General features: G+C 38.7%; 5 protein-coding genes across 9 annotated transcripts; 4 read left to right on the forward strand and 1 right to left on the reverse strand.

Moving 5' to 3' along the window:
- Nucleotides 1–17394: 17394 nt before the first annotated feature.
- On the forward strand, nt 17395–28561 carry LOC147481427 (uncharacterized). The gene is made up of 2 exons (XM_086578006.1): nt 17395–18193; nt 28097–28561. The coding sequence occupies exons 1-2, from the start codon at nt 17556–17558 to the stop codon at nt 28104–28106; spliced, it is 648 nt and encodes a 215-aa protein (XP_086434132.1). The 5' UTR covers nt 17395–17555; the 3' UTR covers nt 28107–28561.
- An 11393-nt stretch (nt 28562–39954) lies between these two features.
- Nucleotides 39955–43057, forward strand: LOC147481428 (transcription factor bHLH123-like). 5 transcript variants are annotated; one of them, XM_086578665.1, is made up of 10 exons: nt 39955–40192; nt 40455–40563; nt 40637–40685; nt 40812–40933; nt 41097–41185; nt 41513–41665; nt 42082–42156; nt 42253–42318; nt 42419–42463; nt 42601–43057. In XM_086578665.1, the coding sequence occupies exons 2-10, from the start codon at nt 40515–40517 to the stop codon at nt 42736–42738; spliced, it is 786 nt and encodes a 261-aa protein (XP_086434791.1). In that variant the 5' UTR covers nt 39955–40192; nt 40455–40514; the 3' UTR covers nt 42739–43057. The 5 variants fall into 5 exon arrangements, with proteins under 5 accessions (XP_086434791.1, XP_086434793.1, XP_086434792.1 ...); XM_086578667.1 differs by having other exon boundaries at nt 40640–40685; XM_086578666.1 differs by lacking the exon at nt 39955–40192 and adding an exon at nt 40207–40356.
- A 306-nt stretch (nt 43058–43363) lies between these two features.
- LOC147481429 (F-box protein At1g30790-like) lies at nt 43364–48089 on the forward strand. Its single transcript, XM_086577135.1, has 2 exons — nt 43364–44545; nt 47767–48089. The coding sequence occupies exons 1-2, from the start codon at nt 43422–43424 to the stop codon at nt 47858–47860; spliced, it is 1218 nt and encodes a 405-aa protein (XP_086433261.1). The 5' UTR covers nt 43364–43421; the 3' UTR covers nt 47861–48089.
- A 7645-nt stretch (nt 48090–55734) lies between these two features.
- On the forward strand, nt 55735–57349 carry LOC147481430 (uncharacterized). Its single transcript, XM_086575767.1, has 2 exons — nt 55735–56550; nt 56623–57349. Exons 1-2 carry the CDS (start codon nt 56125–56127, stop codon nt 57196–57198), a joined length of 1002 nt encoding a protein of 333 aa, XP_086431893.1. The 5' UTR covers nt 55735–56124; the 3' UTR covers nt 57199–57349.
- A 1325-nt stretch (nt 57350–58674) lies between these two features.
- On the reverse strand, nt 58675–59526 carry LOC147481431 (uncharacterized). The gene has a single exon (XM_086578933.1). The coding sequence runs from the start codon at nt 59524–59526 to the stop codon at nt 58675–58677; it is 852 nt and encodes a 283-aa protein (XP_086435059.1).
- Between the last annotated feature and the right edge of the window lie 12563 nt (nt 59527–72089).

Here is a 72089-nt window from a genome sequence, read left to right on the forward strand (position 1 = left end):
ACAAAGCTTGAATCACTTTTAAATTAGAAGAAAGGTAATATTATATTTGTTTGAATCTATTATAGAAATAATTTATGATATTACAAATAGTTTAACAACTTCCATGACCCTTAACCAAAACTATTATGTTTCTTCTTTATATCTATTACTTCTTCCTTTAAAATGATAATATAATTATTTGTCTATGTATTTCAATGTTAAATGTAATTTTAGTGAGGTTTGAGTACAAGGAAGAACAAATTCGAACTCTCGATGTACTTTAGTTCATTAGATTGTGGATGTGCATTTTAAATTTTGGACTTATCTGAGGATTATTACTAGATTGGTTGGACTTTGAGTTTGTAGATTATTGTACATTTTTGTAATATAAATGAGTTTTAAAACCGATGTAGTAAAAAAAAAAAAATATATAGGCCCGCCCTAAAAGCACCCTAAAGCCCTAAAATAGGGCTAGGGTCGTGTCGTGGCTTGAGATTTAGACTTGTGATTCTTATCTGAAGGGCTTTAAATGTTTAGGGGTAGCCTGTTTATCGCCCATTGCCCACCCCCCACGCCCACTTTAAATGTTTGATCACTATGTCATATCCTTGCTTGATCACTATGTCATATCCTAAGCGAAATAGGCCCTCTTTGGATCGATATAGCCGAAATTCAAACCTATGAATTATTTTCCGCTAGTTTATCGAGCCTTTCTTTAGCCTTCCATAAACCACAATTCCTTTACCCTGTTACAAAAAACAAAACAAAATAAAAAATTCAACTTACCCAATCTAGAATAAGTCTGAGAATAGAATGAGTGAAGAAAGAAGAAGAGAAAAACCTGTGTAAACAAAAATTAGTTAGTTTCTTCAGAAAAGAAAAGAAGTTTCCATCCAAGGAAAATAAAAAAAATAATAATAAATAAATAAATAATAAAAAAAACTCCAAAAATAGAATAAAAGGGAGTCAAAAGCCAAAGAAAAAGAAAAGAAAAATATGGCTAAGGATGGAAACAAAGTATAGAAGCAAAAGAAAATAACAAGGTTTTCTCTAAGTTACATAATATGAAAACTCTATTATCTCAGACTTGTCCTTTTTGAATATCCATTTCTTTCCTTCTTAAACCATCTCCTAATCCCCGCAACACCTAATAAAGACCTCTAGCTCAATTAGGAATAGGTTAGTGTGATAGTAAGTGGCAGATGTGTTTGATCGACTCCGGCTTCCTTGTTGTCATTGAGATTGTAAGGTAAAGTGTGCCCACTCACACTGAAGTAGCGAAACTTGAGTGGAAAAATCATAGTGTTGTATCTTGACTATTATTGTGAGAACCTACTTAAGGACGCTATCCCGAGTTTTAGAAATGAACCTGCTAGGCATTTCATAGTATTACTCATTGTATATATGTTTATTGTAGATGATTGATTATTATGCATATATTAGCTTAGGTTTCGACTTGATTACTCTATATGCATTGCTAGTGAGAGGTATAGTTAATTTAGAGCATGAATACGGAAACAATAGTTTTATTTCTTAGTCGTTGTAGTATAGATGAAGTTTGTGAGTACCTTCATCGAAAACTCTCACGAGGCTATAACTCATCCACTAGGGAATTCCTAGTGGTTTAAGGCCTTGTTGCATATGGTCAATGCAATTGCACTCAAATAAACGAGTAGATAGAACTCCATTTTTGGTCACTTATTCTAATTTCTCATCTTTGCTTGAGGACAAGCAAAATGCTGTTTGGGGTGGTTTGATAAGAGCCCAAAACTGTAGTTTTAACCCCGTAATGCATATACTTTTAGACCAATTATGTGAGTTATAATTAAGAGTTAACACCGATTACGTGTTTTTATGCATTTCGTGGCTTCAAAGTCCATTATGTGCGATATATGCCACTTTAGCGAGATAAAGAAGCAAAGGTCGGTTACTAAGGAGTTCCGTGATTAAAGGCCAAGATTCAAGAAGACAAAGCCTTTCTAAAGCCCGGTCCAAAAGCTGAAAAGTCGAAGTCGGCGTAAACAAAGACACAAAAAGTCGAGAAAAACTTCCGAAGTCAGATCTTTGGACTCGGACCTCGAATGGGGCCTACCTTATGTCAAAACGACCGGATCGGAAAGCGATTTCCAATGGTCTAAGCCTTGATCCAATCAGAGGAGCAGAAGTGGACGAAAAGTCTGATGAAGCCAACTGTAGCTGAAGAGGCCTTTTTGGACTGAAAGAATTGGGTTTTGGGCCTAATTCTCTGGCCCAAAACATGGCTCCAAGCCCATGCACAATTTTTGGATCTGAAAGTATAAAAACCAAAGCTTAGCTCTTTGTTAATGGTAGATAGTTAGGTTAGAAAATAAAAGTAGCTTAGAATAGAAAGTAGCCACTAGAATAGCTTCTAGATCTAGATTTAATTCTTTATGTGAAGTTTAGTTTCAAATCCAATTCTTGTTTTAGATTAAACTCTAGAATCATTATTCTTAATTAGATTGATTAATAAAATAGCTAGTTTGTTAATTTCGATTCTTGTCATTTACATTTGTGTTAGATATGATTTCATTTATTACTTGTTATTCAATTCTTAGTTATTAATTAGATTTTAATTATTGTTTAATTTAGATTAGTAAATTTCAATTCTTTATATTATGTTTGGTTTTAATTTAATAGGAAATGATTGCGTAATGATTCTCGACTAAACCTCCATTAGAGGGGGTTGAGAAGCCTTGATGAAAGCTTGATTCCGATTATCGTAGAGTCGTCGCAATTTCCTTTCCACTCTAGAAGCGATTAGTTCACCATGAGAATGGGTTTAATCGTTCACATGCTAGTTATGAATTGGTAGGAATGCCATGTGTAATTAGGGATTAGGAATAACCATATTGTTCTCAAGCGCGCTTCAATTCGATTACGATGATTCGTCGTTAGTAGGATTAAGTCGAGTTAAGGTGGAATCAATCCCCCTCTAACTCCTTATCATAGAATCAACGTAGCATTCCCATAGTTGTTCAAATAGTCGACTAGTTGCATCTTGTGGGTAGTTGCATCGTAGTCTAGTTGCCACTTCGTAAATCTCTCATTAGACTTTAGAGTTAAGAGTACTTATACGAAGAGAACATTAACATGCGGAAGGACTAGGAGTGGAACGAATCACTCTACTCCACTATATCTCATAGGATTGAGAGTAGAAACTTTGATAAACATAGGCACATAATATAGTTTTAGTTTACTTACGTTTTGAGTTCATCATTCATTTCGTAGGTAAACTATTTCATTTTATGATTTATCAGCAGCATAACAACCTACCGACCTAGATTCCACCTCCTTAGCCATCGTCTCCAATGGAAAAGATGATGACGCACCAACTCCACTACGAACCCTAACTTCAACATCTTCTTCACTTACAGTTCTTTCTCTCCACTGATCAATCTCCACATTACCACTCAAACTATCACTGGTCATAGACATTGCAAAAATAAAAGAAGCAGAAAGATCAAATTTTTAAGTTCGAAAGCACGCACCTGATAACAAAGGCGAAAAAGTTTTTTTCTCTTTTTCTTTCTTTCTTTCGCTCTGCCTTTCCTTGGTTGATAGAATGAAGAGGTGAAAAGCCTTTCGCACACCAAAACCCATGAGCTGCCCAAACATCGAGAAGAGATAAATGTTTTGTATTCCCAAAAATACAATCATAACTCGCCCACAAACCGCCATGATTTTGGACCCATGGGTCAGATCCAACTGTTCTCGCACATTTTTTCAAAATACAAAAAACTCATCAAACGGACACATGTTAAAAAGCTTTGTTTTAACTTTTAGTTTCACACCCCAGCTATCCAAATAAGAAGTAAAACAAAAAGGGATGTGTAAGTACCCTCCGTTCTACATTTCATATCACTACAGTACATGTGTCCATAACCCAGGTCGTATCTCCATCAGCTCGTACCACATTGCCAGTACGATATAACGACTGAGACTCAGGTCATCCCAAATCTCAGCTACAACCATATATGGAAGCAAATCATCCAGCACAGTCTTAGAGCTCAATCAACACACCAATCAAGGAGACATTAACTTTGTAACATCAGGAATAATGGCGAATCATTAAGATAGCACATAATGTGGATCTACACTTGAAAAACGGCCTAGAGCAAATATGGAAGGTCATCTCAAATATCTATAAGTAGAGAGAGATGAACTACATAAGGCTTGATTCAAATTTACCCCAAGAAACTTGATACGTAGGCAGCTCTTGTCCCAAGAAAAGTGCAGCCATTCCCTATCAAACAGAACATCGTTCACCCCAAAACACCAAACCTCTACATTCCTTGGAAGTCAGTAAAATAGCATGTTCTAAAGCTAAGAAGAATGCATTATGTGAGGTTGAGAGCACTTTGAAAGAAGTGTTTGATAAACTTTGGAGCTATGCAGTAGAAATACTAAGGTCTAATCCTGGAAGTACATGCAGAGTATATGTCATTGAAGATCCTCGAAATGATAAAGAAGTAACATTTGAGTGAATGTATGTGTGTTTTGATTTAATGAAAAAGGGGTATAGATATGGTTGCAGATCTGTCATAGGTCTTGATTGGTGTTTCTTGAAGGGATTTGCAAAGGCTAGTTGTTGACTACTGTAGGAAGAGATGAGAATAATCAAATATTCCCAATTGCTTGGGTTGTAGTGGAATATGATAATAAGGACAACTGGAATTGAAGTGGTTTTTTAGCTTTGGTTATCGGTGACCTTGGAATTATTGATGATAATTTTTTAGAAAATATTATATAGGTATTTTATGCAATTTAATATACTGTTCTAATTTATAATATCTCAGTATTATGCTCAACTTCTATAATAATTTGTTATATAGGAGTACAACTCAAAGTAATGTTTTGGAGAGCTACTAAGAGTTTTACACCTAAAGAATTTAAGAATGTGATGAAGGAGGTAGAAGGATTATGTCCTGATGCAGCTACCTATCTGAGGACCACACAGAATCCTATGTAGTAGTATATGGGTTTATTTGGATTTTGGAGTAAGTGTGATGTTGTAGAGAATAACATATATGAGATCTTTAATTTCACAATTCTTGAAGCGAGGCAAAAGTCAATTATTGGAATGCTAAAAGAAATAAATTAAAGATAAAAAATGTGGTTAGAATGCAGAAGAAAAGAGATATATTCAGAACTTGGACCAACAATTTAACTCCTTATGCTAGGAAGAAGTTGGAAGAAAACAAAACAAAGTCAAGGTTTTGGGAACCCTTGTTTCTTGGTGATGGAAAGTTTGAAGTGCACAAGAGAGATGGTGGTGGTTTAATTGTTAATATGGGGTCAAGGAGTTGCACTTGTAGGATGTGGGAGCTTAGTGGAATTCCTTGTACTCATGCCATATCAGCTATGTTCCTTAATTATGAATAAGAATCCAGACAACTTTGTTGCAAAGTACTTTCAATTGGAAAAATATAAGAAAACATATGCACAATATTTACAGCTTTTAAATGGAGAGAAATTATGGCCGAAGACTACTTTTTAACCAATCCTACCTCCTAAGGCTAGGAGGATGCCAAAGAGACCTAAAAAAAATAGGAGGAAGGAGATGAATGAGAGGCCAAAAGTTAGCAATCAAGTTAGTAGAAAGGGTTTTCAAATCGGATGTGGGAGATGTCAAGTACTTGGGCACAACATGAAGAAATGTACAATTGATGAAGTTGCACCAAATCCAAGTGCAAATATTACATAATTTTTATGTAGTTACATCTTTATATATATATATATATATATATATTATGTTGTATTTTTTTAATTTATAAATATACTTGTTATGTTGTGAAGGCGAAAAGAAGAAATTATTCAAAGCCAACAAAGATAGGAGGTAAGCAACAAAGTAGAAAAGGAATTCCAAGAGGAACAAAATTAGTTGCAACTGCACTACCATCACATGCTCCTAAAACAACAAAGAAAGGAAAGAAAGCATCAACACCACCACACCACCACCATTTCAGAATGCACATTATTCAACAATTGCACCACCATCACCTGCTCCTAAAACATCAAAGAATGGAAAGAAAGCAGCAGCAGCATCACCACCCCTCCTAAAAGATCAAGGAAAGGACATGAACCACCACCACAGCATGGCAATGCACCTAAAGCTAAAAGAAAAAGGGGTAGGAGAGAGGTAATCCCAGAAGGTTATTGGTATTATGACTCTCCATTCACTAGTTCTTCATTTATAAGGGTATGTAAATTACTATTCTTAGGGTTTAATGATGTATATTATTAGGTGATTTTTCTATATTAATATATATGTAATCTAATCCACAAATGCCAAGCTAGAAAGAAGTTGTGATGATAGAAAAAGAAAACAAGTATAAACCAAAAGGCAAAACACATTCTAAAAAGAGTTCAACACCACTAATTTATGTCTCGAGTTCAATAACCCAGTCAGTCTCCACTTCAGCACCAACAATTGATCCTCCAAGTTTAGCACCACTCTCACCAACTAAGAAGAAGAGTACCAAAACTTTCGGTATGAATACTAGAACACGGCCAAAAACATTTTCAAAAAGTGGAGTGATATCGTGGGTTTGAATAAGTGGATATCTTTGTTATGTTGGCATGTCAGTCATTTTGTTTGTTTTGTATGTCTTTTGGATGAAATTGGAAGGCAAAAAACATATTGTTGGATGTTATGTAAAGTGTTTGCAATGAACCCTTGTTTTAATATGAATGCATGCCCTTTTTTTTACTACCCAATTTTCTGACATGTTATTTTTGTGGATGCATTTTTCTATTTACAACTTTGTTTACAGATAGGGCCAATAACTAGTTCTCTAACTCGTCAGTGTATTAGGAGTTAGTAACAAGTTTGTTTAGTTCAATGTTGTGCATTATTCTATTTACAATTTTGTTTACATATTTCTTCTTTTTTGTTTACAATGTAGGCTGGAATGCATATGGTCCTTTGTTCTAAACAAGAAACCCAATAACTAGTGCTCTAACTTGTTAGTGCCATTGGTAACAAGTTTGTTTAGAGTTCAATGTTGTTTAGTCTGTAACTTGTTTAAAGCATCTCTAATGGGGGTGTAAACCATATACAATGTAGAGTTTATACCCTAAGTGTCAAAAAAAAATATTTCCAATGGGGGTGGTATATCGTAGGTAATATAGCCAATTAGTTGATAGAAGGGGTGGGGAATTCCCCATCTCGCTATTAGTTAATAAAGAACTCGGGCGACACTTGAACACACGTCTGAACAAAAAAAACGTTCGGACGTTACTTGGAGACGTCCCTATCTAGTTCTAAAGTTACAATTTGAAATTTTTAAACTCAGACGACACTTAAAGTGACGCCCTAGTTTAAATTAAATAGGGATATCACTTTAAGTGTCGTCCGAGTTTAAAATCAAACTTTGTTTACACTTCTCCGTTAGGAACAATAGAGAGTGGATATTTATGGGCTATACAATAATTTACAATTAGAGTTATAAAATCCTAATGGCATCTATGTGGAGCCTATGTGGAGGTGTAATTTTACCACTCCCATTGGAGATGCCCTTAATAACTAGGAGTCATTTTGTTTGTTTTGTTTTACATATGCACATTGTTACTAAACCTGTAAACAATGAGATTTGAATACAACAACACAAGTACACAACTTGATTTTTTTAAAATAATAATAATAATAAATCAAAATCAAAATCAAAGACAGCACAAATGCCAAAGACAAACAACTTTTCATTAATCAATTTCTTCACTATAATATCTTATATAGCACTCCATTACCACATTTCAGACAAAAACTCTATTATAATCACTTAAACCAATTAAAACATATGAAACAAACAAGAACAACTATTATCAATTTCTTCATTTCATTCGTCTTCTTCAGCTCAGAAACTTGGTTCTCCAGTTATTCCTTTTCCTTCTCAAGTGCTTTGACCTTTTTTGGTGGATCATCGACCCAATCAAAGAATTCACACCTTTTCGGATAGTATTTACACCCTCTGAATCGTCTTCCTAGATTTTTTTGGTGTACCCGACCTTCTTATTTTGGTCTCAATCCCACATAAACAATAACCTACTGAATTCACCGATGCAGATGACATCTTTGCAAGAAAATTGAAATTGAAAAAAAAAATGGAAGAGAATTGATAAGAATTAGTAATAGAATTGATACGAATATAATTGTGGAGTATTTAAGAGAAGATGATGGCTAAGGTTGGAGTTAGAGTTAGAGAAGAGATTGATGTTCATCGTTATTGAGATGAGATTATAAATACAAACAAGATTATGACTGTTGTTCAGATGACTGGAGAGTGACCGTTGTTGGGTTGACTAGAGATTTTGGAGTGTTTTTGCATAACACGTGTTAGAGTTGAAATTTTCTGTTTATTTTCTTTTTCTGTGTTGAAAAGTTTTCGTCCACATACGTAATTAAGTGTCCACATAAGCTTCTGTTAGTGAATTTTGGATGGCAAACAAACAGAGTGCCTACATTGTTACACTCAAAATCTATGGTGCCTATTTTGTTACCAAAACAAAAGTTGGATTCCCATTTTGTGAATTGTTATGTTACAATAACTGGGAACATAATCTCGATAATTTCTATCAGTTTTCCCCAAGCTTTGATAGTACTACATGTGTGGCACTTAACCTTGATCTAACCCATAACAAAATAAAGAGAGCCCTCTGGAAAATTGGAACAAGGAAAAGTCCTGGACCAAATGAGCTAAATGCCCATTTCTATAAACATGCCTGGTCTCATATAGGACGTTTGGTAGAGGATATCATCAAGTCTATCTTTCATAATGGTAAATTACCCAAGAGCATCAATCAGACTAACATTATCCTCATCCCAAAAGCCAAATTTCTCACTTCAGTCAAGCAGTTTAGACCAATTGGTCTATGTAACGTGTTGTATAAAATTATATCTAATATTATGGTTGCTAGACTTAGGCTGATTCTACATGAACCATCTCACCTTTTCAAGGTGCTTTTGTCCCTAAGCGGCAAATATCGGACAATATGGTGGTGGCACATGAATTGTTCCATACCATTAAGAAACATAGAGGCAAACATGGTCTTATGGCTATTAAACTAGACTTCGAAAAGACTTATGATAGAGTGAACTGGCCGGGTTTTCCTTGAATACTGCCTAAAATCTTTGGGGAATGAGGAGAAGTGGTTAGAGCTAGTCATGCAATGTGTTACAACACCAACACTAACGGTGACTATAAATGGTACCCCCTACTCAAGCCTTTCAACCTTCTCAAGGTTTTCGTCAAGGGGATCCACCATCCCCTTTCTTGTTCACGTGTGTAATGGAATACCTCTCAAGGATCCTGATAAACAAAGCGAAAGAGATTAAAAATATCGGTGTGAAAGTGTCTAACTCTTGCCCACCCATTAATCATCTTTTGTTTGCGGATGATTGTCTTTTATTTGCTCATGCCGATAAAGAATCAGCAGTTCAATTAAAAGGCATTCTCGATCACTTTTGTGACATTTCTGGTGCAAAAATCAACTATGAAAAATCATCCATTCTTTTTAGTCCTAAAACAATGCACAGTTCTCAGGTGATAGTCTCTAAGATTTTGAACATACCATTTGACAGGAACCATGGTAAATATCTAGGTACATCAGTGTATAATGGGAGGAATGCTCATACCACACATAGTGTTATCATAGACAATTTAAGGAGTAAATTGGATATGTGGCAGTCTAAGGTGTTATCAAGGGCAGGAAGAGTGACCCTCATTCAAAGTACCTTAAACTTGCTCCCCTCACATTACATGAAAACTTTCAAACTTCCCAAGAGAACCTTGAATGAAATAGATAAAATCTATAGAAACTTCTTATGGGCCGGGTTCAACTACTGAAAATAGAAAATTTCATTTACCAAATTGGGATACATGTACCCTCCTAGGGGAGATAGCTCATGGGTTTGGTGAGGGATCTTGTTGGGTCGTGACATGTTCAAGGATAGCTTATGTTGGGTGATACATAATGGAGCAAAACCCAAATTCTGGACAGATAAATGGTGTTCTACCCAACCTCTCATTCAGCTCGTAACCTCAACCCCACCTCCTGAACATTTAGACAAACTTGTTAACAAGTACTTCGTACACGAAACCCTATCATGGAAGTTGGATATCATTAAACCTTTTCTTTCTGAGGATAGTATTGATCTGCTTCGACCATATATGGTCTCATGTGAGGACACTGAGGATGAATTGGTCTGGACTGAAAACCCATCTGGTCAAGTAACAATGAAATCAACGTATCATACTTTGAGTTTAAAGAAAAAATCTCATATTGTTAAATTTCTTGGTAAGCCAGTCTTTAACCCTTTAGTCCCAGCCAGAGTTAAAATGTTCCTATGGTTGTGTAGACACAATTGCTTACCTACTAAGGATCTCCTTAGAAAAAGATAGCTCACTCAAGATTCTTCTTGCCCACATTGTGTTTTTCCAGAGGAATCATTAGGACACTTACTATGGGCCTGTCCTTTTGCTTAACAAATCTAGATTGTTGCCACCACCAATAATTTGGCCATTCCACCTTTCATTAACTCCTTTGACCAATGGACAAAGGATGTGAAAGAATGTAATAAGACTGTCTCACCAAAACTCTTCTCCTCCTTTGCTTTGTACTGCTGGTTCATATGGAAAGCGAGATGTGAACAAGTCTTTCAAAATAATACCCAACCAATTCCAACTTATATTAATCACCTGAAATGCATCATCAATAACTTTTTCCCATTCAACTCACAAAAACAAAAAAAAAGAAAGAACTCCTTGTTAGATGGAAATCACCACCTGAAAACTGGTGGGTCTTAAATACGGATGGTTCTTGTCTTGGAAATCCAGGGAAGATTGGAATTGGTGGAGTTATTAGAGATCATTTTGGCAGAGTTATTACAGGTTTTAATTTCTATATGGGGGTGGGAACAAATAATCAAGCTGAAACACTTGTTATTTTATTTGGACTTAACCTTGCTAGTAAATTGCAGCTCTAGAATTTGCAGATCCAAACAGATTCCCAGGTGGTGATACAGAGCTTGGAAAAGACAACTTTGGAGGATTGGAAGCTAAAATCGATCCTATCCAAATGTAGGAATGGGTTCATGAGCTTCTCCATGGTTCATATGAGGAAGATATATAGGGAGGCAAATGTAGTAACAGACAAGTTGGCGGTGATGGGCTCTAGAGATCAGGCCACTAGCTAGTTTCTTTTTTTATTTACCTAATGATGAACTTAAAAAACTTGCCTTTGAAGATATCATTAGGAAAAGTTCAATCAGGATGTGTATATGTAATGACGATATTCTAAGACAAATAAATAAAAGTCTTTACTGTCAAAAAAAAAAAAAAAAAAAATTGGCCTAAAGTTTTTTTTTTTTTTGAAGAAATTAATGGGTTAAGGAGACCCAAACCTTCATTACTAAATTATTGTCATACATAATCATTCCTTTGAGCATCCTCATTAACAATACTATCTATAGTATAATCTAATGGGGAACAAAATACAAGACTTGGTTAGGTACATAAAGCTTCACTAAGTAGTCAGCCACTGGGTTTATCTCTCTGTAGCAATGACTAAATCTATATAGCTTAAGCATGTCTCCCTTCATTCTTATGGCTCTCAGTACGATGAGAAAGTACCATGGAGGTGCAACCATTCTTGACACTATATCCACTACAAGAGAGGAGTCAGAGTTAACATTTTTTTTTTAAACAATAAGCTGGGGTTTTGGCCTACCCCTAACCTGCATTAATTAATCCTCATATACATATTTCCCTATATATCTTTCTTTACAATAGTCTGCAACATAACATTTCAGACAATAGAGGAGTGAAGATAATACACACAAGAGTCATCTAGCATGTGCTCTGAAGGGTCAGCCAAGGATATTGTGTTGAAAGCATCCTTTCAATCCAGCTTCAATAGCCTTCAATTCTTGTACAAGAATGGACCTGCTTTTGTCATATCCACTATAAGCAAATATTACTTTCCCTTCAGAATCCCTAGCAGCTCCACCAAAATCATTGTTCTGAGCACTCACTAACTCATCAGTATTTACTTTAACAATACCCGATTCTGGCGCGGCTTGAGCCATTGACATATAATAGAGGTCTTGATTTTGAAATTGGCAACCAATCCCCAATATGTATAGCAAAACTCTTAAACTGATGCACTTAGGGACTTCTTTAGCTGCATACTCTAAGCATATATAGTTTTTCATATCATCAAGAATCCTCACCATAACAAGTTGATGAGGTCTATTCTAACCCAGCCTTGAAAATTCTGGAATTTCTTTCTTGCCATATAACACTGATAGTGGCACAAATATATGCTCTCCTTACCTCAGTTTTAAAAGAGTTACTACTACAAGTTTAGAGTATATGAAGCCACTCATTGTTAGAGTTAGCTTATCCATTCTCAGTTGTGATTTCACTCCTTGCCATACTAAACTTGTGTAAGGACAGTCGAAGAATAAATGTTGCGAGTTTTCCCTACTGTGTCCACAAAAGCAACAATTTAAGTGGTGGAGGATGCCTTTGCTCACAAGTCTATCATGTGGTGACAAGCTCCCTGATAGTAACTGCCAAGTACTAAATGAGTGCTTAGGAATAACCATCTTACCCCAAACTAGCTTAGACCATACAACCTTACAATTGGCCTAAAGTTGGATACCCACAGATTCATTTTTTTCCTTATTCATATCAACAAATATCTCATGGTTTATAGGTATATTGAATAGAGTCGTGATATCATGAGTATATAGGACCCTGTTGGGCCTTGTTCTAAGCTAATTTCGGGCTTACAAGTGAGGTTTGGACCATATGTCATGATGTGCCCGGGCTAAGGGCATCACCAATACAAGCCCTCAAAATAGAGAGGGTCACATCAGCGTTTTGAAGACATGAATAAAGAAGAGAATGGACATAGAGGACCCTTATATTTTGTGTCCTACAATACTGACATTTAAAATTAACTTTAAATCTTGTATTAACCTTTAATTCTTGTGAAATTGGTATGGTGGAAAATAGCCCAAGACTCGTAGGTTTTCTGGGTTCGAGTCCCATTGTAAACATTTCACTGTGATTTATTTTCCCTTTTAAATTTGGTACAAAAAGTTGAAAAAACTGACAAAATGTTCGGGTGGTGGGGTTTCGAACCCAAGATATTTCCCAATACATGAACAACCTTGACCAACTTCGCTGCCCATCACTCAACTAAAGTTACTATGACCATTGTTTTTTTATTTTGGGAAACGGATCGAGCCCTCTATAAATGTGATAGAAATAGAGACACTTTTAAAGGATGGTAACTATAGGGGGCCATATAGAGACTGCATTGGAATCCTATTTTTTGTATCGTTCCCTTAAATTTGAAGATAGAGGGCCATATAAAGGTCCCATTGGTGATGCCCTAAGCCTGCAGATATAAAAAGTCCATCTAGTCCGGGTGCCATGTCCAGAGAACATGTCGAGCTGGTCCACAAAGATGTTGTGCTGCTGAGCATTCCATCAAGCTGGATGTCTCATTGTCCACAATTAGTCCAAGGAGGCCACATAATATGAGGATCAAATAATGCCATGCTTGTGAACCATTTATGAGGGTCCATACACAATCGTCTTTTAGCCCAGAGAGAGTTGAAGTGTTAGGTACGCCGGTGGTGGGGATTGTTGAATGGTGGTGGACACGGGGCTTATTGAGTGGTGGTGGAGGGATAGGTTGTTACAAGGGATGTGAAGATAAATTCTAATATTAGGACGTGTATTCAATCTATCTATGGTCAATTATTGAAATGTGGTGGGAAGTAGATCGTTAGAGCATTTTTAGAAGTGATATCAACCTAGCATCAAACACCAAATTTCCAACAATTTGGTGTTTTTTTCAACTTTAGGAGAGTTATATGTTGATGAAAACACCAAAAAAACACCAAACCAAACACCAAATCGGCCAATATTTGGTTATAGGTTTGGTGTTGTATCAAATCACTTACTTGGTTTTGCCAACACCGCGTGGGCTTGGGCTGCTAAATGGGCTTCTATGGCACGGTTTTGGCAAAACCGCGCGGTTTTCCTAAAATCGCGTGCTCTTAATGACAATAACGGGCAAAAAAAGGCTATATCTTTCTAACCCTATAAATTGAAACACTCACACCATAGTTTTACACTCACTTCTTTTCTCTACTCTCTACTATTTACTCTCTACTCTCTACTCTTAAAACAACAATGACTAGTCAATAACCAAAATTGATCAAAATATAGAGGGGCTTCATGGATACAAGAAGAAGATGTTGCTCTCACCAATAGTTGGCTACAAGTTAGTCAAGATGGTGTAATAGGAAATGAGCAAAAGTCGAACGATTTTTGGGCTAGAATTCTAAATGCATTTCATGCAAATCTAGGAAGAATGACCGAATGCAACTTGACTGGCATGAAACACCGTTAGACTCTCATTCAAGCTAATATCAACAAGTTTCATGCTATTTTTTCTAAGATTCAAGCATCTCCTCCAAGTGGCTATAATGACAATATGATGGTAAGTATTTACTTTTTATTTGTTATTTTGATTCACAAATACATTTTTCAATTCTAATTTAGTTTTTGCTTAATTGGTAGGTTGAGGAAGCAATAAGTGCATATGTGATGCATAATAGGGTTTGGAAGTGGATGCAATGCTATAATATGGTGAAAGACTCACCCAAATAGAAGAGGCTACAGTTGAGAAATGATTTGCATCCCACTAAAAAGTTGAAGTCAAACAGTGGGGAAGGAGGTTCATCAGTTCCAATATCAACTGCGACAACTTAACCAATGGATTATGATCCACACCAAGTTCATGGGCTTGAGGATAGGCCTCTTGGAAAGAAAGAAGACAAGAAAAGAAGGCAAAAAGAGAAAGAAGAAGGTGATTCTAAATTGGAGGAATCCCCTAAGAAACTTGATGATTTTCTGATGGAACTTTTAAAACCACCAAAGAAGGCTATGAATTTTAAGCTCAAAGACAATTGAAGAAAGATGATATGGAATTCTAAAAACTTCAGTTGAAGAAAAGTTCGATGGATTGGAAGCTCCAAATCCAAAAAGAAAAACTCCAATTGAAGAAAGATGTGCTCCAAGTTCGAGAAGATGAAAATGATGCGAAAATACTAGGAATGAAATTAGAATGATTACCCGAAGACGAGCGTGAAATTTGGCAACTCAAAAGGGCAAATTTTTTACAAAAAATGAAAAATTGACTTGGCAATATCACTGGTAGTAGTCAAAGTAGTGCATAGTCTAAATTTGAGTTTGTATGTTTTTTAATTTGAGTTTGTATGTCTTTTAATTTGAGTATTTTAATTTGTCTTTTAATTTATGTCTTTTAATTAATGACGTACTTTAATTTGAGTTTGTATTTTGATTTTAATTAAAATATACTTTAATTGAATATTTTCTTTTAATTTGAGTTAAGTTACCTTAATTTAAAGTTGATACTTTTTATCATTCTAAAAAAAAATTGGCGGTCTACTTTGTATTTTCAAAATTCTCATATACACAAATCCTTTAATAAAACCACAAATACATAGAAATTGAAACGATAAATAAACACAAAGTCCAAATGAAGTGCAAATAGAAATAGAAATCAAGTCTGACCACGCCACCCAGGCCTACTCCACAAATGTTCAACCAAGTCATTCTTCAATCTATTATGAACAACTTTTGAACGAACCCTCTCGACGCCAGATGCCCAACAAGATAGAACAAATTGACGTTGATCTTCAGATGCACCTTCTCTACTTGGTATTTCCAAATCAGGAATATACTGCAGGATATCCGTTTCGCGTTCATCTTCCACAATCATATTGTGTAAAATGATGCAAGCCCTCATAACAGTAGCCATGTTCTCCAAATACCATAACCTGCACGGATTCGCTAAAATAGCTCAACGCGACTGTAATATACCAAACGCCCGCTCTATGTCTTTTCTATCAGCTTCTTGCTTCTTTGCAAAATGTTTGTCTTGTGCAATAGTCGGTTTAGCAATCGTTTAAATCAAGGTGGCATAATTAGGATAAATACCGTCAGCCAAGTAATAGCCCATATCATAATGATGGCCATTCACAGTGTAGTTACAAGGAATAGCTTCATCATTGACTATATCATCAAATATTAGTAAGCGGTCAAGCACATTAAGATCATTGTGAGAACCCGCCATTCTAAAAAAAGCATGCCAAATCCACGCGTCATGATCGGCAACTGCCTCCAAAATCACTGTTGGTTTATGTTTATGGCCAGTGTGAGACCCTTGCCATGCGGATGGACAATTCTTCCATTGCTAGTGCATGTAATTAATGTTTCCTATCATTCCAGGCCATCCGCGTTCCTCAGACTCTTTAAGCAAACGTTGAATATCTGCAGCATTTGATTTGCGCAAGTATTCACCTCCAAAAATTCTAATAATTCCATCACAGAAATAGCGCATGCATTCATGAACAGTTGGCTCAGCAACATGTAACATATCATCTACTAGATCAGCTGCAGTCCCATAAGCAAGCATTCGTATAGCAGCAATTACTTTTATTTTTGGGTTAATCCCAAACTTACCTACACTATTAACTTTTTGTTGAAAATATGGTACATTATGATTAAGATGATTGAAAATACGCGTAAATAATGACTGACCCATACAAAATCGGCATCAAAAATCATGGTCACAAAATATAGGATTTGCGCCGAAGTAGTTAGCGTTTACACGAGCCAATGTTGCCTCGTACTGACGATTCTTACTTTTTCTTCTTTTCTTCGAACCACCATTTGGTCTATAAGAAGACTCCGCTTCTTGCTGACACAATAAACTCAGACGATGTCGAACCAAAGGTAGAGCAATAGCCAATAATTTACGAGTTTTAACTGCAGTGTTATCATTTGAAGAGCTCGAGCTCGATGAAAAATCAGAAAAAGATGAATCAGAAGAAGATGAATGATCTATTGAAAAATCGTCAAGAGTTTTGGTAGTGTTTTTTTTTTTTTTTTTTTGCAAGGAGATGAGTTTAGATGAGAGGGAACATGAAAAATGAAGAGAACCTTGCATGACCAAAAGGATTAAATGGTTATAGCACGCGGTTTTCTCAAAACCACGTGGGCTTGGGCCTGTCAGTTGGGCTTTAGTGACACGATTTTGGAAAAACCGCGTAGTTTGATAGCGAAAATTTGATGTTGCTCCTACAGTTGCTTGGTGTTTTTTTGGTTCAAAATTTTGGTGTTTTTTTGGTAGCTCTCCTAAAGATGCTATTAGATTCAAAACTAGTAGTTAGTTTATGGTTAGGGCAAAATTGTGGTCAAAATTTAGACGGGCTACAGCAATTTTTACCAATATCGCTATTACTCTTATTTTAACACTCCATATAACATCCGCCTCTCCATTTTAGCATCCAGTTTGACAAAATTACAAATACACCCCAACAAGATGTAAATATATACCCTTTTATTCAGAAGTTGAGATGAGTCCTGATTTCTCCTTTTCCGTAATAAAGCCCTTGTAAAACCCTCTCTCCTTTCCACTCCACTCTACGCCGAACAAGAAAAAAAATAAAAATGAGCTCCTTCAATAACCCCAGCACGAACAACAACAGCTTCGACAGCCTCCTTCTTCAAAGTCTAATGGGCAGATTACAACTTCGCCCTCCATACCTAAACACAAACTCATACCTCTCACAAAGCTTAGAAGACTTTCTCCTCGACGCCAACAACAACAACAACGACCAAAACGAAGATGATGATGATGATGAACTCAACGAAGACGAAGAAGATGAAAGGACACTTTTGTCCAAAGAAGAATCAAAACTAGAAAAAGATATTATTAGAGTTATACTCAGTGGGAAAATAGATACACTTAAGCCAAATTCAGGACAAGCTGTTACTATAGGTGAACATCATATCTGTGTTGGGTTTCATCACGAGACCGACTCTGATTACCGTGTTTGGGAATGGCATGGTCATATTATGTTGTTTGATGAGGAGAATGGGTATACTCCTGAGTATATTTATGGGAATTATTTTGAAAGGGTGGTTGTCAAGCCAGGGACGGTGAGGGTGGCAGCCGCGAGTGTTGTGGAGGAGGAAGAGGATGAGGAGGAGAAAGCTGGGAATGTTGGGCTTAGGGAACTTATTGATGGAGGGGATTCGAATGGTGGGCGGATTCTTCATCGTAATATCAATGCTGGGTCTCCTAGGTAAGGATTTATTTTTATTTTTTATGTTTTCTGTATGCATTGGAGAAATGTTTATGAGTTTTAGTTTAATTTTTTTGATGGATGCTAGAATTATGGTCTAAATATGATTTGGGGTGTTTGTGTAGTTTGTTTATGAACTCTATGAATTATTGTGCTATACTTTAGTGAAACTATTTGATCCTATGGTTGAGCCTAGGGTAAACTACTGTTACACACATAGTTTAACTTTTATGTTTGTAAGTGTATGACTAACTGTGTGACGCAAGATAGTAGACTAGTGAGGTGAAACTTGAAAGGCTATGTGCAGTTTAGTGCTTATTGAAGACCCCTTTTGTGGATGTGGCCTTGTGGTGATCCCATCATTTAGATAATTGATGATAAAGTCAAATGCTTTTTGGAGTGCCACTAACATTGGATGACTTCCAATGTGTTGTTTTGAATTTAACTTTGAATGAATTTCAAATTGCTATTGCCTAACGTGAGAAGGCTAATGGCTTAGGGTACTAGTACCCAAGCGTTATGCTTAAAATAAATGCATTAGGCATGCTATCACAAGTTGTAGTCTACTCATCTTATTTATTTCACAGACAACAGTTTGGCTCGGATCAAATTCAGTGCTTTGGGTTAGATTTGGTTATCTTTCACTATTAGCAACCAAATGTGATTTTCTGAATCTTTACCCCCCAAACTGCAGAGTTTATTTTTCTCATTTCAGCACATCCTCTGGATCGTAAACCATATCTCTTGGTGTGGAGTGATGTAGAGCCATTTTATATTAATAATGGTATACTCTTCATTGTTAATTCGCTTACAACCGAATGGAAAGAGATTATACAACCTGTTCTGATGTTTCCGTAAACCTCACATGCCCGTTGTTCTGGAGTCATTTCATTACAAATGTACCTGTTTAAAAGATTACTGTGTTTGATTTATCCAAGAGAATCTGGTAATGCATGTACACACAAACTAAAGTGTATATCAATATTGTATTAGAATTCTATAATTTTAGGCATAGAACAAAATATCGTGCCAGAGCAATATATTGGATTTCTCAAAATCTGATATTTTGGGCTTATATACCACCTAATGCACTGGCAAGTTAAGGTTTGGTAAAATCGAATTCCTGATAAATGGTCTAAACTATTGTAATTTATAAAAAAACTTTCGGCATAAGATGAGTTAGTAGAAATTTAGTGAATTTCACATGATGCTTTCTGTCTAACTAAATCGAATGGAATCTGGCTGCAAACATGTTGTGAATGAAAAATAAATTCATCGCAGTGAAACGTCTAGCCAACACCCATATTGAAATTTAGAGTGAAAAATTCAACTACAATGAAATTTAGAGTGGAAAATTTCATCATCCCAAAACACCCAAATGAGAGCAACAACGTCAGCTCAAGTGTGTGCTCCTCTAGTGCTTGTATTGGTGCATCTACTTGCTCAAGCTCGTTAATCGTCTTGAAGCGCCAATCCAAATCACAAGGCTTCAACTCCTTGAAGAAACTCCATAAATTGGATTGGTAAATTTCACACCCCAAAGTGGGTAAACGATGGAGATAATTTCATGCCAATCTATATGAAAGAGTTTTCATTTCTCGGTGAAAAGACACATATAGAGTGGACAGCGGAGAGTTTAAGCTTGAGAAGAAGAAGATAGAAGCTTGGCTAATGGCTATGAATTTGATGATTTTGATCCACATCATGTGAGACATGTAGAGATGGATAAAAAAATAGATGAATCACTTGATAAAGCCCCCGGGCCTGCATTTTCAATTTTTTTTTGTTAGTCATGCGCTATTGTTTGTTGGATTGATGCTAGAAAGGCAAACTGAATTTAGCAACAGTTATGAGCCAGCATAATCTTTTTAGGATATGTTTCAGCTAATATCGAAGTATTAACTATAAATACACGATAAATACTCGGTAAGATGAGTTTTCTCTACTAGGGATATATCGCCTACATTTCGATGCCGGTTAGTTAGATTTCCGATATATATCGCGGTAAATTGCGATATTTTGTGGCATTTTGTACTATGATTTTAGGTCATCTTTGTTAATTCTAAAGATGTGCTCTGCTCTGACATATGCTGCAACAAGCGGCATCAAAAACATTTTGACAATGTCAAAGGATGAAAACCTAACATATGAAAATTTCTATTACAACATAGTTATTTATTTGCTTGTTTCTTGTTTCGTTAGTGATTTGATAATAAATATCCCAGGCCAAAAAAGTTGTTTGGAATTTGGATTGCAAAATTGAAGGTAGATCTGAAACTCTAGACGTTGATTTAGGCTCACAATTATCACAAGAGTACAAGAAAGGAGTGTAAGCACAAAAAGAACATAAGTACAAAAATAGGCTGAAGTGATATATGAGTGTGAAGGATACTTATCCTACTTTTTTATTTGTAGAGAATATAGATAGTATGAATTAATACCAATTGTAATGATGTAAGGACATATGGGTAGGATAGGAATTTTACCTTTAGGGTCTCACTATTGTTGCTTGTTGCCTGTATAAAGGCATGTTAGGGTTTGTATCATTCATGAAGTTCTATTCTCCGTTTCTTATTCTACAAGTCTTTCCAAATGTAGTCTCTAGTACTTCTCTCCATTAATGTATATTAAAATAAGGATCATCCAATCCGTGAAATTCTAGTTGGTATCACATATGTTATTCACAAGGAAAGAAAAGTTCTTACTATTGTTTGTTTGCAAAATCGTGTTGGTATGTTTCAGAGTCATGTTGGTGGGGGTTCCTATCTCACTAAATTGGTTTCTTTGTTGGGTTTATGTCGTATATGTTACATGAACTCCTCATCTACGCTGGTGTATGTTATACGAACTGCTTCACCTAGCTTTCTCATGTAATTGATTCTTGAATAAATGCAAAGGTAAAAGATGCGAGTTTTTTCTTTTGATCTATTTGTTATTGTTGTTGGGTTTTTGTCATTCCACATCAATCTTGAACAAGTGTTTATGTCAGTAGCATAGCCTGCACATTTCGTTTCCTTTTGACTAAGTTGGTACTCTGTTGTTCAACACTCATTCATGGCCTTACAATGCAAGGTTAACACTTGTTTGAGCATCCGTTCTGATTTCTCTTAATGTTCAGTTCATTCATGTACCATCTTGCCATGGCTAGACCCTAATCGGCTCTTAGTGTACCACATGTATTTGATCAAACGTTTCACCCAAGTTCTTCCTTGGATTTGTCAAGTTTTGATTCTTCGAAGTCAAGACTTAATTAATCAAAATATAAGCTCCTCATGGTCTCCTTATTGTACTGAGTGCCAACTCTCACTTTGGTATCAATATTTGTTGTTATTCCTGCTATCTTCATAGTGGCCTGTCAATGTTTTATATACATGTCAACAATGAGTTCAGCAATAGTAGATGGTAATAACATGAGTAGGAATAGTTGCTGAAGCATCTCCACCGCCCACAGAACAATCGGCTAGAAGACACTCTCTCTGGCAAATGTTTGTTGGAGTACATGGTGGTATATCAGAGATTCAATTTGATGAACCTCCTTCCTTGCTAGAGTGCTGTATTTGATTACCAGAGACCAGATTCTCAAGGCTTTGGCATCTCCACCTTGTTTTGAATTTGTTACTTATGGTGGTTTGAAAGAGGGTTTAAAATTAGAGTTGGAAAAGTTGTCTCACCTCCCCAGGTTGTTGATTTTTGCTCTATATGCTCAATTTGTTTTGTTTGTTTTGGTGTTTCCTTGTGTTGCTACTTTTTGCCATGGTTTGAGGCCCTTTGCTTTTTTTTTTTTTAATTTTGGAAATATGTGTGTAGGTTAATCGGGATTACTCGGGCGATTTTTAAACCTTGTGTCTTAATTTTATGTTTTATATGTAGCATGTTTCTAATATGGTACAAAATTTTGCCAATATGCTATAGAAATGTTGACATTGTCTATAGTTATTTGACCACTAAAGTTTTCAAATATCATTGTTTTTCAATCTTTTCTTTTCTTTATATGCTGGGTCAATTTGTTGATCATAATACACCACATAGTGTTACCTCTAATTGAGGTTCATTTTTTGTTTTGGTGTTTCCTTGTGTTGCTACTTTTTGCCATGGTTTGATACTATAGGCATTTCACAATGCTTGTTTTCTGAGATGTGTTTATGTTTGGACCTTTTTTTTTGATTTTTGGATGATTGGTTGGTCGGGTCGTTCCTCACCGAAAGTACTCACCGAGTACTCGCCGATTTAATAGCACAGATTGTTCGTGGATGTGGCTTGTGCATTGAAGCTTGGAGTCGAGTTTAAACTTGTATTTGCGTTAGGGGGAGTGCTATCTTTGACATATAAGGAGATTATATAATACACTGCAAGCCTAAAATAAATAGTCTTGGTCTACATATTCGAGTTTATATATTTCGGCTTGAAGGGGAGTGTAGAGAATATAAATAGTATGGATTGATACCAATTGTAATGATGTAAGGGCATATGAGCAAGATAGGAATTTTACCTTTAGGGGGTCTCACTATTGTTTCTTGTTGCCTGTTTAAAGGCACATTAGGTTAGTATTTTGCATGAAGTTTTTATTCTACAAGTCTTTCACAATGTAGTCTCTAGTACTTCTCTTTGTTGATATATATATTAAAATAAGGATCATCCAATCCATGAAATTCTAGTCTATCTTTTACCGGTCTCCAAAAAAGCAGCTCTTCCCAAGAAGGCGGCAGAACTCAGGTGGAAAGCCGAGATTCAGGGATGATGGAACTTTAATATGTGGGACCCTTTATCTTTCATTGGACTATTGGAGTAACGGTTACTGAGTTAGTGTCTTTGGCTGTTTAAATGGCGCAAGGGATTGGTTATAGCTCAGGCTCGGAAGCCCAAGAAAGTAGAACGGGTCTGGAATGTTGAATATTGATTTGTGTATTTAATAGTTTAAGATCTAAGGTCCTGATTGCGAGTTAGAGCTTGAAGGTCCCTCATCCTATATTTATCAGTTCAAATAGACTAGTAGAAATTGGGAATATCACTGTATCCACACTGAAAATCAAATTTGAAAGGTAGTATGGTAATTTTTCAGATGTTGATATCATATTTTGAAATTGCTAACTGTTGTGAAGACTATTCGGTTCTAGAGTGTTGGCCTTTTTCGCTAGACAAACCATGAATGGTGTGTGTGATGTGATCTCTAGTTGTGTACAGTGTTGTTGAAAATTTGTGGATACAGTTCCTCAGGTAAAGATTGAGTATTGGAAGCATCTTGAAGGCATCTCCATCGTCGTATTTGGACTATTTAACTACCATATCGGGAATGCAAATGACCTACTCATTCATGTAAGAGATCGTAGGTGGTTAGGTTCTACTGCCACGGTTGGAATTAAGCTTACTCTGTCTTGCTCTCTAATTGGCTCCATGTTTGACTATTATCAACTTTAGAGCTGATTGACCGAAGTTCTGCATGTACACAGTCTGCAGATTACGTATTAATTTGTGGCCAAGTCATGAAGTGCTTTGTATAGATTGCTCTTTAACTAAGTTACATTGACACGGATAGGTGTGTCTGTATTCGACACGGCAAAATATCAAAAATTGAGGTATATCACACACAATATGTGTCCGACACGGACATGTGGATACATGTCCGACATGGATTATTTTCAAATTATGGCGTGTCCATATACCATAGCTATTTAAAATGCTGATATATCTATGCCTTATGGAGTTATTACTGTATAAAGTTCCTCAAGATTAGGAAGTTCTTGGACATTGTTGTCCATGATGATATCAGAGTATCACCATAGTCTGAGAAAGAGAGGGATGATTATTACCAATATATACGTCATGTGTGGGCTAGTCAAAGAATCGATTCACCACCTTTTTAGAGTGCTATTTCACTAATGCAGTTGGTCAGCTTTAGGTGTGTTAATGCCTAGGGGTGCAAACGGATAGGTTCGGATTTGGATATGCCTGCATCCGAATCCGAATCCGACGAATATTAAAATTTTTATCCGAATCCGATTTCGGATATCGGATAAATATCCGATCTGAAAATTAATATTAATTAAAATTTTATTTGCTTTGAATAATTCATTTTACCAATTTAAAAACTATTTTATATATATTTGTCATTTACTATTATTATTTTGTTATTATAGTTTTATATTATTAGTTTATGATTTTATATAATATTTTATACAATAATAAATAAATAAATAAATTATATATAATAACTATTAATTTTTTAAATCGGATCGAATATTTTCGGATGCGGATATGGCAGTATCCGAATCCATATCCGAAACCAGTTCGGACATAAAAAATTATCCGAATCCGAATCCGATATCCGAAATTTTCGAATAATATCCGATTTTTTGAATACGAATTCGAATCGGATTCGAATATTTGGATATCCACTTGCACCCCTATTAATGCCTATGAGGGCACACTTTTGGATTCCATGTGATTATGTCAATGTAAAATCCTGTGCCCCATTGGCGAGCTTTTCTAGAGACTGGTACTACATGCCTTGTGCTGATCCATCTGGCTAGAGAGAAATTCTCGGATTTTTGAAGATAAAATCTCCACTCTTGATAGAGTTATTTGTGACATTAAGTTGTGTCTTTGGAATTGAGCATCCATTACAGTAGGGTGAGATGCCTGAGACTAGAATATCTGTTGTTTGAGTGGGAGAAAGTCATTATGGGTTAGCCCTCGACATTTGTAACCTTGTTTTTGTGCCTTGCTAAGGAGGAATACCTTTCTTTTTGGATCATTAATGAAATTTGTTTTACGGATGGAAAAAAAAATGTTTCCAGAGTATATCGCCTGCAACCTTACCTGCTTGTTTAATCAGCAAAGGCATTGTTGTGGCTTCCATGGGAGAGTGAAACCTTGCGCTGCTTCAAGCTTTTCAAAGAAGCACCACAGTAGTGGCAGCACACTTTCCATGTGTATCTGACGAGACCACTCCTTGTTTACTGAACTGTGGCACCTCTCACCAATCAATGGTTTCATTTGGCTAGAGAAAGAGATTTCTAGGTTAGTGGCCAGTTTAAATGCTCATGTGGACATTGTTGGTGAAAAGATTAAAGATTCATCACTGCTGCTTCACAGTGGCATCTATAATTATTAAATACTAAAGAACTCAATATATTAATTGCATGATTATTTTGGAGCATATTTGGAGATTATGCTCCATTAAGAACAAACTTTAATGAAAGACTTTGCCCTGGAAAAGATAAAATGAAACATCAAGATTTCAACTGTCATTCTTCGGTTGTTCCTTGATGGTGTTGAAGACCATGATTAGGTTTTAATCTTTGTGGGTGTATATGGCGGCCTCTAGTTGCATTGGGGCCAAATATTTCCCCTTCCAGATTCTACTCAGGTCATACACTTTCATGGTTGTCGAAGAAGGTAGAAAGAGGAAAGAGGAAAGAGGCAATAGTTTTTATTTTTTATGCTTGATGAGGCTACATGGTTAGTGACCAGTTTTTAGCTGAATCCAAGTGAAAAGAAGATGGTGCTTTTACATGGAACATTGTAATAGCATGTGTATTTCTAGCTTTGAAGTTTGATCCTTTTCATCAGTAAGTACACACTATCGCGAAGGAGTTTCTAGCTACAGCATCTTTGTTTGGATGCGGCAGCTTGCACCGTTGCCAATGAAGTTGGTGCCCTTTCTCTCATGTGTTCAAAAGCAGAGCAAACTGTGATTGTACCTTATCAAGTGTTATTATAACTTATGGACTTCCATGTTCTGATTGGAAGCAGTAGAGCATTAATATGGATGTCTTCCAGCTGCAAGTATGGTGTGAACAACCAGGCGGAGGGAGTAGCTCCATAAGTTGTTCCAAATACATGAACTGACCTTGAAAAGAAAGCCAAAACGGTCTGCTTTCAATGTCAGGGAGCAAGTCTAAGACCTTTATCTGCTGTCCAAGCATGTACCAATAGATGCTGTCACCATTTCCAGTAACCAATTATTTATGTTGCTTTATCTGTAAAAGTGTTGTTGTCGACAAGGCCGTATATTGGAGAACCTGCAGCCATGCCATTACCCTGCAGTTTGTTTCTATTTTCTCCTTAGGTGGATTGATTATTTTCCTTTTCCTTCAATCTTTTGCCATGTTTATTCACACCTCTAAGCTTTTTAGGGCCTGGCCTAAACTTTCTTTATTACGAGGGTTGCAAACCTTAACCCATGCAATCACATGAAAATATGAGACTAGATAATTGAGTCATAGTGATAATTTGATGCATTCAATGATGTTAGAGTACCTTGTTTGTTGAGCTCCTTGTACAGATAACTCTACCTGTAACAGCTGAGAAAAACTTAGTTTTCAGCTAACATACAGTCACACACACACACAAAGACCAACATTGGGTAAGCCTATTAAATGACCAACAAACTGATTGAATTTTTAAAAAGGCTATGAGCAGCTAAACTAAATCTCAGTATCAACTTTTAAATGATTAGATAGATGTTTCGTACATGTCTCTTCTGATACATCTTAAAGAGAATAATAAAACGAGTACATAACAACAAATTCTACTGCTACTACATTTGTTGTAAAAAGTCCTTGTGTTCTATTATCGCTTGCATAAATATCATCAATAGTTACTACTATTGTTGCTGTTTTTATTCTTGTTACTATCATTGTTTTTAGTGTGTGATAAGTTCTCTCTATTCACTTATTGCTGGCCTGCCTATCAATTAAGTCTTCGCAGGGCAAAACTCGATTTTGAATGAAAATTTATATTAAAGTGTAATTGATGATGGGGGGCTGGGACTATAAAAAGTGGACCAGTGGGTTCAGTATGTACTATTTGTTTGCTGCTTCCAAACTTTGCTGTTTAAATAATGATTGGTGTGAAATTTCAAGTCAACCTTGTTGGAAATCATGGACATTGGTCTATACTTTGTTAGATCTGCCAATCTTCAGTAAAAAGAATGCGATGACTGTATTGTTTTGTTATGCTTCAAGATTCCAAATCTCCAACTTAGATTCACATGTAAGAACTCTCGATTCAAGTTTGGATGCAGTTTGTACTAAGATGTAACCATCCATCAGAATAAGATGTAAATCGAGACAGTGGTTTACTGGTACAGTGTTCATTGTTAGTCATCACAAGGACTATCTCTTTATAGCGAGCGAAACAGTGACAGTCAAGAACAGGAGGGTTTCGTGCGGAGGGGGTGGGGGGTGGGAGAGAGAAAATAAGCAATAGGGAGTTCTACCATACTGATAGCTCATATAGCGTATGTGTTTTCTCAAATCCTTTCCGCATCTTCTTAGCTCTGTCCTTGTATAATGCTTGGTGTAGTGAACCTGAAGAGATATGATTACTGGAGAAACTTTGCAGCATGGATGACTAGGTTTAGTTTGATTTCCTCCAGACAAATAACAAGAGTAGAACTCGCTAACTTGACCTTGCTTATTACTTTATGAGTTTTGGTTGCTGGATTCCCTTTATGATGTATATTCTTGCCGAGAAACTCAATTTCATTATTTATGGCTTTAATATATTGTGGTGATTGTAATTGCAATTGTCTGGTTCTTAGAGAAGACTTTGCAAAATCACTAATATTACTTGTATGTATCCAAGATTGCGATCCCAGGGTTTGGAGCACGTGGTGTGGTTTTTGTGGTACTTATGTTATTGTTTTTTGACGTTTGTAATTAGTTAATTAATTAGGTGTTTTTTTATTTTTCTTTTTGGAATTCCTAGTTGAGTATTGGCTTACATTAGAGGAACTGATATTGTAATCATCTTATTAACATTTTGTCCTGTGAAGTTTCTCATCCAAAACATGGTTGTGATGAATAATATTTTTCATATTCTCATTGTTGACCGATATCACATAAATATCTGTACCCTCTTCCTACTTCCTAGCAATTAATTGTTCTCTTTTATTGACAGATTTAAGTAGGAGGCTGGAATAGGGAGCAGGGGATGCACCAAGTCCAAGGATCTGAAGAGGCTGCCGCTGCTATGCTCATTTTCATGGACCCTTTGGTCTTCGAAGATGCAGTTCATCTGTTTCTCATTACTCAAACCTTTTTTCGCGTGGGTCCAGAGGTTAGGATTGATGATTAATTTTCACATGTAATTTGGTCAAATAGTATGTCCTATTTTAATGTGGCTTGTTTTTTTAACGTTGTGAAAATGGAAAAAGAATATTATAAAAAATAAAAAGTGGAATATCTTGAAACCTTTGGGGCATGATTTAGGAGGGATTATCTATTGGCTTGTGGCTGAAACTTGTTTTACTTTACTGTGTTTTCAATTTCAAAGACATGTATAATAATGTCGCACACCGCCATTGAGGTATTGTTTGAAAATATATCTCCTTTTAAAGCATGCTTAGAAGCATTTTGACAAAAAGTATTCTGAGTTGTTTCATATTAGAAGGTTTATCATTATTTTTATCTTTTTAATACCTATTACACCCAACCACACAGATGTGGCTACAAATGTTGTTCCAGTTGTTTATTATTGTTATTGTCTGATGGTTGTTGAGATGATAGTACTAAACACGGAACGATCCAATCTGTTGAACTTGTGCTCAGTAGGGATGCTTGTACCTTCTTGTTGTGCTTTTCATGTACACTCCTCTGTACTCATTATTACTGAAGTCCACTTTTCTTCAGGTTTAGGCAACAAACATACTCTTTATGTGCTGATTTCAGGGGGTGTGAACCTCCACCCATCAGCAGCATGTGCAATGTGTGCACAAGAGGACACAAACATTGTTTTTCTATTTCGTTAGTGTGATTATGCTAGAGATGTATGGTCTCAGGCTCTCAGCTTAGGGACCAGATTACAGACGTTGGCACAATACTGAATTTTGGTCATAATATTTATAATTAGCTGCAACTCCGGCGAAACTTGATTATGTAAGATTAGGTATAAATCTGTCGAAACTCCTACCTTACGGTAGCAGTTGGATGTTTTAGTACACTAGAATGAGAGGAATGGGAAGTTACTTTGAGAAGGAGGTTAAATGATTGGGAGGTTTCTAGTTTGGTTAGCTTGTTGGGCACTATATATCAAGAGGGGGATAAGTTCAGGGAAGAAGATGAGTGTCTTGAGTGTCTTTGGAGGTGGGATAAAAGCAAAGTATTCATGGTGAAATCTATGTATGGGGTTATCGCCAAGAATCATGTGAGAAGAGTGTTGAAACCTCAAGAGATTATAGCGGATTTCACATATAGGAGGATTTGGATGCCTTCCAGCTCTGTTGCATGGGTACGCCCTAATTTCCTCTGTATCGCGTATCCGTGTCCTGCAGACACTGGTACGGACACCCGGACACAAGCAAAACAGACCCTAATTCTCAGATCTCGCCGTGTCAAATCGTCGTACCCGTGTCCAAACCAGACACTCCGTCCCGTACCCATGCAACACAGCCTTCCAGGCTTCCATGCCTTTTAAGGTGGAATTCTTCACTTAAATGGCGTTTCTAAGGAAGGTTCAAACCGTGGACAAGCTAATCTCTAAGGGACTGAATTTTGATAATAAATGTTCTTTTTGTGGAGGGATTGGAGAGGATGTGGGTCATATCTTCATCCGGTGTGCTTTTGCTAAGAGGATGTGGGAGGTACTTTTTGCTTCATTCAACAAGCCTTCGACACCGCCGAATATAATTGAGGATGCACTTGGTGGGGATATCATAAAACATGCTCTATGGCCAAAGTCAAGGTGGATTCCAGAACGTCTTCCTATAGCAATTGTTTGGGTGCTATGGACGAAAGAAATCAGAGAATATTTGAGCAAAGGACCAAGGAAGCATTTAAAACTTGTTGGAGATCGAAGAAGTTCTTTACAATCGGTTGTGGCCGATTTGAAGGCCTTAAGATTTCAGGACTTTGTGTGTAATTGGGATAGCATCATAACATGTGAACTTGATGTGTATCTTATGTTTAGGGTGTGCCATGTGCGGAACCTCGTAACCTAGGATCTTGCTAAGTGCGGAGTAACCTTTTGTAATTTTTATCATGTCTCGGAATAATTGAATACCTTTTACTGTTCAGAAAAAAAGAACGAGAGATTTTTTAGCAATAGTTGTTTAAGTAGTGACGGGACTACTAAGAAATTAATGGGCTGTTGTGTTATTGGCTTGACTTGACTTGAACTCTTGATCACTGAGCAGGAAATATTAGAGGTTTGACTCTCTTGAGGTGACTGGTTGCGCTTCTATATAAGAGGAATCTGACCACATCTTGAACTGTTTTTGTGTGATTGGGATTTGGGATTGGTTAGGAATCATAAATTTCATGGTCAAGGCCTTGCGCCGTCATCGTAGCCAGGGAGCTTGGAGCAACTATGGCTATAACTTGCTCATGGAGACACGGACTCATGGTTTGTTACCCCTGTAGACGTTGTCCTGTTTGTGGCCAACTTTGTAACTGGCTTGGTGTTCGGCAAGGAACAATCTCCTTCACCTGTCTTGGTCGTGGGTGACTGGGTGGGTAGCACACTATGAGTGGGCTGACGGGTGCCTACCTAAGTATTTAGCAGGGTTGCGTAGAGTGCACACCTATGTATATTGATTCCCTTATTCTCTTTGTGTTTTGAATGATAAGCTAGGGTCAGGCAGACCCTCACCTGTTTTTATTAGAAAAATGAAGGTAAAGCCTGGTCTTCTGCATCATCCAATACAATAGAGCTAAGCTTGTTATCTAATGGTGGTGTAAAATACAAAACCTGATGGTCCATTGAACTACTCTGTGCAGCTAAATAGTCTGCAGCAAAGTTACAATCTCTGAACACGAGTGAACACCACTGATTCAAAATCAGTACGCAAATGATGGATATGTGCAACCACATTTGACGTATACTATGGAGGGGCCTCTCTTTTGTTATGAATGTTTGTTGCCAGTAGAGTCAGGCTGCACTTGACTTCTTGTCATCCCCTCCTGCGTAAGCACGAATCTAGGCCGTCTCTACTTAGACCTCCAAAACCAGTTCTATCTATATGTATTAAGTTAGTTTTAAATATCTATATGTTTATTTATTTTAATCACTTTATTCTTCAAACTAGAGACTAGGGATGTTGCTCACTTGGGAAAAAAGAATACCACAGGAGGTGTTCATAGAACACACAAACATTACCAAATGATGGGCAGGGCTGGACCTTAAAATTCCCTCGAAGTAGTGCAATAATAACGCAGATTGAATTAATTCTGTAAGTCTGTCACTAAGTTATATAAAACTTAGTAACATGGCTTCTCATTTGGGCAAATGGCTGCAGGAAAGATTGGGAGTACGCTATCATGTGTGTCAAGGCAATCTCGGGTAGCCATCGCCTTAAACCTTGTAGCCTACAGAAACTACAGGCAGATCCGCAGATATGAACAAACGTGCAGTGAACCATTAATGATCTATGGTGCACTGTACACATCCTCTTTTAGGAATTCAGACTGTCTGTAACATAAAGAATTTCGTCTGAAATTCTGAATAAACACTTTCAAACCATCGAAGGTATTTGCAATGCCTCCCTTCTTGCACATAATTTTCTGAGTGAACCAGGAGACTCCTATTAAGATGACAGGTTGATACAGAAGCCCTCTCTGTGAATTACACACGTCAGTACTTCTTTCGTGGCCGGCAGAAAGACATGTATAAATCGCAGTCGGCACGACATGTTTTCCTGCATACGTCTCATTTTCATGTAATGCACATAACATAAGTAAAAAAGAATTGACTTTAATGAAGCTTGATCAGAACTCTAATTCATTCACGGTAAGCTAAACTTCACTTAATGTTTACATTTTCAATGTAAAGTTTCTTGAGAACCCTTTGATTTTGTCTGTGATTTTTGCAATATACCATTTATAACTTTAGATCTGTCTTACCTGCAAGCAAGCATGTCCACTTCCAATTCTATCTAACCTAAAGTAGCTTTGGTTGGTATACTTTCCTCGTCAATGAACTTGGATCGATAGAGATGGGCATCCAACAGATCATTCAAGTCTATCGACACACATTAATTAATGCTAATAAAAGCATTAAGAGGGACAACTTCTTCTACAACAATGTCACATGCAAAATACTCAAATATTGTTTGTGTTTATACAAAAGAGTTGAAATTAACCGAAGAAAAAGAAATGGCCAGTGGAGCAAGTTATCCCAAGAACCAAATGTTAAGGTAGACAGCAAATCAATGGTTAATGGACCATATATTACAACAGTTGTCCTGGCTATTCAACTTATGTAACTGGGAGAATCATGACGGATCATCGTTTGTCCCATTATCTTGAGCTCACTAGCTAGCATATCAACCATTGAAACTTGCAAAATCTACGTTCAGAGTTTTTACAGGAGCACCACCCAATACTTGGTAACGACTACAAAACTTTGTTGGGTATTTGCACCATCACATGCTTTTGTGTTAAGGGGAAATTCTCACGCAACCTGTAATTCTAATAAAAGAGACACACTACTGCTGCAGTTTGTTTTGCTTTATACAATCTTGGCTCTGCTCTCTGGTTTTATTTTAGTTTTACTGATGGATGCCATAGCCAACCAGTTTCCTTTGACGCCACTTGGGAGTCAATGGGCTTGGACTAAACTATCATTAGACCATTTTGGACAATCCAGTGTGATGGTCTAACCTGCAAAAACAATGTACTCAGTTTCCGCCGTGGTGTCAAGTGCTACATATACAAGCCACCTGATTTGATTTCGAAATTGTGCTAAAATTGGGAACGAGTTTACTTCGTATTTGTTTTCCTGTACTCAAATTATTTGCCTCGTTATCCAAGTGATGCATTATGACTGGTGGTGTCAAGTGTCAAGTGTCAAGAAACTGATGGAATACATGTTAGACCTCAGCGCGATCAAACAGATGAGCGTTCAGCGTAAACACTCAGTACAGAGTTTACATACAGGGGTGTGGACAAATTCAAATCTACATGTTACCCTGTACCTATGCAAGTGATTGTAAATCGTGAAGCTGGAAAATAAATTAATTGTGCAACAGGAAATATGTAAATAAAAAAGCTCTAATCTGTATCTAGCCTCAAATAATTATGTACTATGAACGATTTGTATTATGAGTTGTTAAAGATGATATATTGTGTTGGGGAAAATAATATCAATCGATTCCCACTAAGATAATTTGTACTTGGACAATCTACTACTCCAATAAAAAAATCTAATATTTCACTACAACCAATAATTACAATCCTAATCTATAGATATAACTATCACAAACAAACAATAAAAATATAAAGCAAGTAAAACATACTACAACACAAAGATGTACCGTGGTTCAGCCAATGATGCCTACTTCCACAAGAGCTAATCCTTTTATAAATATGGAAATGAAGATTATAATCACTCCTCTCAAATCTCTCAACCTTACTAGATCACTTCTCTCTCTTTACAAGCTTTTTTCTTTGCAAGAGTTTTCTCTCAATTTTGATTGCTCTCAAAATTAGGTTTCTTTACAAGACTTAGGTTTTCCAAAAACTTACTTCTGTTTTTATAGTAAACTGCAATTTTGCGACATCAGAGAAAAATAGAAACCCGACAAGTTTAGGCATCGCGGCACGCCTCGGCAAATATCAATTCGGTCTTGTAGCGCATTTTTTCGATTTTTCTCAGAAAAGTCCAGTAGACTTGTTTCGTAAGAGGGCTGAAAAAAAACTATATTCCTTTTCTCTCTAAGGGAGCCTTGGACAAGACCATTTTTTGAGCGTGCGCTCGCTCAAATCTCTTCACACAAACAATACCGAATTCTCTCCTTCTTCCTCATGTGAGGGATAACTCCAACAATCTCCCCCTCCCGAACAGTGAGGGGGGATACTTCCATGCATTCCCAAATCAACAGGAGGAGTGTGCTACCATTCCGGTGGTAGTACAACAAACATCAAACTTACCTTTTGATAAGACTTTGGTCATCATATCCGACCCGTTCTTGTCGGTATGGATTTTCTCAATACACAAATGTTTGTCTTCGATAACTTCTTTAATCCAATGATAACGTATATGTATGTACTTGGATCTAGAATAAAAACTCGAATTCTTGCTCAAATGGATGGCACTCTAATTGTCACATAGAACTACTACAAATTGTTTCTGTTTTAGCCCTAGTTCATTGAAGAACCTCTTCATCCATAGCATCTCTTTGCAACACTCAGTGGCTGCAATATACTCGGCTTTTGTAGTGGAGAGGGCAACACACTTTTGCAACTTAGATTGCCAAGAAATTGCTCCCCCTGCAAAAGTAAACAGATAACTGGAGGTGAACTTCATAGAGTCAATATCACCTTCCATATATACATCTGTGTAGCCTTCAAGTAAGGTCTTACTCCCACCAAAACACAAACACGTTTTGGAAGTGCCCTTGATATATCTTAATATCCACTTAACACCTTCCCAATGCTCTTTATCTGGATTTGATAGAAAACGGCTTACAACACTAACAACGAAAGTAATATCCGGTATTGTACACACCATTGCATACATCAAGTTGCCAACTGCGGATGCATAAGGAATCTTTTCCATTTGACTCTGCTCATGCTCACCCTTTGGACACATATTTTTGGTCATGTAGAATTGGCCACAAAGCGGACAACTAACTGGCTTCGCTTGATCCATGTTGAATCTCTTCAACATCTGCTCAATGTAGCTTTCTTGAAAAAACCATAACTTCCCACTCTTTCTGTCACGAGTGATCTGCATACCAAGTATTTGCTTTGCTTGGCCCAAATCCTTCATCTCAAAGAACTTACTCAAGTCTTTCTTCAGCTTAGATATCTTGTTGATGTTCTGGCCACCTATCAACATATCATCCACATACAGCAAGAGCACTATGAAATCCCCATCTGGAAATTTCTGAACAAACACACAATGGTCAGAAGCGGACTTTATGTAGCCATACTTCACCATAAAGGAATCAAACTTTATGTACCACTGTCTCGGTGCCTGCTTCAACCCATACAAACTCTTTTTCAGCTTGCATACTAGGTGCTCCTTGTCTTTGACCTCAAACCCCTCTGGCTGGTCCATGTAGACATCTTCTTCAAGGTCCCCATGAAGGAAAGCTGTCTTGACATCTAGTTGCTCAACCTCTAGGTTCATACTTACGGTCAGACCTAATACCACCCTGATAGAAGTCATCTTAACTATAGGAGAGAAAATTTCATCAAAGTCAATACCTTTCCTTTGACCGAATCCCTTCACAACAAAGCGTGCTTTGTGCCTTGGATGTGGATTATTCTCCTCATGCTTGACTTTGTAGATCCACTTATTCTTGAGAACTTTTCTTCCTTTCGGTTTCTTAACAAAGTCATAAGTGTGATTCTTATGAAAAGAATCCATCTCATCATGCATGGCCTTCAACCACTTCTCTTTGTATGTACCTTCAAGAGTCTCTTGATAGTACATAGGTTCTCTACCATCAGATAGTAAAACATACGTATGTAGTGGATACTTGGTTGAATTAAGTTTGTCTCTCACAGTCGGACCTCCTTACCCCATCTTCTTGTGGCTCAAGAGAATGCACTTCATCTTGATCAGGTGGTGGTTCATGCACTTTATCTGCATCTTCTATATCAATAGGTTCTATCCCATCATGAGCTATAGGATCACCATCATGAGCTTCAAACCCATGGTTCTCTGCATTCTCAATGCCTTCTGCACGCTTCATAGTAGGAACTTCTGGTTCTAAGTCAACAAGATCATCAATGAAAGCTTCTAGTTTCTCACCATTCTCAAAGTGTGTTATGGTTTGGTCTTCCAAGAACACAACATCTCTACTTCAGATTACCTTCTTGTTAATCCGATCATAAAGTTTGTAGCCAAACTTCTCATCCCCATAACCCAGAAAAATGTATTGCTTGGCTTTGTCATCAAGCTTAGATCTCTCATCCTTTGGAATATGAACAAATGCCCTGCACCCAAATACCCTCAAGTATCCATAATTAACATCTCTGCCTGACCATACTCTCTCTGGATAATCACTATTCAGAGGCTTCGAAGGCAATAGGTTGATCACATGTGCGGTTGTGCGTATTGCTTCTACCCAGTAATTTCTAGGTAACTTAGAGTGAGACAACATGCATCTCATCCTTTCTACAATGGTTCGATTCATCCTCTCGGCTATACCATTGTGTTGCGAAGTCTTGGGAACGATCTACTCATGACGAATCCCATGACTCTTGCAATACTCTTCAAATGGCCCAATGTACTCACTCTCATTATCTGAGCGAATACACTTCAAAGGCTTCCTTGTCTCTCTTTCCACCATACTATGGAAATACTTGAACACACCAAGTACTTTATCCTTGGTCTTCAAACTATATGCTCATATCTTTCTTGATGCATCATCAATGAAAGTCAATAAGTACAAAGCTCCCTCATGGGACTTCACTTTCATAGGACCACATAAATCTATATGTACAAGCTCAAGGACATTGTTATTTATGTGAGAGAGGAATCTTTGGAAAGACACCATGTGTTGCTTTCCAACCAAACAATGAGTACATTTATTTAAATGGGCACTTTTTATGTTTGGCAATGTCTTTTGCTTGGCAAGAACTTCCATGCCTTTTTATCCCATATGACACAGTCTTTTATGCCATAGTTCGGAGGAAGCTTCTTCTTGTACCGCATTTAACTTTGTTTTACACAAACTAGCTTGTGTTTTGTAAAGCAAACAAGTTTTCTTTCTTTTGGCTACTATAATGGAACCTTTGCTCAGTTTTTATACCTCGTTACCAAACAAGTTTTGAAAGCCATCATCATCTAACTTCCCAGTGGAAATTAGGCTTAATCAAATGTCAGGGACATGTCTTACATCCTTGAGTGTCAAGGTGTAGCCGACATTGGTTTCTACATGAACATCCCCAGTGCCTACAATCTTCGAGACTCCACTTTCTTTACCTTATCAAATTCACCACAGCTGTAGGTAGTGAAGAATCCCTTGTGCAATGTGACGTGATAGGATGCTCCTGTATTTATCACCCACTCTGTATCCTGGCATGAGGTACTAACACAACACTCACCACAATCTGACACAATTCCCACTAGATCATCATCTACTAGTGTGGTAGTATCTCAGCCTGTGTTTCCGTTCCTTTTTACCATATCTTCATGTACACAATTATTCTTCTCATCCCTCTCCAGTGTTCTACACTCATACCTGAAATGACCCTTGGTAGCACAATAGTAACATTGCCTCTCTGCCTTAGGAGTTCTAGTTTCATTCCTAGATTTGCTTCTGTCATCACCTCTAGAATGAGATGGTTTTCTGTTTTTACCTCTCCCCCGCTTCTCTGTGATAAGGATCTCTGAGTGAGAGGAGTTGCTTCATGAACCCCTTCTTGTCTCCTCATTCAACAATGCCCCGGTAGCCATCTCCATGGACATGATTCCATCCTTAGCGGCTTCGTTTAGAGAAACTACTAAAGTCTCCCAATTGTCGGGTATAGAGTTTAATAGTAACAAAGCCTCAACTTTGTCATCCATATTAATTTTCATCAAATGCAGCTGATTGATGGTATTTTGTACGTCATTAAGATGCTCAGACATTGAAGAACCTTCTTTGTACTTTGTGTTAGCAAACTTCTTAATGAGTAGCACTTTGTTGCCAGCCGACTTCCTCTCATAGAGGTCTTCGAGTTTCTTCCACAAGCCAAAAGCAGTAGTCTCTTGGGATACATGGTGGAAGACACTGTCATCTATCCACTATCGAATGTACCCAATTGCTTTTCTGTCAAGCTTGCTCCACTCAGCCACGGCTACTACTTCTGGTTTTACTCCTCCATTCTCAATGAGTGTGCCAAGTCCTTGCAATAGAGCAAGTCTTCTATCTTGGCTTTCCAAATAGTGTAGTTAGCTCTATTCAGACTAGTCATGCGAGTGTTTACAGAATGGTCCATCTTTACAAGCTATTTCAACTCAAACCTTCTCTCAGAAATTTTATCAAACACCTTTTGGGCAAGATTTGGATAACAACCTTGTTAGGCTTAATCCAACCTGGCTCTGATACCACTTGTTAGGGAAAACGATACCAATCGATCCCCACTAAGATAACTTGTACTTGGACAATCTACTACTCCAATTAAAAAATCTAATATTTCACTACAACCAACAATCACAATCCTAATCTATGGATATAATTATCACAAACAGACAATATAAATATAAAACAAGTAAAACATACCACAACACAAAGATGTACTGTGGTTCGGCCAATAATGTCTACTTCCACAAGAGCTAATCTTTTTTATAAGTATGGGAAGGAAGATTACAATTACTCCTTTCAAGTCTCTCCACCTTACTAGATCACTCCTATCTCCTTACAAACTTTTCTCTTTGTAAGGGTTTTCCCTCAATTTCGATTGCTCTCAAAATTGGGTTTCTATGCAAGACTTAGGTTTTCCAAAACCTTATTTCTGTTTTTATAGTAAACTGCAATTTCGTGGTTATTGTAGAAAAATAGAAATTGACAAGTTTAAGCATCAGCGCGTGCACGCTCTCAGCAAGACCAATTCGAGCGCGTGCCCTCTTCGATTTTTCTCATAAAAGTCCAGTAGACTTGTTTCGTAAGAGGGCTGAAAAAAAAATTATCTTCTTTTTCTCTCCAAAGGAGCCTTGGGCAAGACCATTTCTGAGCGTCCGCTCGCTCAAACCTCTTCACACAAACAATACCGGATTCTCTTATTCTACCTCATGTGAGGGATAACTCCAACATATTTCTCGACGAATCCAAGACCTATGTGACAAACTGGTTGACACTGGAATATCTTATTAGTCAACCCAATCTCTTCATCTTAATGGCAATATGACACATTATTGTATATATGCTGTGAGAAGATTGGAGTCTGAATTACAAGTTCTGCGAATGAAGAATCATGTAATTTATCAATACGCTATATGTTGATCTAAAAAAATGGTGATCTATATAGAACTGTACGAAATTGGATAGTATCACAAATGTAAGTCGTTCACGAGTTTTAATTATTTTACATACACATTTTCCTTTAAAATATAAATGGAAGACCATTGTAATGAAGACAATTGCTAAGAACCATTTAACCTTTTAGTCACAATTTAGTCAACCTTTTAAAATATATCTCTTAAATGAATCAACTACTAACTCATCTAATTTTAGAAACTCAGTATGAATCCCCTCATTTGATTAGCTCTAAGTTAGACTTGTGATTTGAAGTTTTAAGAATCTTGGTGCGGCCACTTGGCATTTTACATTGAAGCAAGTAAATCTTTAAGTTATGCCGGAAAACAGGAAAATAAAAAAGAAAAATATAGAGCTTGCTTGATATACTTGATGATTAAACCACATCATTTGACCATTTACCCATGAAATTGAAATCATCTATATCCTGGACAACAAATTTTTTAGTGACCGAAAATATGTGTCGCATATCATTTTAGTTGAGGCATGAAGGTGGCAGTCTTCGAATTTTGCATTTTGATTCTCATGTGACGACAGAAAATAGTTCTAAAATTTTAAGAGGTCAACTCATTCGTTTCCAAACTCTCAGAGAACATATGCATGGACAAGCAATAAAACCAGACATGGAAGACAAAAGGGAGAAAAGAAAAATCTAAAATGTGTAAAATTATTGACAGGAATATATTAGAGCGAATGGTAAACTATAATTAATGTTGAGAGTCAAAACTAAGCTAATCCTCAAAAAAGGCAGTGATAGCGATGACAAACAAATATGTTTCCACAATTCCACCCCTATACACCTATTTAAGGTTAAAACTTATGATTTTCAAGTACATCGACGTTCCTTTTCTCTACTTCCTTTAATGAATTGTGAGTTGTGAATTGTGATCATAATATTTTCTCCAAAAAACAAAGTGCCGTTGCATTACTCAACTACTCATTCCTTTTAAGACCTTACTAGGAACTTCGTTTCTTAATACTTCTCTACAAGTGGAAATTTCATTTTTCGATTGATGCCTTTATATTCCCCTCTAGAAGCAAGAATTTAGAAGAGATCGGCATCACACTTCCTGCAGGAGAAAGAAGAGGTCCTCCATTTTTCTCATTTAGTGTATTCTTTTGTTCTTGCGTTCTTTTTGAATAATCTTGTAAGCATATGCATTCAGCTAAGACGTCGATCTTTTTATTCGTTCAACTGCATTTTTCTTCATTCCAAGTATAATCCCATTTTCAACTTCCTTGATCGAACTATGTATGTTATTCTGTAGGACTACTTTCTTACAATTTTTTTTGAGTATTCACATATATCTGTAGTATACAAACTGATTCTATTCTTTTCATATCATTCAGAGAAGCGTGTGGTTTTTATCTGAATTGAATTTTCTCGTTGACGTCCTCACAATTTCAAGAATGAGAAACGCTGTTTATCCATCGTTAACTTCACAGCTCTGCGGCTTTGGTAAGCTAAACCGTTATTAGGTCTTTCTATCCATTTACATTTTGATTGAGACTTGGTTTTTTTATTAAACAAGCAGGAACCAATGAAATTCAAATGCCACTGCCAATCTCAGACTTATCTCTGTATGTACTGTTTTTCCCTCCAATCTGTTTATTCCAAGATGACATGAAAATTAATTATGCATGTTTCTTCATGCTAGTCATCTCGATGCACATTGATTGTGATGGACATTTTGTTTTCTTCGACAGTAATGTATGCGGGAGTAGTTTCTTCCAAGACTCTCAAGTGTTCAATGATCAACATCTAGGTAGTTTTGCTCCATTGTCGGCTATGGAGATTCCTCAGTCGTATAACTCTATTCAGCTCCCAGGTCGTTCATTGGACAGTCCTCTACTTTATAATTGTTTTTTACATTAATATTAATACCCAAAACCTGGATAAGTCTTGAATAATGGAATCTGTTTAAGAATTCATTTGTAATTCAATTTGCCTTGGCTTCTTTTTTATTATTAATTAAGTTTGTTTTGGAGCAGGTTGGTTAACTACTGCACCCTCCACGTCGGACAAAACTTCTCAGCTCTGCTTTACGACAAGATCATCAATTTCAGGGACACAAGCAGCTGTAAGTAATATATTCCCTTGGGCCGGTGAACAATCCAAATTGATTTTCTGTTTCCATCGAGTAATATTCTACATGGAGCTCACCTGTAACTGGAGTGATCCTAAGCCCCGCTTCATCATAATTATATAATTCAATGCGAATCTTTAGTATATTTTAATAACATTTTCTCTAGTCCCTGATGCTTAGGGGCTTAAGTTTCCTACATGAATTTTGTGGTTTGAGTAAATTTGGACGGTATGCAAGTACAAAAATAAATTGAGTAGGCTTGTCGAACCGGACATACTCAGTGTGATTGACATACCTTGTTCATGAAATCGTGGCTTTCAGGATACAGAAAATGTCAGAAAGCGTAAGATGAATTGTGAATCACTGGAGCAAAAAACTCTTGTAGAAGAATCCAAGAAAAATAAAGCCATTTGCATGGAAGACCTGCGCCCTTCATATACGGAAGAACGGCCATCAGAAGCTCAAAAAAAGAAAGTAGGTAACCTGAACATTTGGAAGATGTGAGATAATTTAGATATATATGACATTACACTTGGCCAAAATCATATTAAACCTGAAGCATTCTAGCTTCCATTTCCAGTATATAAATCCTTTACGAGGTGATCGATCAAGCTTTACGATCATTTGGCCTAAATAATCGTCAGTTGGCCATGAATGATGATATTGAGGACTAATTTCGTAGCTGCATCAGCAGTATATCTTGAAATTAAACCATATATGCAAGTAGCTGGAGAGCTATACAACACAGTGTGCTGAGGCAAACTGTTGCTCGATCAATAGTTACTTACTCCACTACAGTTCTTGGTTTGAAATAGAATCAGATTATTATGTTTTTGGACTATGTGTTGCTATTGAGGCAAGGTTAATAAAAGTAATTCCAACTGCTGCAGGCAACAATGAAAAGAAGCCAAAAGATATCAGACAAAATCACAGTTCTTCAGAAGTTAGTTTCTCCTTTTGGCAAAGTAAGTAAATTGCAAGTTCGTTTTAAGTATAAGTTTATTGGATTGTAATTACAATCATTATCATGAATTAAGCATGGCTTCATTATGAGCTTGCAGACGGATACAGCTTCAGTACTTCAAGAGGCCTGCACTTACATTAAGTATCTTCAAGACCAGATAGAGGTAAATATTTTTATATTGAACTAATTGAAGTCCTAACTATTAAGTTTTATGATTAGGGCTGTTCATATTTTCATAATACTGATCTCTTAATCTTTTTCAGGTATTGAGTGCTCCTTACTTCGCCGGCAGAACTCTTCATTCACAGGTGAGCACTCTTCAACATGCCTCTGTATTTGAATATCTTTCCCCTTGAATTATTGTTGGATGCCTACTACGTAGCACTTGACAGTGTACCTAGGGTCATTAGAAGATGTTTCCTCTGACTGTTACTATCTTCTCCAGGGCGTGGGAGGAAGTATCATGGATCTTCGCAGCCGAGGGCTATGTCTAGTTCCAGTATCGTCTACTCAGAATCTAAATAAGGAAGACCAAGTCGAATATTGTGCATCAAGGAGAACTATAGAACCTCGAAGATACTGATTCCCCAAGGTGGCACCATTTACAAAGATAGCTTCTCCAATCTGCACCAGTTTCACAATTAACTTAAAACAAATGATTTGCCAAGTTACTACAATTATACCAGTTACCATATACCCTTTCTTTTATTAGAGGAAAAGAGGATATACAGAGATTGTGTAATATACAAGTGGCCGTTTGTTAACCAACTATTTCTTAGTTATTTCGGCTTACAGCATCAGAGAGAAGAGTTTCCAGTGTTTCATTTCCAAACTTGGTGTACTTAGAAATTCTTTATACATACATAATCTGATTATTCTTATTCATATAATATGTTTATGGGGAATATAATGCTTGTCCGGAAATGCTTTTGCATACATTGCATTGGGTTAAAACTCCTTACTCGGAAAATAATAATGATTTCATACTCAATAATACTTATTTGGCACACAAGACTCTCCTCTCTCCTGGTATTAGTAGATACCTTGAACAAGGAACTCTCCTCTATGTTGTAAATACTAATTCGATGGTACTGTGACAAAATGGGCCTTATTAGTGAGACCCAAGATTAATTTGGGCTTATTAACCACCAACTTCGATAGTTGACTTGGTTGAATAATGAAGATTAGTTATAAACCCAAATCCACATAAAATTCCGTGAAACCATCTATATTATATTAGGCATTTAGGCCTCTCCTCAAAATGGAATGAAACGTCTCAAATTGGGAAAGAAACGAAGAAGACTTTACAATTTCTCAATGGCCAAATCAACCGACGAAGACCAAGAAAAACAAGAAGACATGAAAATCAAGAAACCCATAACCCCACATCTAAGCGATGACGTCATGATTAAAATCCTTACAAGATTACGAGCAAAAGAATTGAATCAAATAAGGTACGTCTGCAAGCAATGGAATAACATAATTCGTGACCCTTATTTTATTAAACAACACAGCCTTAATTCTGAGTATGGTGTAATTGTACAAATAAGTCCCGGGGACGATGTACGTTTTATTAATATGAAAGGTGGTAATATTTATGAATATAATATTGATACTATTCTCAAAGGTGGAATTGTTGCTACTTGTGATGGTTTAGTACTATTGCAATTGGATGGGTTATGGAGCTTGAAATTTTATATTATTAATCTGACTACACGTGAGAATTTGGAGCTTCCTTTATGTAGTGAGAGACCTGGGAGAGAGAGTTATGCCATTGATTATATTCCGTCTAGGAATGAATATAAGGTTGCGCGATTACTTGGAGGAGAGGAAGGAGATTCGAAATGGGATCTTGCGTGTGAAGTACTTATAGTAAATGGTTGTGATAAATTACAATGGAAGTCAATTGATGCCCCTGATGTTGATATGACAAAATGTTTTGGGTATAGGCCCATTTCGGTTAATGGGGTTGTTTATTGGGTTGAGTATCCTCGTCATATGGTTCTTTGTTTGGATCTTAGTGATGACAAGTTTCATCAAACACCTCTTCCGAAGATTAGTTTGTCAAAGGGAGGATTTATTGGAATGGGGAATTATTTGTCTTTTCTTAAATATACAGCGCCAGAGGACCTTGATGTATGGGTTTTGAAGGACTTTTGCAAAGGAGAGTGGGTGAAGCAGCAGACCATTTCTGTGCGCAGTAAGATCATTGAGTGTATGCCCATTTGCAGTTTTGAAAATGGTGATGTGATTGTGTTCCGTAAGAGGAAAACGTTGTGGGCTTACAATGCCAAACTACAAATGTGGACCAAGTTGGGAAATGCTGAGCGAATCTACTTCTGGGGATCTCATATGAGTAGCATTGTCTTTCCAAAAGCTCAGTGTACAAGGTCAGTGATGTAATTACTACTGGTACAACTCTTCTTTCTGTTTTCAAATAATTACATATGAACACTAGCAATTACCTACCTTCGTCGGTGTTCCACATAATAATTTGACGAGTACAGATTTCTTCTCACATTGCTTGTGCTTTCTGGAAATGTATCTTTAATTATTGCTTTGGTTAACAAGTATCACTTATGAATTTTTTTCTTAATTAGTTGTATTACAAATCTTTTTTTTTATATGGTAAACAAATAAGTTAGAGGTCGGTAATGAACTGTTGATTATGGATACTTAGGAGTAAGGACATTTAAAGGTACTGTAAGGTATCCTTTATCTTATTTTAAAAAAATAGTATAGTAGATTTATTACTTACAAATTATACACAAACGAACGAGAGGGAAAGAAAAACAAAAGGTAATTTTTTTTTTGGTGAACTCAAAGCAGCAGAAAGAAAAATCTGGTCTAGAAGGGAAGAAGGACAAGCATATAGTTTTCCCTATTTGCTGTCCAAAACTAAGACAAGAGACATCTATGAAAGCTTATGTCTTGTCTTTTTGCCCTTAGTTATGATGCACACTCGCTTCTCACAACAACTTTAACGCTTAGGACCCAAGTATCAAGGCAATTGTTGAGGCAACACTTTTATACAAGTTCATGCAGACATTTCAGGCTGAGGGCTCCAAAATTAGCAACACCTATGCAAAGGGGAAAATATCTTCTCAACGAGGAAGGAGGAGGTAGTTATTCCAAGGTTAATTTAGAAGATCTTCTTAGAGAAGAATTCTACTAGGGAGAGCCATTACTATAATTTGCTCAAACCAAAACATGAGATTTAATGACCTGTACAGGCAACAAGAGTAAACAACCAATCTGTCGAGATATTATGAAAGCCCCTAGATTCCTATTAAGTATTAATAGAACCATACGCTTTAAGGCTAAGTCCAATGGTTTGGTGCGCCATCACACCATAGCAGAATAGCACAATGCATAGAATTAGCGGGATAGCGTACCTAGGCCCAAATAAGAAAAATCAAAGGAAATTGGTGGATGCCACCACTAGTGAAAAAATCCAAAGCAAATTTGTAGCCGCCATTGATATAGGTGTGTGTCAAATGGTTTTGATTTTCCCTCCCCATTTTGCCCCTTTCTTCAACTCTCTCTCTCTACCACCTAAACCAAAATGTAAAAGACTATGGATAGAAAGGTATTTAGAAAAACTAAATTCTTGAAAATGAATTTGGTCAATTCTGTAGGGACACATTTCCAAGCCACTATTGTGAGTGGCGTGTGGGAAATGTTTTTTCAAATTATGTCCGCCACTCCTACTGGGGTGTGGGTGGATTTCTTCTACCTGCTATTCCTTTTGGTGTGCAGAACATACGCCATCTCGCTAAAACTGATGGTATAAATAGCTAAAAAAAATAGCAATAGCGTTGGTGGGTTAGTGTTTTGACGAACCATGGGATTATAATTTGCATCATATTTGCTGGGATGTGGGATGGCGCACCATTGGACTTAGCCTAAAAGAATGATCAGTTGATCACCTATGTTATTGGCCGCTTATATTTCTAGCGTTGGATTCCTCCCCCCTCCCCCCCCAATGGGAGCAGAGGGAATATGTCTTTTGGATCCCTTCCAAGAAAGGAAACAGTTTCCATGTGAGTTCCATGGAATCCATATTAGAGATGATTAAAACCAAAGGCTTAATTGGTTTTTCTGTCTTGGAGGTTCTCTTAACCAAAGAAATTGGAAAACTCAAATTTCTGCATTTTTAAATTGGCACAAAAGTTATGATTGTACATTCAACATTTTTGGAAGAAATTTCGGTAGCAGGGTCCGATAACAAGAGAACTACAGCCCTACTAAAGTTCATTGATAGCCAGAAAATTTTAGTTTAACTTTTGTGCAGGGTTACCAAGGACAATTAATGTGCTATATCTGCTCCCAATCCTGATATGGAGTTAGAAGTCTCTCATGGAAGTATGGAGGTCCCATTTTGGGAATTTGTAGAACTTTTATTCAAGAGACTACTTTTATTCAACAACTAAACTAGCTATAGTCTTAGATCACAGAATTATCGTGTAGTCTCCCAAAGAGCCTGTAAATTGCCAGGCATGTAAAATTGACAACAAAATTCAGTTTCTATTCTCAAATTTTTTGTCATTCTTTTGTTTGTGTGTGACTGTAGGGGTGTTTGGGCGGGGGCACGAGGGGCTAATATATAAACTTTATGTTTATGATATTGAGTTTTCACTATAAATTCATAACTTCATTGCTTTACTGTCATGCAAAAGGTTCTGCGTTCATAAATTTGTAGTCATGTAAACAGATTTTTAAAAAGCCAGCTTGAGGAGCATCTGTCTTCTAGGACATACATTTCACACTCTATAAACAAATTGTTTGATATATTTTGTGCTCTGGGTTTTTCCACATTTGGATAAGCAGACTACAGTTGGTGATCAATTATAAAATATTATTTTAGTTATTTTTTTAAAATTTAATATTTGACTCAGTGTTTTCATTTCTACTGTAGAACTGTTTTGTAAACTTGGTCTGCATTCAGAATAGTTGATGTTTACAGAAATCTGTATTAGGAGAAAAAATTGGGTTGTGTTTCCAATTATTCTATGAAGACATATTTTGTACAATATGAACTGACAATTGGTTTCTGTCTTCAGCCCAATTCTATGCAATGTTTATTTACATCTTCAATACATTTTGTTCTAGGTTAGACAATGACTTTTGATTAGAGTTCTCAATAAATTAAAGTAAGTAATGTCGTCTCGAGGAAAGCCTATCGTAATTGATTTGAGCTTGAAACTTTTAAATTTTGGTTCTTATATAAGCCTAGTGCAGCACATGCAAACGCCTATGCGTGTGCTTCTGACACATACTTCACGTACAGATTAAAAAAAAAACAGAAAAAGTAGAATACAATTCATGGTTGTCGAGTTTGTGGGTATCTTTCTTTTTTTTATCTAGGAAAGCCTAATTAGATTACTAGATGGGAATATTCAAGAATAATCAAGATAAAGTTTATATCAGAGTTGGATGGTGTTGTAGAAGTTCTTTTAGTTTTAGCACAAGAACTAGGAACACAGTATTGTACATCACACCCTTTACCAACTTCTTGTACTTAAATACAGATTTTGCTCATTGGGAAAAAAAAAGGATAATTTTGTTGTTTTGTATATTGGAACCTGAATCTTTGTCCTCTTATATGAAGTCACGTAGAGGAGCTACAGCAGCAAGATTTATCGGAGCTTGTAGAAAGCTACCTTTATAAAAGGTTTAAGGCGCAATTTTGGCTCCAAATTTAAGGTGTGTAGTGAGTCGGTGACAATAAAGAGGCTGGATTGCAGTTTGCTGCATAGTAAATCGGATCAAAGCTATGTTCAATTGTAGTGCTTTTATAAGAGATAAAGAAGAGACCCGTGTTGGTGATGGTCCCTTAAAAGTATGCTGGTATTGGGCCTTCCTCTTTGTGGTTATTTATTATTTATTGTTACGATATTTTTATTTTTATTTTTATTTTTATTTTCATTTTCATGAGCCTTCCCCCATTAAAACATCTAGGTATCCAGTTAAAGGTAAAATTAGGAGAGAGTTCAAGACTACCTAAAATAAAAGCATCTATATATACTATATACTAGCTGGCTCGGAAAGGTTAGAGACTGAATGTACAGCACTCTGTTATCTCCTTCATTGCATACTTTTGTAACTCCATTATCCTAGCCAGAATTGCCGCTTCTTCAGCTGCCACAAGCTTTTAGCTTCATCTGCATTTCCTCCTCTGAATTGATAAATGCATTCTTGTCCCCATGTATTAAGTTAGAATTCTCATGTTGCATCTCTTAGGCTTTCTTGCATCTTTCCCATTCATTTGTTAGCTGAGCACTCCTGTCTATTTGGCCAGCTTGCATCAAACTTCAAAGTTCAAACGTGACAAGGTTCTCCTGCGTTTCCACAGTATTCACAAAGTAATATGTAAGCATATGAGCCTAGATAGCTAATATGGTTATCATCATTAGCCGCCTAGGTAAATATATTATATATCCAATCAGTTTCTGACGTTTCAGTCAGTATGCTATACCATATATAGTGCTAATGTATGGTCACCGTGAAGAAAAAGACAAGAAGAGAAAAAACTACGACCATCCAACATCTCGTAATCGACATTATGGCCGAAACTCTTCTAGGAGTTCCAGCTAAATCACTCATAAGTTGAGGTACATCAGCAAGCAAAGGTTTAACATGATATCTGATCCATTTTTCATTAGCCTTCGTTCTGAATATGGTTTAATGTTTTTGCTAATTAATTGGTAATTTTGATTATAACTGGAAAAATGTACAAAGAGGTAGAAACAAAAAGGAAAATAAAAATGAAGACTAAACCGTTTATATTTTAGGTCCTTGGAATGGATTTCCAGGAGCTACGACACTTAAAAACTACTAAACTTGTCTGTAGTAGGTGGCTGATGCGTCTTCAATTCGCGTTAGGGAGAGTGGTTTGTCATGCCACCAAGTTTTAGTCCCTGTTGCCAATATGCATCCTTGTCGAGCACTTGTCTCCGCTGATAAATTAATCTCCTTCTAAGTATGAGTGATGTTCAAGCATTCCACTTTACTCTTTGTTTTGTGTCATGCACTTTTGATTCTCTAGTGGACTTTATCCAACTGAAAAGCATTAATTGCCACTTTTGATTGGATTCAACCCATATATTCTTCCAACCTATACTGGTGGCTTGTGCAACTCCCTCAAGAATAGCTTGGTAGTTAGCATTATGGGTTGTATCCACACCCATTCCTCCAGCTCCAACACCGTGAGACAAATCCCCATTCTGTAACGCCAAGACTACCTTCTTGTGGTTCCAACTGCACTAACATTTGACACTCCAATGGGTGGTAGAAGCCAATAAACTCTAAAGTCAAAAGAATTGATGGGTGCTGACTTTGAAGTAGGTTCTTCATTTTTTTTCTTTTCCTGCAAAATTGATGCCTTTTCGAATTTCTTGACAAACATATGGGAAGTTAGGTTTCCTCTCTTCATAAATCATCTTGTTCCTATTTCTCCAAATAGCCACGCACTAGACACGAGATAGATACTGCTCCCCCAAGAGCCATAACTTGCGGATCAAGGTTAGCCCCAACCTCTACAAGCTTAGTGTGACTACTTGGAATCTATTGCTTCGCAAATGTGTTTGTAGCATAATTCCAACACTGCCTAGCAAAGCCACACTCATAGAAAGTGTGTGACTGCATCTTCATTCGTGCTTTCCTTACATGTTATACATCTTGAGGCCATTTTGAATTTCATGCTTTGCATCCTATCATTAGTATTAACTGCACCCGACAATATCCATCCAATTGTCGTGGTTCTTGGATTTGATTCCCAAAGAAAACTTGCCTGCAGCCCAGTAAGGCTTATCTCCTTTACTTCTTATTTCCTTGTGAGCTGAAGCAACTGAGATGTTTCCGAGTTGGTGTGTGCATCCAAACTAACTCATCCTCACTTTCTTCATTGGGTTGTTGCAAGTTGTGAGATCTCAATTCCAAGTATATCCAAGATATCAGTGGGATGGGAGAAAGTTCCATCTATATACTCAATGCAGGCACTCAAAGTGGCACTATACTCTTGCCAAAAGCTTGTTTCCATTGGCAAAAACTCCATGATAACTATAGTACCAATCCAATTGTCCCTCCAAATGTTAATGCTTCTCCCATTTCCAATTACCCAACTCAATGTACCTTCATGGCCCATTTAATGCGCCATACAATTGAAGTCATGCGTGTAACCCAAGTTCCACTTCTTTTCTTATATTTACATTGCATAAATGTTGATGAATTGTTATTCTTTTTTAACATAGCCCAGCTCTTCTTAGCATAGAAAGGTTGATGTCATTCAGTCAGCGAATGCCAATTCCTCCCTCATCTTTAGGCCTGCATGTTCTCCTCCATGACGTAGTGACTACCTTCTTGCAAGAAGGATTGCCTGACTATACAAAGTTTCGTATAATATGCTCACATTCCTTTATGACTGAGGCAGGCCATTTATAGATAGCCATGTTGTGAAGTGGCATACTATTCAGCACATGTTTTGCAAGTAGAACTCTCCCTTGAAGTGATAACAAGTTGTCATCCTAGCTGGAAGCTTTAAGTTTGATTTTGTCCACCATGGGTGCTAATGTGGCCCTTGTGACTCTTCCTGTTATCAAAGAGACTCCAAGATAAGTTTCTGGAAGTACACCAATTGTGATTCCAAAGAGTTCTTGTATTGTATTCCTCCTTTCTTTAGTCATAGGGCTAAGAAAGATCTTGCACTTGTCCTTATTGATATATTGACCTGCAACCAAGGAACAAAATATCGCCGATATATCCGATATATCGCTGATATATATCATTTTTATGGTACACCGACATCAATATATCTGATATATATCCACCGAATATTGAATCCTTTTTTTCCGATATATATCAAAATTTCCAATATGACGATATATATCGACCGATATATACGATATATCCAATATAAATTGTTGACTTTGACAGATATTGTTGACTTTGACCAAATATTGTTGACTTTGACTGATATATTGTCGATATTTCCGATATAATAGACAATATTTCCGATATATCGACATGCAAAACAAAATTTTGACTGGTCACAAAAAAATTGGATATATTGGATATATATCGGTTTTTGGGTACATCGATATATTCACCGAATTCGATATTTTGATCCTTGCTTGCAACAACTTTATATCTATCCAATACACTCACGACATTCGTGATGTATCTTTTGTTAGCATTACGAAAAATAAATATATCATCTGGAAACATAAGATGAGTAGGACTAGAGTAGCTAGATTGTATGATCATTTGTTTTATGCATTTTTTTTATGACCATAGTTTCAATACATTTACTAAGACAATCCCCAACAAAAGCGAAAAGTAAAGGTGAGAGAGGGTCGCCTTGTCTCAAACCTCTCCCAGCTTCTCAGCTATAAAGAAACCTCTTGGACCTCTATTGAGCATACAAAGATTTATGCCCAAACACATAAATTGACTAATAATTTCGGTTTTAGGCAGGGTTGACTAATAATTATGGTTTTAGGACAAAAACAGGCTGACATCAGCATCTATCATTAATAATTTCGCTATAACGATATTTTTGGGCTGACGTCAGCAAATTATTTTTTATTAATACCAATTATGACCTTCTCTGATATATATGCAAACACCATTATGCATGTATGATATGCACTGCATGTGAATATCAACATGCACACACCATTATGCATGTGTATAATACACATGCAAACATCATTATGCATGTGTACGTATATATGTGTATAACACACATGCAAACACTACTATGCATGTGTATACCACACATGCACACACTATTATGCATGTGTGTAACAAACATGTAAGCACTACTACCATACATGCACACACCATTATGCATGTGTCCAACAAACATGCAAACACCACTATGCATGTATGATATGCACTGCATGTGTCCAACAAACATATTAGTTTTGGTGCTCAGGCATTATTGCAGTTATTTTGTTGTTGATTGTCATCACTTTCTTCACCATCATGGTCTTCTTCTTCATGCTCATAATCAGTTTCATAATTCATAACTTATCTTGACGTGTCATCATTATTCAAAATACTATGTGCATGCCAATAATCATCATTCGGAGCACAGTTCAACTCTGTACAGTGAGTTGTTTTTCTACTATTATAGCAACATCGTAGGCTCGGATCTATGTCTTCTTCATTTTGTTCTCTAGAAACTTTGGGTTTCAACTTCCTCTGACGATATGTCTACACCAACAAACAATAATACGATACAAATGATTGAAAACTTCTCAAAAATTAATAAATTTTTTTAATGTAATAACCCTAAAAAATTCGTGATACTTCATTCGCTAATTTTACGCAAATACAACACACATGCAAATAAATTTATGCATGTGTGTTAGAACATGCAACCAACTTTATGCATGTAAATTCGTTGCTCAAATTAGTTGTAAATAAAAGTAAAAATTGAATAACAACATGCCAATTACATACATATTTACATACAATAAAAATGTAAATAAGATAAATCACAAAAGCTAGGGTTTTACCTTTAATGGTAATTCATCTTTTTCATTGTATGCATTTTTATTTCTTCCCAACTCTTCATCACTATGTTGATCCGAACTTCTCATTCTCAAATTGTTAGAAATTAGGGCTTTCAAATTTCTTAAATTAACAAAGGTAGATGGTGAGATGAGGTACGATTGTAATAAGAATCTACAATACTAACAATGGTGGCTTATGAGCTTTCATTCGCTGAAGAAGAAATAAAAGAGTTTGTAACTGTTTCAAAAGAATTGGGTTTAAAACAGAAGGGGTTCAAAAGAGAAAGACAATACCGTTCAAAAGATTTGGGTTCAAAAGCAAAAAAGGGTAATACCGTTTTTGCAACCGGTTTGTCAGGCATAATTATTTGCGAAACCAAACTAGAAGCGAAATTAAAACGCAATTTTGTCCTACGGCCCGTTTTCTATTGAGCATAATAGAGACTGAGTTGTTTGGAAGTGCCCTTTGAATCCAATTAATTCAAGAACTATATATTGAAGCCAAATTGCTTCAGCACAGACCATAAGAATCTCCAGTCAAGAGTGTCGAACGTCATATCTTTTAGTCTTAAGCTCTTTAATAAGTTATGATGCTAGGCCTATAGCTTCATGAGAGTTTTTATTGGCAATGAAGCCATATTGTTCTTTAGAAATGACTCTTGAGGCAATAGGGGCTAGTCTTGCTACAAGAACTTTAGTAATAACTTTATTGGCAAAATTAGACAGGCAAATAGGTTTGTACCTCCTGAGAGAAGAAGCATCTCTCTCCTTTGGAATGAGCACCAGAAAAACTAGCATTGAAGCTAGACGGAATTCTGGCTCGATCTTAACTTGTGAAGAAGTAATTCACCACCTTAACAAGATCGGATCCTACAATGCTCCAGCAAGTTTAATAAAAGTGTACATTAAATCTATCGGGACCTGGGGCACTGTCAGGGTTCAAGGGTTCAATGCAAATGCCGCCATCTTAATGTCCTCTAGAGATGAAAATCTAGCAAGTGTGAGATTTCCAGCTGCTGTTATCTGCATTTTTATTCCTTTGTGCATTACTAATATAACTTGTAGGAATTTTTTGTGAAACCATCATGGAGAAGATGCTTCTGTTTATTTGTGCAAGTGGGAGAAGATTCCTAAGGCTGAAAGTGGTTTAGAGTTTAGAGACTCATCTTTTTCGACCTTGCTCATTTGGAGGCTATTCTTGAATGTCCATTTGGAGTAGAGGGCTTTCCTAATCCTAAATGTAATGTCTCCTTTATCGATGTGTAGAAGTATATGTCGAATGCATGTTTTGTGATGGAGTGAGTATTCGTGATGCATGTTTGTCGTACGTAATGGGGAGCACATACTAAAAGAACTGAAAACTCGTGCAGAGGTGTAAAAGCCTTGAATCTCTGCACAAGACAACGTTGCATGTATTTATTTCTTAGTACTTAATTTTATTTCTTCAAATCTATATTTTATTATATCTCAAAAGTAAATTGTTATAACTCAAATGATATCTGCAAACACTCTTCACTCACTCTCCCTCTAGGCAGTATCACCCCTCTCTTTTTTCCTCTCCTCTTCCGCCCTCCTTCTCCTTTCATTCTCTCTCCCATCTCTTCTCTTTTATATCCCCTCCATCTCTCATCTCAACCCTCCACCTGTCCCTCTATCTCGCGGTCCCCTCCCCTCCAAGTGTAGGGTTTCCGTACCGCGACCACGTGCTGTCATCATGATCAGGTGCTGCGCGGCCTTGCGTGTTATGTTAAGTCCGGCCCCTTTTCCCCGTGATATTATGGGATGGCATCATGCCACTACAGATGCCCCCTCTCGAGTCCGCGATGATATCTCAATCGGGGAGTCGAGAGTCCGCAACCTTCCTCCTTCCGACCGTGGTCTTCCCTCTTCCCCTCACAGCTGGGTTCACGAGTGTCCATGCAATTTTCACTTCTGCCCCCTCGTTTCTTGTGCCTCCACGTGTCTTTTGCTGGCTGGCTCTTTTCGGTGTCTCCTCGATTTCAGCACCCCTGCAGTTACCCTTTTTCCCCCACCTCTTATAAAAAGCCCGCTCGATTTCTTTTCTCTCTCTCACTCGCCTTTCCTTTGCCTTTCAGTTCCCCCACTCCCTCTTCCTCCACCTTTCTTCTGTCTTGTAGCTCCGGTCGCTCGCTCGGTCGTCTTCTCTGGGTTCCTTGGCTGACATTCTTGCTCCGGTTGCTCTCTCTTTTCTTCAGGTTGGTCTCCTTTTCTCTCTAGTTCCCTTTAATTGCTATATTTCGCATTTCTCCTTTGTATTTGGAACTGTTCATCTCCACTTCCTTTTCTGCCTTGTTGTGGCTATGCGTCTTCCACCCTGTCCCCGATGTCTGTTTCTAGATCCGCCACCTCCTCCTCCTCCCTACACCGTAGCCTTGCCTCCCTCCCTGACTAGACCGAGGCCCCATCTACCTCCGGGCAAGCTTTTGCCCTTCCGCCGCCACCACCACGTAGCCGTAGACCTAATCTTGAGGCCGTTAAAGCGGCTTACGGGATACCCGCTGACGTCACCCTAGAGCACGTGCCTGACTTAACTTATTTCCCACACTTGGTTCCCCACAAGCCAGGGTGTCTTGTGGCCACGGTAGGACAGATTGTCGCCGGCCTTCGATTGCCCCTCACCCGTCTTGATGTCGAGGTGTGTAATCACTTCAACATCCCACCCTGCCAAGGTATCGGCAATTTCTGGAGGGTCATGTATGCCGCGAACCACTACAACCGCTCAGAAGTACCCAGGATAACGGTTCGCGACATGGCCGCTCATTTCTACCTCAAGAAGAGCACCAAGGAAGTCAGTGTGGGCTATCACTCCTTTTGCCTCCGCCCTAGAAAACAACACTTTATCCTCCGCATCACCTCCTCAGACAAATTGTGGCACCACTACCCTCTTTATATCTCAGGAAATTTCCTCTCCGCGGATCTTCCACCTGAATTGAATCTCAATCACCTGGCTTTCCTCCCCAGTGGTGAGTCCCGTTCTATATCTACCCCCATTGAAGTAGATCTTTTGGTTTCTCATCTGACTTGTCGTTTATTTATTTCAGGTTGGCGACCCGACTCAAAGTCGCGGCCCTACGACAACATCTTTTCCACGACCTTCCGTGAGGATTCGCGGATCCGGGCGCGGCTTTCGCCATGATATTTGGGATTGACCCTGCCACCGCTACTCCCCTACTATCCGATCCTGAACTGGCATCCATAGGAAAATATAGCGCCCCATTTTTCCGTCCTCCTCCCCCTAAAGAAAGAAAGCCCCGTGTCACTCCCCCTCCCAAGAAAAAACGCCGTACGCCAACTCCCCACTCCGCCCTCAACCTGTTCGCCATACCACTCATCACTCCGCAGCCCCTACTCCATACCGCTCCCTAGAAACTTGGGAAGACCAATACTCCACATCTCATTCCCCCTCCACCACTTCTCCCCCTTCAAATATGGGCGCTAACAAACGTAAACTCTTCGACAGTGACTCAGATGAGGATGTTGTTGCCATTGCCCCAGCATCCACCGCTGCTCATTCTTCTCCTTCCCCAGCCTCCAAACGTCCACGGCCCTCCGTTCCTGGAGAAGGCCCCCCATCTAAGGCCGCGTCCCAACCTACCGCGCCTCCTCCAGTGGGACAGCGGCCTGGGAAGGAGGTGGCGCCCCGAACTGACAAGGAGGCCGATGAACCCATTCCTCCCTTTTGCCCTGCCTTCAAGCTCCGGAACCGCACTCTAAATATCAAGGACTCTGCTTTGAAAAACCCGGCAGTGGCTTCTTCCCTGTTCTATGGGTCTCACCTCCCCGAAGACATGGCATACGCCGAAGGTGGTTCCTTTGAGTCTCACCGGACTTCCTTCTACTCAGGCTGGGAGAAGGTACCCTTCTCTTTGCATTTGATATCTTTCTTCTCTCTCTCTGAATATTCTAACTTTTGCTCCCTTCTTCAGATGAGTCTGGATATCTCCTTCATGATCCGCGGCCTGTTTGGTGCCAGGGCGCGGATTGATGAACTTGATAAGGAGGTGGCCCATCTCGAAGAGAAGAGTGCGGCCGCGGACCTAAACAAGCTCAAGGCCCAAGATGAGCTCAGGACCGCAGAGGCCGCCCACTTGGCTTATATGGACAAGGTCAATGACCGCCTGAGCAACCAGCGCGAGACCCTTCAAGAGAAGCATGCTGCCGCTCTGGACTCCCTTTCTCAGAAGCACCAAGAAGCTGTTGCGGCACTCCAAACGCAGCATGAGGCCGACATGAGCGAGCTCCGGGACATCTATCGGGCCCAAGCCGAGAAGAGGGTGGCTAAGAAGATCAAGGAGGAAATTGATCGGCTTACCAAAGAAGGCCGCCTCCTTCTTGAAGCTTCTGCCGCTGCTCCAATATCTGAAATCACTGTGCCCATGCAGGAGTCTATTTCTGAAGGGAGAGAGGCCACTGATCTGGTCGCCGAGGCTATAGACATGGCTGCGGATGTAGTTATAGAAGAAGCCGCCGCTTCGGTGATCCTCGAAAGCACTGTGTCTTGAAAATAGCTTGTTTACGCCCTGGCTAGGCTTCTTTTGATGCTCCTTTGTCATACTCTTTATGCTACTTTTTACTGTATTTTCACCCCCACCAGTTGGGATGTTCATATTATGTTTGCCCCCTTTTATTTTTATATCTGATTGTTTCTGTCAACCCTCTTACTCGTGTATTTGATCCATCAATGACTGGCATCTATTAGTGTATTCACCAACGTCGGTTGGGAATGTTTGATTTGCCTGCCCCACGTCTAGATCGGGACTCCGCTACTCTCTCTATTTCCGGCAGGCTCTCTGCCCGCGGCGCGCGGAAGCCTCTTCGCTCCCGTTTGCCCCTATCTCCCATGGGTCCGGGGCAACTCCTCTCACCCCGCCTTGAGAGACCTCATCTTAGTCGCGGCAACTCCTTTTTGCCCCCCTAAGGTTTGGACCTCTCGTCCTTGGGGGGCTCATCCCCCCCCCTTCCCTTCACTCTGAGGGGCAATGAAAACTCAAACAATAATATTCACCTCAAAAGTGCTACGGTTTTATATATGTACAAATAGCTCATGCAGTTTTCAGTTTCTCTCATTACATTTACTCGTGAAATATTTTCAAAGAACCTTACATTCCACGCCTATCCACCGTTCCTCCAAGGTTTGTAACTTGTAGGTGCCGGTTCCCCCCCCTCCACCACCACGTAGGCCCCTCCCACGCCGCCCCAACTTTCCTCGCTTGCTTTTTGGTGCCGGGAGTCACTTCGCCAAACACCTTGTCTCCCACCTCAAATCTCCTCACTCTCGGCTTCTTGTCATATCGCTTTGCAGGCGGCGGTGATATTCCTCCAATTTGATGCGCTTGTGTCTCTCTTTTCCTCTGCTAGGTTCATGTCTCTAGCCAGAATGCCCCAGTTTGACCCATCCTCGACAGCCGCGGTCCTAGTGGTCGCCGCCACCATCTCTGTTGGTATCACGACCTCTACTCCATATGCCAATGCAAAAGGGGTTTCACCGGTGGATGTTCGTGGGGTTGTCCGATAGGCCCAAAGCACCCGATTTAGTTCATCGGCCCAGGATCCCTTCTTGCCCTCCAGCTTCCTCTTGAGATTGCTAAGTATGGTTTTGTTAGAGGACTCCGCCTGTCCGTTTCCCTCGGGGTTGTATGGGGCCGAGAATCCCTGTTTGATGTGATATGCTTGCAGAAAACACCTCACCTTTGAACCCGTGAACTGGGTTCCATTATCCGCGATGATAGAATAGGGCAAATGATATTTTCCCACAAGAACTTGATCACTTGCACCTCTTTCACCCATCAGAACGGTGCACGGCTTCAATCCACTTGGTAAAATAGTCAGTCGCGACCAATAAGAACCTCCTTTTACCGCGGGCCATGGGCAGCGGCCCCACTATGTCAAGGGCCCACATCGCGAATGGCCATGGGCTAGACACACTGTGCAGCGGCTCTGCTGGGGCCCATATCAACTGGGAAAATCTCTGACACTTCTCACATTTTTTGGAGAATTCCACAGCGTCTCTCTTCATGTGAGGCCGGTAACCCCGGTCGTAAGAACCGTGCATTGTTGTTCCGCCCCACCGAAAAATGGCTCCCACAATCCCCTTCATGTAGCTCCCTTAGCGCCTCTCGAGCCAGTCCCGGCCCCAAGCATTTCAACAAAGGTCCCTTGAAATTCCTCCTGTATAACTCTCCTCCCACTAATGTGTATCTCCGAGCGGTCTGTTCCAACCTTCGTCTCTCCCTGGGACCAATATTCTCCCCTCCTGTCAAGAACTGCTTGATAGGCAACATCCATCCTTCGGCGCTCTCTGTGGTATTCATTATTCCCGATGATTCCTCGGTGCTCGGTCTGTCCAGTCTTCTCACCTCTATAGACCTTTCTTCGGACCCTGGCATGGCTGCGGCCACATATGCCAGAGCATCAGCGTGACGGTTCTCCCCACGGTTCAAATGTACAAACCGAATCGCTGTGAACTTCGCCGCCCGACCCCGGAGGACCCCCAAATATCTTGCCATCCTGGGACATCGTGCCGCGAACCCACCATTCGCCTGGCACACGACTAAATTGGAGTCGGAGTACACAGTAAGTTCCTTCACCCCCAAGCCTTCTGCCATTCCCATGCCCGCAATTACCGCCTCATACTCTGCCTCGTTATTGGATGCCGCGAACCCTAATTTCATCGTCAGCTCTAGCCTGTTGTTGTCTGGCGTGACCAATACTACGCCAATTCCGCTGCCTGCATCCGTCGCTGACCCGTCGGTAAACACTCTCCAACCGTTACCTTCGTCCCATGGATCCGAGCTATCTCGCTCTTTTTCTCCCTCACTTTCCAAAACCATCTCCTCCCCAAGTAGGGTCCTTCATGGGAACTCCACCAAGAACTCAGCCGTGGCCCGAAGCTTTCTCTCGCTGCCCCTAACCTGGTATTGATCTCATATGCACTCAAAGATCATCGCCCATTTCAACATTCTCCCCGATTTCTCGCCTCGAGCCCGCTGCGGCAAGTTCGCGGACCACGATCACCGAGTGGGCTTTGAAATAGGGCTTTAGTTTCAGGGCAGAAAATATCAAGGCGGGGGTATTTCTCCACGCCGCTATATCTGGTTTCCGCGATCCAACATCGCCTTGCTCGAAAGTACACTAGTCTTTCTATTTTATCCACTATTCAACGAGGACCGAAGCCGATTATGTAATCTGCGGACCCCCCGTGATACGATACAACTTTTCTCCTCTTCCGGTCGCGACAACAAGGGCATCTCCCCAAATAACTTTTAAGCCCCCGAATGCCTATTCACACTCTGCCGCCCATGCAAAATCATGTTTTCCCTCGCCAGTGCATACATACCGCCTGCATTTGTCGGATGACTTCGATATGAACCTATTGATAGCCGCGACCTTTCCAAACCAACCGCCGCACCTCCTTTTGTCGTCAAGCGCGGGGCATCTCTACCAATGACCTAATCTGCCTCGGGTTTGCCTCAATCCCCACGTGTCACAATATACCCTAGAAATTTCCCCGTGGTTACCCCAAATGTACATTTTTGGGTTGAGCTTCAAATTCGCGGGTTCGCAGATCCGGAATGTCTCCTCCAACCCTCCAAATGTTCCTCGCCCGACATGCTCTTCTCCACCATATCATCGATGTATATTTCAATGCCTTTGCGAATTTTGCCCTCGAACATCTTCTCCCCCAGCGCTGAAATGTGGCCCCCTCATTTTTCAACCCAAATGGCATCCTCGTGATAGCAAAGATGTGCCTCCTTCCACCACGGCGAGGTTTTCTCCCCGATCCGACCATACATCGCCACCGGTTGTACCCCCATAGATGCGCCCATAAACGAGAACATACGCGGAACCCCGCCGCCCTCGCTTTACCAACTCGCCAACTCAGCGTATTGATAACTGTCTTTCGGGCACTCTAAATTTACATCCGTGAAGTCAACACATCCGGACCTTCCCATTTTTCTTCGACCGCGACTATGTTGACAACCAAATTCGAATTCCACCTCCCTTATAATCCCCGTGATTCTTTAACTGAAACTTCTTTCTGATTCCTTCCTGCGTTTGGGTCTCATACCCTCATCTTCTCGTCTCCATCGGCTTCGTCCTCCCTCATATGCAGGCGATGACATGCGAACTCCGGATCTAAACCAGTGATATCCTCTATCCCCCACGCAAAGACGTCTTTGTTTCTCACCAAACATTGCACCAACTTCTCCCTCCATTCCCCTGCAATACTCGACCCTATCGATGTGAACTTCTCTTCCTCTCCCTCTCCCAGGTTTACCATCTCTATCTCATCCAAAGTTTTTGGGACCACCGCGGCTTGCTCCCCCTTCCACGCCCCCGCAACTGTAATTGCTACGCAGACCTTTTCCTGGAGCTCGTCGGCTTATCCTCTGGTCCGCGGGACATCCTTCGATTGTACTTCGCGGACTCGCTTTTGATGCCACCCGGACGCCAGGACCTCGTGATGTTCCCCGGGGTGGGAATCGAATAACTTGATAGTACGCCGACGGCACCGCCTCATCTCATGTATCCATCTCCTCCCCGTGATCGCGTTAAGACCGAGCCGGAATCGACCACCATAAACCTTTGAGAACACCGCCACAGTCCCGCGATTATCGGGCAGCAGGAGTTCCCCATAGGCTCGCTGACACTTCCATTGAATGCATAAAACTTGTCCGCGGAGGTCTTAGTTGCCCCCGGGTTGATCCCCATCTCCTCAAGAGCCCCTCAACAAAGAAATCCACTACCCTACCACTTCTCGTGACCTTTTGACCGCATAATTACCCATCGCAATGGTAATGACCAACGATCCTCACGCGGTGTATCCACGCTCGGAGGTCCGCTTTTGAGAATGTAATTGTCTCTTCCATTGACTCCACTCAGATCTCTATGTCCTCGGTGTGACTCATTGACTGCTGATACTACTCGCCGTCCTTCGACCTTGTCCCATTGGGCATTATGGCTCGCTGCTTCCCGCTGAAAATAACATTTTATAGTTCCCAAGATTCGCCTCAGTACCGCCCCGCCCTCGCTTGAGGCTCCCCACAAATTCCTCAAGATCCCTTTTCCACCAATCTCTGGACTAACCATTTTAAGGCATAACAGTCGTTGGTTTCATGATTGTGCACCTGGTGGTAGTCGCAGTATGGCTTGTTAGGCATTTCCGCCGGAATGGTTCGCGGCCCTTCATATCCTTGCAAATTTTTTATCAACGGCAATATCTCACTCAGCGGTCTCACCAGCGGGACGGACTCTAATTCGTGGTATGGCTTCCTCTCCTCCCTTGTCTTCGCTTTCCCCCTCCCCTTTCCGCCCCTCGATGATTGTCCGCGTATTCTCCTTGTCTCGGTCCTTTCCCTCGCCTTTACCGCCCCCCCTCCCTTTCTCCATCACTGATATCGCCTTTGACTCCCTCTTCGATTCCTTCTGCATGGTATCCTCAGATCTAATGTACTTTTCTACCCGCTGGTATAATTCGCGGTAAGGTCGCATCTCGTTCTTAGCCACTTTGGACCGATGGACCGCCGTCCCGGTCGCAGCCCCTTTCAATGCTATTACCGCCCCTCTCATCCAGATTTTCCACCTTTAAGGTCTCCGCCTTTGAAGCGACAGATACTCTCTCGACAGACTCACGGACCTTTGTCTAACATTAAATAAGGCCGCTGATATCTACCACTCTCCTCTTTTGATGTATAAAATGGTCAACAAATGCCCTTCTCCAAAATTTTGAAATTGGTTATGCTCTTTGAGGGTAATCGATAGTACCGGTCGGAAGCTCCACCCTTAAGGCTAGCCGGGAACATCATGCACATGCAACCATCATACCTACGCCTCTTGCCGTAGAGGCATCTCGCTGTCGGAAGTGATGGATGTGATCTGCCGGGTCACCCGTGCGTCATATCTCTCGAATCTAGGCTGGTTGAAGCGTTTTGGTACCTCGGAAGTCCATATCGCGTCCGCCAGGGGGTTGCGATTCAGCCCCGCCACCACTTGATCGCCGCTACTTTGGGGGCTTTGTCTGTTGGAGGTTCGCCTCTCGGTCGCTGTTAATCATTTGCCGAACCTGCTCCATCGTTAACCCGGTCACCGGATTGTCCACCAAGGTCGGTCCTTGCTCCTCAGCCTCCGTCTTTTCTTTCTCCGCTTCCTCTTCTCCTCGCCCCCGATTCTTCCTCCATTCTCTTTTTTCTTCTCAGCTCCTCATTTTCCTCCCTCGCCCTCCCAATTTCTTCTCGCGATGAGCCGCGCCTCCTCCTCCGCTTCTTCCCTCCTATCGCCCTCTCCTTCCTTCCACCGCCCGCATTTGTTCCGGGATTCTCGCCTTTTCGGGCCTACCCACCGCTTCTTTGGTGCCATTTCTACCTTGTGTTCCCCACAGATGGCGCCAAATGTTATAACTCAAATGATATCTGCAAACACTCTTCACTCACTCTCCCTCTAGGCAAAGATCACCCCTCTTTTTCCTCTCCTCTTCCTCCTCTCCTTCTCCTTTCATTCTCTCTCCCATCTCTTTTTTTATATCCCTCCATCTCTCATCTCAACCTCCACTGTCCCTCTATCTCAAGGGGTCCCTCCCTCCAAGTGTAGGGTTCCGCATCATCACCACTACCACGGCCGCCATCATGATCAAAAGGCTGCGCGCGCCTTATGTGTTATGTTAAGTCCGCCCCTTTTCCCCGCGATATTACGGGGCGCATCATGCCACTACATAAATCATATTCACAAGTGTCGTCACATATTCTTTGAAGTTTGAACATGACCCAAAACATCCCCCAAAAGATCAACACATTTCATTTTCACTTCTCTTTTTCACAACTCGTACCATACAGACGCTACTTCAGGGAAAAGAAAAAAAGGAAAAAGAAAAGGGTCTTGCATTGCAGCTTGTAGCCCACCGCTACCTTCGTATCGAGTACTAAAAACACTGCAATGAAAACTTCAAAGGTTCGATTCAGTGCAACGTAGATTTTACACTGAATATACCAATACAAAAATCTACACTAGCTGGTTTTAAAATATTTAAATTTAAAAGAAAAAAAATATTAAAAAAAACCCAATTGAGCAATTTAGCAAAAGTCCCTAAAAAAACCTAACTAATCTGTATTGGCAACACGTATATATTTTGGGTCATTATTTTGGGTCATTACCTTTTCCTAGAAAAAAATTCTAGAGCATTATTTTGGCAACAAGTATATATGGCGAAGAGTGCTACGCCATCGGTTTTTTTTTCAAATATTTAAACCTGAAGCTCTAACATCTTTAAAAAATAATATAAAAATATTAGGAGGGGTTGATTATAATTTCAGAGTGACGTGAATGAGATTTTCTAAATTATTTTAAATAATATGAAAACTAATTCTAATTTCAGTGAGGTGAAAGAGTTTTTTGTAAATTATTTAAAACGGAGGGAGCTTATTAGAATAATTGAAGAAGGTGTTTCTAAATTGTAAAATATAAGAGATCAGAAATAGCCTATTCGGTTAAGAAGTGTGGTTCCTGATAACCCAACTATCATATAGTGTAGAGGTAGTCCGATTCCTATGGAAATACTTGTATCTGTATGGAAACGTGCTAAAAGGGACAAAAGTAAAATGACTCTTACTACATTACGAATCACTACAAAAAAATTGAGTTTAGCTAACGGACCCAAGAGAGGTACACCGACGGCTATAATCTGTTGGTTTTTTCCGATGGTTTTAGCTCGTTGGCCGCCAAAATATCACCGTCGGATTAGTTATTTAACATATCGATAGATTTTTTTTCTTACGCGACGGATATCCCACTGTTTTAAGCCGTCGATATAACCGATGGTTAATAACAGTTGGACATTTCGACGGATATTTTATGTGTACCGACTGTTTTTATAGTTGGCCAACCGGTTGGAATGAAATACTGCTGAAAACATTCAAGGATTTAACATAGTGCGAAAAACATTTCAGTTCCCACCCAAAATAATAGAAGGAAATATAGTCTGAAAATAGAAGGAAACATAGTCTCACACAACTACAACAAACAACAGCCGGCAACAAAAGGTATTCTCTCTCACTCCCTTACACACTTTTGTCTTAAAAATCTCTCACCCCCAATTTTTTTGCTCTTTTTCAGTAAATCCAACGCCTTCTCTATCTTTTCAACGCCTTCAATCAAAGGTAATTTTTCTTTCTCTAACTCGTTTTTTATTTTGGTTTTAAAGGTAGTATTTTTTTCCTCTAACTCATTTTCGATTGAGCTCAAATGAAGTAACTTTATTCATTTTTTGATATTGATATGAACAGGTTTGATCTGCGTTCTTACATCAAGGTGCGTGTTTATTTTTTCCCTCCTTCTTTGGATTTGTGTGGGTTTCTCATTCTAAGCATCAGGTTATATATAAATTATGTTGATTTTTTTTATGTGTAGACTATGAGTCTGTTTTGAAGTGTGGGCTTGTTAATTTACGCCAACTATTTGCATGATATTTGTTGAATTGTCTTAAAGATAAATCTTTGCAAGTTGGGTGCTGATTAAAATTTGGGTTTTGGGGTGTATTGGGTTGGAGGATAGTGATACATCTCTTATCTAACAGTGTATGTGAATGGTGAATTTTAGTATTGATTCCTTGTTTCTAATCTGATGAGCTTAACTCACTAACCTGAACTATTAATGAAATTAGGCGAAAAAATGAAATCTTGAGTTTGGATGCTATGTTTGGGTGTGAGTGATTATAAGATACATGAATATATATATGTTCTTATTTTATTTTTTTTGTTCTGAATTCCTCTCTTTTCTATTTCTTTTAGAAGTTTATTAAGTTATAGAGTCAATGAGTTTGATAGACAAGAGTTGGATTAACTTGGACAATTTTCGAGATCCACGTTTTATAAAAGGTGTTGAGGATTTTAGTTCCTTTGCCGTGGAACACCATCACAACAAGAATGTTATACCATGTCCTTATAGAAAGTGTCAAAACCAAGGCCCGGCAATGAGTCACGATGATGTTATGATACATTGTTTTAGCCATGGATTTGACAAGACGTATAAATTCTGGTTTTTGCACGGTGAGAAAGAAAGGCCAGAACAACTCAATGAAAGTGGATCAAGTTTTCAAGCAAACGTGCCTGTGGTGGACATGAATGCAACATTCACCATTCTTGCGGAAGAACTTAGTCTTGATAACTTGGACGCCGTTTTGGGTGAGGATCCAGGACGCTGATTTGAAACCCCTTTTTAATAATATACACTATTTTCACTAAACATTGTTGCCTTGAGCCGCCTTTGACAGCATAGGTCTGGTGGAGATCGGGTGATTCACAGAAGTGCATGTTTAAACATGCTTTTACACATATCTACTAAATTAGTGTCTATGGTGTAGTTTGAGAGCATGGATGCTTTTACACAAATCCTTCCTTCCGGTTGGTTTACTAGGGGAATCTGAAATACGTAGGCAAGAATTTTTTGTTAGATGTTTGAGAGCATGACTGGTGATTGGTGAAGTTACTGAAGTCATGTTACACAATTTTAGGGAGCATGAACTTGTTGGGTTACGTATAGCAATTATACACTTGCAACTATGCAAGTCACATATACTGCAGTAAACTGAGAAGAACCCTTTTAGTGCATAATCTAGAATATTCAGTTCCTAATCATGATTTTTAACGCCGTATAACCAAAGGCAACACATGATTTTTCGCCTGAGGGTGCAAATTGGCAAAGTAAGTATGAGTACGACGCAATCGGTTTTACGCACGCTTCATTACTATTGTACAATTGAATTCAGGTTTCTTGGAAGCGCTATACTCAAAAGTATGACTCATGGGAGCCGATAGAGAACCTTGGGTTTGCTACACCTTATATATTTAACTTTTTTTTTTTTGTAATTCTTATACATGTGAATGTACTTACAACTGTTCATACTTTTGCTCTAGAAACTGTGAGGGAAAATTATGGGAGTTTGTAACTACTTAAGCATCTTGCCTTTACCAAGAGGGTTATCTTTTTCCTTTTCCTTTTTTTAAGAGAATAGTTTATATCATTTCTGTTCCTAAAATGGTGGTGTAACACATTTATTCTTCAGTTGTATTTTGTAAGCTGTTTATTTATTTATTTTTAAATTTTATCTTTTAAAGGGTAAAGTTCATGTCATTTGTGGTGGCCCTCCCTGCCAAGGTATTAGTGGATTCAACCGTTTCCGCAACAAAGATAACCCTTTAGAGGATTTGAAGAACAACCAACTTGTTGTTTTCATGGACATCATCCAGTACTTGAAGCCAAAATATGTGCTCATGGAGAATGTCGTAGATATCGTAATCGTAAAGTTTTCTGGTGGTTACCTTGGTCGCTTGGCGCTAGGCCGTTTGGTTGCCATGAACATGCGCGACTAGGACTACGTACTAGTTGTCGGATGTTATGGGCTGCCACAGTTTTGCATGCGTGCATTTTTTTTGGGGGGGGGCATGTTCTACTGAGGTAAATCCACAAGAAATCAATAAATAAAACTAGTTTATCATGTAAAGGTCGTTTATTGACCATTGTTTTCTTTTTCAGAAGCTTCCGCAGTTCCCATTACCAACCCATGAGGTGGATGTTCGTGGTCAAGTCCCTAAAGAGTTTAAGGTAGTTTAATGTATTACTGCTATTTGCTATCAATGTCTTGGAAAGATTACATCTTAAGTTATGACTACTATTTTCTATCAATTTCTTGAAAACATTACAATAAATCGTTTTTCACAACTACAGCGTAATGTTGTTGCCTATGGTGAAAATGACCCTTGCATACTAAGAAGAGCTAACACATATACTAGTCTGATTTCCTAGGGCTAGCTATATTATCCGCTAAAAAACAAAAACATGGCTGTAAAATGGGGAGACCCAACCTCACATGAATGTCCGCTTCACCCAAAAGAAGGTGAGTAGTTGTATACATTTTATCATTTGTATAAACAATTAAACTAAAAGCTTTGAAATATTAAATTGTCTTTGCTTGAACATAATATGATGTTTGGATCTCATACAAATATCTCTTCTTAACAAAGATTTATATCTCTTCTGCTTTGTAGTACATTCCTAGAACAAATATGGTTTTTTATGGACTTAAGAAGGCTCATGAACGTGCCGATCTCATTGCATACCTGAAATCAGCAACTTCATCTTAAGCTACTTCAAGATCAAGCTTCGGCAAAGAAACCGCTTCAACACAACGAGAGCAATGGTAAAGAACGCACTAAGAAACAGAGGAATTTGATGTTGGGGGAGATGAAACTGAACCAAATAATGGCTGCCTACGTACCCAATATCTATTATCTAGGGATCAAGTTTCAACGTAATTCCTTATGAAAAATAGTTTGGTATTTATAGAGGTAGAGTAGAGAGTCCTTGTAGCTCAAGTAATCTTGTAGCTTGAGCAATTATGATAGACTATAACTCTCATCTGATAATTATCTCTTTGATAATAAATGAATCTGGACATAAATCAATGTACATTAGTGGCAAGCCATGTGGCTAAGGTTCAGCCTTAGACACATGAGTTAACGGGCCTGTATATTGATCCATGATATTGCGAATTGGGCTTTAGCCCTGTTGATTAAATGAATAAAAATAGAGACCCCTACTAATGGACGTTTACCACGTAGGTGGGGGTCGAAACACCGCCCCCTCTTTGTCATGCGAACAAAGGTCACATGGCAAAGAAGAGAAGAAAAGTCAAGGAAAACTTGAAATAATAAAAGAGTAAGCGGAGTGTTTAACAAAGTGTCGTGTGAACGTAAACGATAAGAAAATGGACAATCGGAAAAAATTTGTGAATTAGTGGAAATGAAAAAATTTCAAATTAACGTATACGATACGCAAGGACGTAGTTAAATAAAAAATGTCCGAAAATGTACAGATAAAATAAAAGATGCACATAAATAAAATTTCAAAAGAAATTGAGTGCTGAACATCGCACCAACGCGACACGAACAATGCGAAAGTGATGTCGACGACGCGTGCCAGCGGAATATCGATACGAGGATGTGACCGTTGAAATTAAACATAAGGGCAATATAGTAATAATAGTAATAAAAGGAATTTAACTACGAATTGGATTCAAAGGTTTCAGATTAGATAAGAATGTAGAGTAGATAAGAATTGAGAGTAGAGATGAAGTTGGAGTTGGAAAAGAATTCTACTAGCAATGGAAAGCCAGCGCGGAAACCCTATATAAACAGTGGCTATGCTGCCGCTTTTCCCAATCCATGAAAAACACTGTCGCTCACCAAACAGAGCTTGACCAAGGCTCCCATAGGCAAATACTCGTAAACAAGTATCGTCAGTTCGTTGTCAAAACAAAAACCTTTAACCGTATAGATTCCTATGTGGAAGCTCAGCAACTAACACTACTCCAACTTTGGCTTAGCACGTCCTCAACGCAAACTGTGTTACGCATGTCCTTCTATTTTCGCCGCTCACTACAGTGTGCTTCCCATTAAATAGCCTTGTAAACCGATCCAAAATCTTCCTCTCCAACTTTAAGTAAGATAGAGAAAGGAGTCGGGTGTAAAAACGAAGTGAAGCGCCTCACAATATCGCCAACACCGCTTTTGTATAAATAAATTGATCCTTCTTCGGTCGACTAACAGTGCACGCCTCTTGCCATTAACCTTTGTTTAGATATAGACTTTGGTTGGTTTGGATAAAGTTAGTAAATTGTGGTTGGTTTGTAAACGAAACATAGTGAAAAAACGATGTAATGGCGAGACCGTGATGGCTTCAGATTCAAAACCTGCTTTTAACAAAACATTATACGTATATAATATCTCTAATGAAGGCGGCACCGCACTGTCCTCTTATTTGAAACTTGTTTCAATAAAACATGATATCGCACACTACCAAGAAAGGAGGGGCACCATACCTGCGCTCCTTTAATATGGCCCAAAGAACCCGTTTTTGGTTTTTTTTTTTTTTTAGAAACGACCGCATTATACCGGTGAAAAACACTCGAGAAGAAAACTCGATGACGATCGCAGATTTGGTGAGGTGGAAAGAAGGTGACAGATATAGCGACTACCTGGAACCGCGTCGATGGTCGCTTAAGGAAATTGATAAGAGCCCAAAACTGTAGTTTTAACCCCAGAATACCATACTTTTAGACCAATTATGTGAGTAATAATTAAGAGTTAACACCGATTCGGTTTTATGCATTCCAGGCTTCAAAGTCCATTATGTGCAGAAATGTGCCACTTTAGCGAGATAAAGGAGCAAAGGTCGGTTACTAAGGAGTTCCGTGACTAAAGGCCAAGATTCAAGAAGACAAAGCCTTTCTAAAGCCCGATCAAAAGCTGAAAAGTCGACACGCGTAAAACAAAGACACAAGTCAACAAAACTTCCGAAGGCTGTATCTTTTGGACTCAGACCTCGGAATGGGGCCTATCTTATGTCAAAACGACCGGCTCGGAAAGAGCTTTCCAATGGTCCAAGCCTTGACCCAATCAGAGGAGCAAAAGTAGACGAAAAGTCTGTTGAAGCCAACTGCAGCTGAAGAGGCCTTTTAGATTGAAGATTTGGTTTTTGGGCCGATTCTTCCGCCCAAAACATGGCTCCAAGCCCATGCACGATTTTTGATCTGAAAGTATAAAAACAAAAGCTTAGCTCTTTGTTAATGGTAGATAGTTAGACCTAGATTAGAATTAGATTAGTTAGCCTCCATTAATGAGTTTTAGAACTTAGTTTTAGAATTTCATTTTCTTGTTTTAGATTAATTTCTTGAATCATTGAATATCATTCATTAGATAAATAAAATAGTGATTATTCTTGTCATTTCGGATTATTTCAATCTATTAGATCTAGTTTTAATTATTGTTGGTTACCATTTCTTAGTTGTTAATTATAATTTAATTATTGTTTAATTTAGATTAGTAAATTTCGAATCTTGATATTATGTTTAGTTTAGATTCATATGGAAATGATTGCGGAATGATTCAAGGCTAAAACCTCCATTAGAGGGGTTGATGAAGCTTTGATGAAAACTTAGTGGTAGAGTGTAGAAGCATTGTAGAATCTATTCCACTCTAGAAGGTCATGATTCTCTATGAGAATGGGTGGACGACCTCACATGCTAGTTAGTATTTGGTAGAAATGCCATAAACACTAGGAATTAGAACTCGAAATTCTTGCCGTAAGAACGTAAGAATCGAGATACAAGAATCTATGTTAGGTTATTAAGTTGGATTCAAGGTGGATTCAATTCCCCTCTAATCTTTTATCTAGATTCAAAAACAATCATATTTCCATAGCATTCGTAGTTTAAATTCAATATAATCAATTTCATATTGTATCGTAGTATAACACCCTTCGTAAAGCTCTCATTAGACTTAAGACCGACAAATTAGACTATAAAACATTGCATGCTAGAGAACTAGGAGTGGAACGAATTTGTTACTCCACTCTATTTCTATAGAATTGAGAGTAGAAACTTTGATAAATATAGACACATAATCTAGTTTTAGTTTACTTACGTTTTGAGTTCATCGTTCATTTCGTAGGTAAACTATTCATTTTATGTTTTATCAAATGGCGCCGCTGCCATATTAGTTTCACTTTAGCATTGTTTTTATAGTATAATTAGTCATTTTTAAGTCCCATTAAACCCACCCACCCTTGTTTGATTCATACTGTGGTTGTTCGTTTCAGCATTGAAAAGTTCCGAAAAATTACACGGAGCCGATCACGCTTCAAAGCGAAGCACATTCGCTTCAAACGCCGAACCTTGAGCTGACCCGCCCCATACCGAAGCGACCAGCTTAAGTTATCGAACATAGAGCCGACCCGCCTTTATACCGAAAGACCCGCCGCTTAAGTTATCGAACACGGAGCACGACCGCCCAAAGCGAAATGCCCACTTTAAGCCGAAATTTGCCGGATTTCCACAGTTTTGTTTCAATTTCGATTTTTCAAGTTTTTAAGTGTTTTAACTTGTTATATACATTGAACACGCCAGAACAAGACGCTATTCATAAGCCGGGCAAGGACGCTAATCAGGTATTCCTTTCTTCTACACCTCGCATCTCTAGTTAGAGGTTTCTACTAGTATATCGTAATTGTTTGGAGTGTTGCATGTTTAGTTAAGTTCGACTTAGTCTTGCATGAGATTAAGGTCTGGTCGAAGAAAAACAACAAACGTAATTACACGGCAACGTCAACAAACAAGTCTATCTAGTTTCCCACCCACTACACCTCTAGCTACTATTTCACACACACCACCTGATATTATGGATGAAGAAAGAGAGACTCCTCTCCCTGACTTTTATAAAGCCTTGAGTGATAGCCCTAAATCTTGCATCGTTCTAGCAGACCCAGTGGGGGATTTCCGCATCCCCCCAAATATATTTAATTTGTTACCCGTTTTGCATTGTTCTAGCATACCATGAAAAACCTTATC

The sequence above is a fragment of the Coptis chinensis genome, chromosome 8 (assembly GCF_015680905.1).
Source record: "Coptis chinensis isolate HL-2020 chromosome 8, ASM1568090v1, whole genome shotgun sequence".
Lineage (NCBI taxonomy): Eukaryota > Viridiplantae > Streptophyta > Magnoliopsida > Ranunculales > Ranunculaceae > Coptis > Coptis chinensis.

Bases quoted from the DNA above. Each gene is read 5' to 3' on its own strand.
- LOC147481427 (XM_086578006.1), top strand. From the start codon at position 17,556: ATGAGCTCCTTCAATAACCCCAGCACGAACAACAACAGCTTCGACAGC.
- LOC147481428 (XM_086578665.1), top strand. From the start codon at position 40,515: ATGAGAAACGCTGTTTATCCATCGTTAACTTCACAGCTCTGCGGCTTT. The intron at 40,564-40,636 runs GTAAGCTAAACC...TTATTAAACAAG, and splicing joins TTCACAGCTCTGCGGCTTTG to CAGGAACCAATGAAATTCAA. The intron at 40,934-41,096 runs GTCGTTCATTGG...GTTTTGGAGCAG, and splicing joins TAACTCTATTCAGCTCCCAG to GTTGGTTAACTACTGCACCC.
- LOC147481429 (XM_086577135.1), top strand. From the start codon at position 43,422: ATGAAACGTCTCAAATTGGGAAAGAAACGAAGAAGACTTTACAATTTC. The intron at 44,546-47,766 runs GTCAGTGATGTA...TCTTATATGAAG, and splicing joins CCAAAAGCTCAGTGTACAAG to TCACGTAGAGGAGCTACAGC.
- LOC147481430 (XM_086575767.1), top strand. From the start codon at position 56,125: ATGGGCGCTAACAAACGTAAACTCTTCGACAGTGACTCAGATGAGGAT. The intron at 56,551-56,622 runs GTACCCTTCTCT...TCCCTTCTTCAG, and splicing joins TCTACTCAGGCTGGGAGAAG to ATGAGTCTGGATATCTCCTT.
- LOC147481431 (XM_086578933.1), bottom strand. From the start codon at position 59,526: ATGGTTTTGGAAAGTGAGGGAGAAAAAGAGCGAGATAGCTCGGATCCA.